Below are 72,089 nucleotides of genomic sequence, written 5' to 3'. Positions count from 1 at the left end.
GGGGAGCTGGGGGTGTTGACGACCAACAGGAAGCTCTGGCGTGGGCTGGTCCATGAAGTCATGAAGAGTTGGAAGCGAATAAACGAATAAACAACAAAAGTTAGGCTGTGGAGGGTCCTCTTGACCAGGTTGACTAGTTTCAGTTTTGAGCTGGTGTTTGCTGGGATGTAGGTTTCTTTGTCCTCCCAGTAATTCTCTGTCTTTCTGTACGTGTTGTGTTCTGTCCATGATAACTGTGGTTTGGCCTTTGTCTGATGGGAGGAAGATGATGGTTTGGTCCTGTGGTTTTAAGTGCCGCTTCCAAGGCTGCAAAGAATTCTAACCGGTTAGCATCGTCTGTGTTATAGTTGAGGCCTTTCTGGAGGATCTTGTGCTCTGCGATGGATCGTGGTCAGCTGGAGATGTTGACTACCCATTCGAGTTCAGGTACCTCTTTGCTTCTGGGGTTCAGCTTGAGCCGTTTGGTTGGAAGTTTGGTCTTCCTTTTTTCAGCTTGTTGTAGAGATGTAGTCTTGATGGTGCTTGTCAGCATTTCTGTGTGTTCTGGGGTTCCCGTTGCTCCTTGAGGTTGCCTATGGTGTACCATGCGGCATCACTGTAGCACACAAACCAACCAAAAGCCTCCAAGACATCTTAAGTAAACCAAAAGACCCAACATACAGTGCAAGGACTGTCTCAGCCACTGTGTAGGACAGACAGGCCGAAGACTAGCAGGGCGCATCCTTGAACACCAACCAGCAGTCAGAAGACACGACGGAAACTCCTCAATCTCACCACACGTGGACACACTCGGCCACACTTTCAACTGGGAAACTGTGAGCATCCAAGACCAAGCCAAATCCAGAAATGATAGGAATTCCTTGGCATTCAGACAAGCCAGCCATCAACAGACTCATAGAGATAAACCCCATTTACACACCATTCAAAAGAGACAATGAAAAGGCTAAGAAGGAAACAAAAAGACCAGACCCACATCCTCTCCAGCAGCCAACACCCAGAGAAGCAGGGATTAACACCAGACAAACAATCAAGCAGAAAACAATGCCCGAATCAAGGAGAAAGCCACACCCCCACCAACACTGGCAGAGCAAGCGATTGTATATATTCCTGGACCGGGGGCTCTGCTCACTGCCACTCATGCCCTAGTCACCTCCCGTTTGGATTTCTGCCATGCGTTCTCCATGGGGCTGCCCTTCAAGAGAATCCGGAAGCTTCAGTTGATGCAAAATGCAGCAGCACAGGCAGTTATGTCTGCCCCTAGAGCAGTACACGTTACATCTCTGCTCCACAATCTGGATTGGCTGCTGATTTGCTTCCAGATCCGATTCAGGGGGCTGTTTTTCATCTTTAAAGCCCTCCATGGCATAGGGCCGGGTCATCTGAGGGACCACCTCTCCCCGATTACAGCTGCCCACCCCATCAGGTATGGCAGGGGAGGTATGTGTGGGTCCCATCTGCCCGGGGGTGACATTTGGCGGGTCGCAGGAGGCAGGCCTTCCCTGTTGCAACGCCCACTGCGTGGAGCCTTCTCCCCCCAGCAGTGAGATTGGTGCCTTCCCTCTCAGCATTCCACCAAGTCCCTCAAGATGTGTCTGCCCCTCGAGCAGTACACGTTACATCTCTGCTCCACAATCTGGATTGGCTGCTGATTTGCTTCCAGATCCGATTCAAGGGGCTGTTTTTCATCTTCAAAGCCCTCCATGGCATAGGGCCGGGTCATCTGAGGGACCACCTCTCCCCGATTACAGCTGCCCACCCCATCAGGTATGGCAGGGGAGGTATGTGTGGGTCCCATCTGCCCGGGGGTGACATTTGGTGGGTCGCAGGAGGCAGGCCTTCCCTGTTGCAACGCCCACTGCGTGGAGCCTTCTCCCCCCAGCAGTGAGATTGGTGCCTTCCCTCTCAGCATTCCAGTAAGTCCCTCAAGATGCGTCTGCCCCTAGAGCAGTACACGTTACATCTCTGCTCCACAATCTGGATTGGCTGCTGATTTGCTTCCGGATCCGATTCAAGGGGCTGTTTTTCATCTTTAAAGCCCTCCATGGCATAGGGCCGGGTCATCTGAGGGACCACCTCTCCCCGATTACAGCTGCCCACCCCATCAGGTATGGCAGGGGAGGTATGTGTGGGTCCCATCTGCCCGGGGGTGACATTTGGTGGGTCGCAGGAGGCAGGCCTTCCCTGTTGCAACGCCCACTGCGTGGAGCCTTCTCCCCCCAGCAGTGAGATTGGTGCCTTCCCTCTCAGCATTCCACCAAGTCCCTTAAGATGTGGCTGTGTGATCGGGCTTGGGGGTCACAGGGCACTGGGGAGATCTCACAATGGCTCCCTTAGTGTGCCTAATACTCTCCCCTTTTGTTCGGTGTGCCTTTGACCATCAGTAACAAACAGGCACAAACCCTTCACACACACTAGCATTAATGATGTTACCTAGTCAGGTAATAAAATGTCTGTAAGCAAACCACCAAGCTCAGAGAGCACCAAGGACTCAACCCCAAGCTACGTATATTCTGCCCGGAGCTACGTATATTCAGCCCGGAGCTACGTACATTCTGCCCGGAGCTACGTATGTTCAACCTGGAGCTACGTCCATTCTGCCCGGACCTACGTCCATTCAACACAGAGCTACGTATACTCTGCCCGGAGCTACGTCCATTCTGCCCGGAGCTACGTCCATTCAACCCAGAGCTGCGTATACTCTGCCCAGAGCTACGTATATTCTGCCCGGAGCTACGTCCATTCTGCCTGGAGCTATGTACATTCTGCCCGGAGCTACGTCCATTCTGCCCTCAACTACATATATTCCGCCCGGAGCTACGTCCATTCTGCCCGGAGCTACGTCCATTCTGCCCTGAGCTACGTCCATTCTGCCCGGAGCTACGTCCATTCTGCCCGGAGCTACGTCCATTCTGCCCTCAGCTACGTCCATTCTGCCCGGAGCTACGTCCATTCTGCCCGGAGCTACGTCCATTCTGCCCTCAGCTACATATATTCTGCCCGGAGCTACGTCCATTCTGCCCGGAGCTACGTCCATTCTGCCTTCAGCTACATATATTCTGCCCGGAGCTACGTCCATTCTGCCCGGAGCTACGTCCATTCTGCCCTCAGCTACATATATTCTGCCCGGAGCTACATCCATTCTGCCCGGAGCTACGTCCATTCTGCCCTCAGCTACGTCCATTCTGCCCTCAGCTACATATATTCTGCCCGGAGCTACGTCCATCCTGCCCGGAGCTACGTCCATTCTGCCCTCAGCTACATATATTCTGCCCGGAGCTACGTCCATTCTGCCCGGAGCTACGTCCATTCTGCCCTCAGCTACGTCCATTCTGCCCTCAGCTACATATATTCTGCCCGGAGCTACGTCCATTCTGCCCGGAGCTACGTCCATTCTGCCCGGAGCTACGTCCATTCTGCCCTCAACTACATATATTCCGCCCGGAGCTACGTCCATTCTGCCCGGAGCTACGTCCATTCTGCCCGGAGCTACGTCCATTCTGCCCTCAGCTACATATATTCTGCCCGGAGCTACGTCCATTCTGCCCTCAGCTACATATATTCTGCCCGGAGCTACGTCCATTCTGCCCTCAGCTACATATATTCTGCCCTCAGCTACGTATATTCTGCCCTCAGCTACATATATTCAACCCCAAGCTACATATATTCAGCCTGAGCTACGTATATTCTGCCCTCAGCTACGTATATTCAACCCGGAGCTACGTATATTCAACCCCGAGCTACATATATTCAACCCTGAGCCAAGTATATTCTCTTCTATTGTATCTCATCCTGAAAATACAGAAATAAAAAAATAGTATATTCCACAATATTCCCTATGTGGCATATTGGTGTTCTTTCATTTATTCCAACAACCGTAATCATTACATATTGTTTGAATTTGTATTCCTGGTCTAGAGCCAGTGCTGGATACAATTTTCCCAGTACTGCCTTGGTGCAGACGTCTCTCGTTTCTGCTGCTTCTCGTGTTACTAGCATCAAGCTCAGCATTTAAATAATCTGGACACATATCAGCAAGTATTTTCTGTTGTGCTTTTCCAGAACTTCTTGCATCATTTTGGAATGAGTGATAAACTGCTTTCCTAATGGAATATGCTGTTGGGACATGTGCTTTATATCCAGTGAACACTTGCCATCAACAGTGGAGATTATCTAGAAGCAGCCTTAGGTTTGTAGGAATAGGGAGGGAGGGAGGCTTCAAAACCGAATCAAGGACAAGTGAAAAAACAAGCATGATTTATCCCAAAATGCCAAGTATGAATAGACAAAGGGCTAGGTAGATCCAAGACTGGATGTGAGACACATTTTGTGAGTCAGAAGTAATCACCTGTAATAGCCGAGAGAGCACCACTCACTAGGAACAAAGAGCCAGGAATTATGCCAATGAGAACTGGCTAACTGAGTACAGGAAGATAGCAGTCAAAGTTAGTCAATGTTAGCCTATCAAGAAATCTCAAGTCAAGTGAGATGTTAGAAAAGCTGCCACCAAGCATCTGGTTGAAGGCTGTGGATTTAGCATTAGTTTAAAAATTAGATCAGGAAACACAGACAAAATTAGTTTCTAAGTTGCACATCTCTGTTTCTATGCCTTATCAAGAGGAAACACTTCTGTCCATAAAGAATGCATACCAGTATGACACAGTTCAATGTGAATTTATCCTGTATAGGCATAATCCAGATGAGATATAATTCTGTAACTAAGAGATTGGGCTATGGATCAGAAAATCTATAAATGGCCTCCCCATGAACTCAACAGATGTCTTAGACAAGCCATGATCTCTTCGCTCAGCACATTTATGAAAGGAATATACAGATTTATACAACATGGCTGTGGTAAGGATTTCAGAATAATGTTTATGAGAAGCACTGTGAATGTGGAAAAGATACGGTGGGTTTCCTTGCAACAAAGTATTGAAATGAATTTGGCAGTTCCTGTACCGCAAATCTGCTCCCAACAAGAAATGGAAAAGCAACAACATAATGCAAAGGAAGGGTCATATCTGAAAGCTTCAATTTAATAGAATTTGATCCATGGTAAGCCTATATCAGGTCTACCTGTAAGTTGCATATATTGGCAAGTTCCTAGGTGCTTGCAAATACTACTACCGGCATGTCTCCCAAGGTTTGCTTTTGATCTTTGGTCTTTTCATTTTAATTGATAAATAAAATAGAAATACAATAAAAGCTTGCCTTGGCATTTTTGATACAATGCCAAGCTGATGTTGGGTCAACTAGTGACGACTCAGCTGTTGCTTGTTTCAGTTCTGCAGCTACCTGAATCCCTGCCCAGCGAATAGAGGGCTGACCCTTGGTAGGACAAGGAGCTTGAGATAGGACTGCCCATAAGTTTACTCTACAATCAAGGATTTCAGGGCTTGAGGTCCAAAATCTAGGCAATTTGTAATATCTTTTTAGCTAGTTTCATTTATTGTTCCACTGCTTCCCTTTTGGTAGCTACTTAGACAATTTAGCTGGACTGAAGAAAGTGGTCCTTTTCCATTTTTCACCCTGTGTGAATTCTTATTGTAACAGCTATAGTGCAGGTAGTTCTTGAGTTACAACCAATTGTTTAGTGACCATTCAAAGTTACAACAGCACTGAAGGAGTGGGACTTATGACTGGTCCTCAGAGTTCCACCATCGCAGCATCCCTGCAGTCATGTGATCGCAATCCAGGTGCTTGGTACCCGGCTCACAATTAGGTCACAGCGAGCCGTGGCCACATGATTGTGATTTCCAATGTTCCCTGCTGGCTTTCCACAAGCAAAGTTAATGGGGAAGCCTGCAGGAAGTTGGAAGTTGCAGTCAAGTGAGGTCCTTGCTTAACAACCCACACAGTCCTCGTTTAACAACAGTAACCAGGACTGCCGTAATTGCCACTGCTAAGCGGTGCGGTCACGTAATGTTGCACTTTACAAATGTGTTGCTTAGCAATGGCAATTCCAGTCCCAATTGCCATCATAAGCCAAGGACTACCTATAATTTTGTAAGTCTAAATGCGATTCCCCCTCCCTCCCCCTATTTTTATGTGAACTAGGGAGGGGCTTGTCTGAGACAGTTTCTCAGGTTACAGTTCTGCCCAGGACTCAGGTTTCCTTTATCTGACCGTTGCCTTGGCCGTGGCTCTTCCTTCTGTCCCTCGAGGCCATTCCCTCTTCCCTCGACAGGTTAGTACACCATAAACCCAACTATTGTGTTTTATTAAACATGGTCAGTGGCTTAGCATGTGGTGTGAACTAGTCACTAGGGGTTGTGTCAAAAAATGATAAGAACCACTTCTAACTCTGGGTTTAGTACTACGAACCAGCTGACATCTGGAGTTGCTTCTCACAGTTTTCGAATCAGAGGCCTGCAGTTTCTTTTGTTTAATACATAAATCAGTAGGAAGTCCTTTGTCTTTTTATTTCTGGAGGGGAGGGCAGCAGGAAATCTCACTTCTAGATAAAGCACCAAGATGTAATTGCCACATTATATTTTCTAAAAATGCTAATGTAGGCCGTGGAAGCATTCATGTAAATAAAGATGACAGAGGATGGCACTCTGCTTTGCAGCCCACCACGTTTTTATTACATTTTTGCTGCTTCTTTTTTCTTACATCAAAATCAGGGGTGGCAGACATCTTGGTGGATGTCTATAGACCTCTGGTTGCCAATCCCCATCATAAATGGAGACAAATTGTAGGATGAATGTGGAATGCTAAGAAGACCCCTGCTGTCCATTGACCCTGCTCCCTGCTTCCTCTTTGTCCTTCATTTCAACCCACACCAATTCAGACTCCTCCATCTTTCTGTTGACATCAGAAGAGAAGTGACAAAAATTGTACTGTTCTGGCAAAGCTTTGCGAAAAATGCTGGGAATAGCAATAGTTGAGTTTGTTTTTTCAGTGAAGCCTCTGATGATGATGGCTAAGTTTATGGATACAGTTGTGACCTCACGCTAGCTCACGAACAAGGGGCTGCCTAAATGCTACAAAAGCAACGTGTTGGTCTACCTTTCCTTACCGTTCGCCCTTGAGAGCCAAGTGACAGCTTTCCCTACACGCGACATTTAGAAAACCTCTGGAAATTGCTGTGGATTGATTTTGCGCCTGTTGCGGTATGCAAAGGAAATAGAAAAAGGGTGTTTAGATCTAAAGACTCCTTGGTGGTATTAATATATTATCTAATGCTAACTGCTGAAGTGAAAATCATTAACTTGTACTTAAAGAATCAAACCCTTATCGATGTAATGATGCTCACCTTAATACAGAAGTAGCTAATTAAATCCCTTCAGAATTTAGGCTAGAGGAATTTGGATAGAGAACAGAGGGAGGGGAGATGGTGAATTGAGAAGGAGCTGAGTGATCCACTTAGTCCCTCTAACCTTTGATAAGAGATGTTCCAAACAAGGGGCTGCCTAAATGCCAGAAAAGCAACTTGTTGGTCTACCTTTCCACCCTGACCTTTGGGAGCAAAGTGAGAGCTTTCCTCATATGCCACATCCAAAAAACTTCAGTTTGATTCAACTTCTCTGTGGGGAGCTCCAGGCTGGCAGGCAGGTAAAGTGGCTGCTGCCAGGTAGGGGAGGAAGCAAAGGGGTGCGTGTGGGTGCAGGGGGGGTGGTCAGGGGTTGCACGAGGGTGAGTGAGAGGCACTGTACAGGTCGCAGGGGTGCATGAGGGTGCGAGGGGGTGTGCAACAGGTGCCACATGGATTAAGAAGGGCGCATGAGGGCACAACGGGGTGCTGAAGAGGTGCTGCATGGGTCAGGGAGGGTCAGGGAGGGGGCGTGAGGGCACAAGAACACCACAGGGGTTGGGGAAGTTGTGCAAGGGTGCGAGGGCGTGCACTAGGGTGTGAGAGAGGCATGGCGAGGGTTGGGGAGGGTGCACAGGGATGCATTAGTGGCCAGTGCAGCATGAGTGCAGAGTGGCTGGGGGAGGTATGTGGGGGTGGGAGACTTACCCCAGTGACTTGCAACCTTCCTTGCCGGCTTCCCCATTGACTTTCTCGGGAAGCCGGCAGGGAAGGTTGCAAACGGCAATCACATGACAATGGGGCACTTGGCAACCGGTTGTCAGTGCCAGCGGATTGCCAAGCACTCAAATCGCAATCGTGTGACTACAAGGGTGCTCGGATGGCCAGAACCACGAGGACCAGTTGTAGCCACCATTTGTTCAGTGCCATCAACACTTTTGGAACATTATGTGCTGTTCTGGATACTGTCTCTCAAAACTTACATGCTGATTTTCCTAATAAAATGTTAATGCGATTCCTCATTCTCACCTATTAATTTATCTTCTAGCGTCCTATGTGGACAATACTGTTGGTTAAAATGGATATGGAATATTGGAACCAGCAGCCAAACATGATAAAGTTTCAAGGAGATCAGGTATGAGAAAACATTTTGTTCATGGGCCCCATTAAATGCCCTGTCTCCCAAGGTGATTCCCACATACCATTACACAAACTGATGTGTAGTTCTGTTGTGGAAGCATCCTAGGGCAATGTCAGCCCTCCCAGGCAAACCAGACAGGAAACACGATGAGATGAGCGAATTCTACTTTATTGTAAGGCTCCATTATCGGAATCTGGCAAGTCTGAAAGTACAAATCTCCCGCCCTCCCCATTTACCGCCTGAGTAATTAGGGCGGGGCCTTCCTAAGTTTCTTCCTCTGGCCACTACTCTGTTGCAGGCTTCTTTCTCTTTTATCTGATCGTTCCCTAGGCAGCATCTCTTCTCCCCATCTTCCAAGGCCACCCTCACGTGCCATCCCAGGAACTGTGCCCCACTTTTGGAGGACATGTTCTATTAGCCCTGTTTCCTGCAAGAAGCCTCAAATGGTGGTCTGTGCAAAGAGCAGATGGATACTACCTCAACCATGCACACGCTGAAGTATTATGTTCTTCTTTCCAAATAAGTATTTTGGGAGGCTGGAAAGAAGCTTGCCAGTCTCATGGCAGTCTGTGTGCATGACTACAAATCAAAAAGTTGAAAATCAATGGGGCAGCACTGTACTTTCTAATGTTATTCCGTTTTCCATGAAACCCAGAAACAGAGAGCAAGTGTAGCTACTCCATGTATTTATTTGACCTTGGTTGTATATAGGAGATCTGTGCCTATTTCTTGTTTCTATCACTGAAGCTTGGAAAATCTATTCTAACAAATTAAGATGAAATTGCTGTTTTAGCTAGCTGGTATTTTCTGTGACTAAGTAATGTATACACACTTGTGTGTCTTTATTATGTTACTGTATTATAAACCCACTTACTGTTTTAATTGCTGTTAAGCGACGTGCTTCTGGATCACACCACAGCCAGTTTTCCAGGGATCAAGAACACGTGATGATGTGTTTGGAAGCGGAGCTTAGAAAAAACAAGCTACAGGCTGCTTTGTAAGTCTTGGCATAGTTGAAAATACTTTCCTATGGTGCCCTTTTCATTTCAGAAAGATGTGCTTTCCAGAGCTGCCCAGAGTTCTTGCTTTTTTGTGTCACATTGCATACATCCATCAAGGACCAAAGTTTACCTTATGGTAGTCATTTATAGATATATAAATATCTATATATAGATATAACTAGATTAAATCCAACCCACACTGAGTTATTTAATGTCCCAGGTTTTAAGGGACGTTAAGGGAAGACTTTAATGTCTCAAATAATTCACGCTGAAATCAGTTAAATTAAAAAGAAATTTCCTTCATGTTGATACTGTGCTTTGTTCACGGTTATTTGTATATGAGTAATGGATACTCCATGTTACATAATCTGTTACAATTGATTGAGACAGTACATTATAAAATAATATACAATTATGGTAAATAATTGTATAATAAAATGTAAAACATAAATATTCTAAATGTAATAATATCATACATGCTACACAAACATTTTTAGATATCCTTTCCAGAATGATTTCTGAAAAGTATTCTGTAATGATCCATTTAGTTTTGATGCTAGGGAGAGTGGAAGGCAAAAGGAAGAGGGGCCGACCAAGGGCAAGGTGGATGGATGATATTCTAGAGGTGATGGACTCATCTCTGAGGAAGCTGGGGGTGTTGACGACCGACAGGAAGCTCTGGCATGGGCTGGTCCATGAAGTCACGAAGAGTCGGAAGCGACTAAACGAATAAACAACAACAACAATTCTGTAATGATTTGCTGTTTATTATCTTGATTGAGCATGTGCCATCAAGTCAGTTTGAAACATTTCCTGTCCTGGAGGGGGGGGGGGTGGCTTGGATTTGTCTTGGAAGGAAAGGTCCTCAAAAAGTACAAATTCAGGGCTGCCTAGAATCATCTGTGATGTCTTGAATTGCGCCTGGAAAACAATCAGCAACCAGGGCAGATTTTTTAACGTGGACATAGTCCACGAAGGCAATCATGCACAATAAGTAAAAAAGAAGAGAGAAGAACTTGTATTATGATTGGTTTCCTTTTGCTAGCTTAGACTCTATTATTGGGTTTATAAGAGTATTCTTACTGTATCATTTTAAAAGGGGTTTTAAAAAGTTTTATGTGTGGGATTCATCTTAAGTTTCCTTTGCATTGTAGAAAATCGGGAGATAAATGAGGAGCTAAGCAAATAAATAAAACTGAAACTTGACATCCGGACCATAACAAGCAGTTCTCACCACCTAATAGAAAAATTAACTGTTTGTCTTCTTTCACATTACTACACACTAGTCAGCATCCCCAAGTTGATTATTGCAGTAGGTTAAACATCAGTTCCCATAATCCAGAGCCTTAACATTCAACACTTTGTGGGGCCACATTTAATAGATTCTCCATGCCCTTGCTATGGCCAAAAGTCTGATATTGCAACATTGGAAGGATAAATCTATGGCCCTATTGACTCAGTGAAGACCTGATTACACCTACCTCCTATGAGAGGATTGCCTACAGACATAGACTTTGTATGGATAAATATGATGAAATATGAGACTCATTTTTACAAAATACAGTGGTTTTAGGGAAAAGCATATTGGATATATAATTGTATTAGAAATCAATATATATATAGAGAGAGATACTTGCGTTAGATATATATATATAGAGAGAGAGAATTGTAATTGTTATTGTTGTAATAACGTTGTAGTTTATATTTTTATTTTCTTTCTGTTATATTTTTCTTATTTTTAAGCACTTGCTATTTTTTTATAACAACACATGTATCTTTGTTTATTTTTTGTTTTGTTACTTATTTCTGTCATTATTTTCTAAAGCGATAAAAATAAATAAATAAAAATTTCTGGAGGCCACATTTGAACAGACAGTTACTACTAAATGTTATTGTACTATAAATATTTCCAAAATTCTGTAAAAAATGTTCCAAAAAGAGCAAAAAGAATCTTAGTTTCTATACTGATATTCTTACTATTGTTGTTCCTAGACATGAACATGTAATCATTATGAAATATAAATACCATCTTATAAATATTTAGATAAATTGCAAAGGATGTTCAAGGACAATGTAACTATTATTATTAGCTGAATGTTATTTATAATATTCTTCAATAAGTGACCAAATACTGAAAGTAATTTTCCCCCCGTGACAAAAAAGGGAAAGAGCTTAATGTATTATGGCTCATTACAGTTGCAATCCTACATATACAAATCTAGAAGTAAGTCTCATGGAAGTGAATGGGACTTTTCAATAGTTATGTATAGGATAGTTCTTTTGAACTCCCCCTCACCAAACAAACAAACAAACAAACATGTATATGTGTTTGGAGTGAGCGTTTCCTGACCTCAAAGCATTTCTCATTATAGTTAACTAAGAATACAGTAGACTATCAGTTAACTGGAACTCAAGCAACCGGCAGAAAAATCGAACCAGCACTCTCAAGCAACCAGGGGGAAAAAACGGCACCCTCAAGCGCCCGGCAAAAAAATCTGTATCTCTCTGCTGCCATCTAGTGGGTATTAGGGTTTAATAGTGACTCTCAAGCAACCAGAAACTACATTTAACCAGCATCTACCAATCTCCATGGGTGCCAGTTAACTGAGAGTCTACTGTATTTTGTTATTGTTCCAGATTCATATCTCACCTTCTGATTTTTATAGAGTGATTGATCTTTTGAGGAAGGACCAGCACGCTTCGCAGACGTATGAAGACGATTTAGGATCGTGTATGTATGGAGAGGATGAAGGAAGCTTCGGAACATTCTTCTCGTTGTTGGGATTCTTCACAAGCATCTGATCAAGATGAGGACGAGTGGCTGTATGTAAACGTAGATGTACCCCTCTACCACCTCCAAGAGGAAGAACCTGAAATATCACATCTCACTGTGGAGGAGCTGCCAGAAGAATCTTGGGAAGGTCTACAGGAGGGAAGCCTAAAATTGAAAGCATTGCCTGAAGTCCCCGTGGAAAACCTCATAATAGAAGATAATGAAAAACATCAAACAGATGGACAAGGAAGACCACCTCATCTTTCCAAAGGAATGCTTTGTCGAGGAAAACAGGTATATGAAGAGCCAGCATAAAAGAGTTTAGAGACAGATATGGATCTATGGATATAGATGATATAGATATAGATAACAATCACAAATAAATACAAATAAATACAAAGCAATCCAAAAGCCATGGTGTTAACATAACCATGCAACGGGGCCCTTCTCACACTTGGGGCCCCAGGCCTGGGCACAAAGCCAGGTTTTCAAGGCCTTCTGGAAAGCCAACAGGCTCAGGGGCATCCTAATATCCGGAGGGAGGATGTTCCAGAGGGCAGGCGCCACAGCAGAAAAGGCACACTTCCTGGTCCCTGCCAGCCAACATTCTTTGGCTGAGAGGACCTGGAGCATGCCCATCTTGCTGGACCGGATTGGACGGGCAGAACTAACTGAGAAAAGACGGTCCCTGAGGTAACCCGGTCCCAAGCCACGAAGGGCTTTAAAGGTTTAGTCATACGTATGTGTGAAATGGGTTTCAGAAAAAAAATCTATTTAATCCAGAACCAGAATTTAATTACATTAAGCTAAAAGAATGAAAAACATAGGCCGAAACAAGAAATTACAAAAGAAGGAAGGAGAGTTTGAAGGAGAAAGGAAGAAGATGAGGACGACAAAAGGCATCTGTTGAAGTGAGCTGTGGCTCATGAAAGCTTATGCCTTTTAACAACTTATGTCAATCAGAAAAGCTGCTCCCAGACTCCTCCTGACTTTTTACCCACAGTTCAATAGCAACTCTGAATAAAAGTGGTTCAAGCCCTCACATCGCTTGGAAAAGAAGCCTTTGTGAAACCTTGCAATGTCATTCCCAAGGCTGGTCTAGACTAGGAACAGGCGGCCCCTGTTTCTTCTGGAAGGATAGTCCTCACATCTCCCCTTGGCTGGCTGGGGCTAGGAGGAGCTCAGCTAAAGACACATGGAAAGCTGCATGTGCCCCATCCTTGGTGTAGAGAATACTCAACATGATGACCAAGAGGCTCCCTTCTAGTTTCCTCACTAGAGACCGCATAAATAAATGCGGCATCTTTCTCTTCTGAACTCTAAGCTCAAGAGCCCAATCAGGACTGGAGCCTCTGCACTTAAGGAGAGCGGTTACTCTTTTGTCTGTGCTGGAGGGTGGATGGAAATGCCACCTTCAGATGGCCTTTGGCTACAAAAGGAAGCTCTTCCCTGAAGTAAATACATCCTGTGGAGGACATCGTTAATCCCCTGTGTGCAGGGGATTCACCAACGTAGCCCCATCGCAGATCATTTAGAGCAGCCTTTCTCAAACGGGGTTCTACAAGAGGTTGCTAGGGGTTTCATGAGAAATCCTAAAAATATATATATAATTTTCAAAGTTTGCGCCCCTTGCAATGCTAGCTGTAGATATAATAATTTTTAGGCAGGGTTCCCTGAGATTTGAAAATTATTTCAAGGGTTCTTCCAGGTAAAAAGGTTCAGAAAGACTGTTAGAGAGACAGAAAGGGGGAGAGAAATTCAACTACTAGTGGTTGACCATAAAATAAAAACAGTTTGAATGTAAAGCAGAGACTCAAGAATACAAAAGCCATATCTGAGGAGTTAGAAGTGAAAAATGATGCTAGGATTGTCACAGGGCCTATTGCACATAGGTGAAATCTAGGATTTCGTGTTTTAAGCCTTGCATTTCAGAGAATAGCGTGTTAATAATCTGCATGTTATTTTTACTTGGGAAGATTTAGAAGAGTTGCAAAGAAGTATCTGACAGAAAGCCAGGAGGAGTCTGGAGGCACCTTTTCTGACTAACAAACTGACTAAAATTTGCCTTTTAATAAAATTTGTTAGGTAGAAAGGGGCGTCCAGATTCCTTCTAAAAGAAGTATCAGAATTTATCTGAAAGAGATGGAGCTATTTGGGAGGCAACCGTAGGACTTAGAGGCTGTTTGGTAATCAAAACCTGAATCATCAAATTAAGTTACTTGCTATTATTATCATGTAATCTATGCAATGACCGTACGATCAATACAGTTATTAATATCATACATGCACATGTAATACATATACATATAATACATGTAATATCATACATGTCCCTGAAAATCTATAGTCACTTGCTGTTTTGTGATTTGCTCCTCGTTGCTTTCAGATGTTCAAGAATAATCCGTGCAGCCTCAGCTCATGTTACAGGTAGGTCTTATTCTAATAAAGGTAGGTGTATGAGTAGATATAGTTAATCTGCCTGAGTATACTCAGGCTTGACTTAAAGTCACCTGAGAAAAAGTTTTCTAATGTCTCCTCACAAAGTTTATAATACTGAAATGAGGCGAGTGTCCTTGAAAACGAAACTAGATTAAGGCCTGGGCCTAAGTCCAATCTACACTGTGATTGGTTGCTGGTGACATCACTGAAGTAGGCAGGGCTGCAATTTCAGAGAGACGCAGGACTGTTTTCCAAGTGCGAGTGGATATTTTTGTATTTGCCTTTGTGAAGTTCTGTATGGGTTTCAAAGTTATTTTCTGCCAAATAATGACCAGAAATTGTGCCTCCAATTCTCAGTTAACGGCTAGGGCGAATTTCTGGGTAGGGCTACAAAAAGGGCGTTAGGAGCTATACGCTGCCCACTTCTGCCTTAAACCCTAGCTTTTAACACGGCAGGCCGTTGTTCTGTTGTCTATAACTGCTGCCCCCTCAGCTTCATACTTCAAGTTCTTCCTCTTTTCTCGCCCCGATGTAACTGGCGTCTCTCTGAACTTTTGTTCTTTCTGTATTAGCTGATTCCCAGAATACTATTCCCCTTTTCCAGTGAGTTCAATTTTGAAATTAAACTCACTGGAAATTAATTTTAATTTGCCAAATGATTTCTGCACACTGCAGAGTTCTAACAGACTTGCCAATTTAAATCACAGCTAATCCATGCTTCCCCCAAGACTCTTGGGTAATCTCTGGAGGACTTTTGGGAGAGGGGCACATGGGTGATCCCAAAGGGGAGAAATCAAGAATAACAAAAGGAGGAAGGCCACCGAAATAATGAATTGTTTTGACTGTACTTTTCTGTTCCCTGGGTCTTTCAGAGGACTTTTGTGTAGAGAGAGGTTGGGCCTGTGTGAATAATTTATCCTATAGGAGGGCTGTCCTGCCCCCAGAGTCAGACTGACAGCATTAATTGTCCCTTAACCCTAATTAAAACCAACTAAACAAATTATACCAACTAGACCTTAAAAAAATGGGCACAGAACAACCATGGAGAGTTATTGCTACCTGCAGTAGCAATAACTCTCCTCAGTCAGTTTCACAGTGGTAGTTTTGAAGGGTGGCAAGGAAACCCACCCCGAATACACATGTATGGTGTAGATATTACACACACACACACACACACACACACAGAGCCCTCTTGGAAGACATTCATCATCTTAACAACTTTCCAAAACAACCAGAACACAAACAGGCCAACCTTAAAAACCTATAAAACGCAAAACAACATTAAGTTCCTCCACCCGATTCCTGAACTATTTGTGAGGGATCTCACAAGATCCTATAAGAACAAGAAAATTAGGAGAAAAGGAACTCTTCAGATGGTGGTGAAGATCTCTATAACCCTCCTTCTCTTTAGACCTAAATCTGCCTCTCCTCTCCCTTTCCCTTTCCCTTCCCTTCCTTTGTTTTGTAAGAGGAGAGCAAAATGGAAATTGGGATGACCTGTTGCAGCCTTGGAGCACCTGGCATTCTTAAACTGTATTTGAACTGACAAAATGGCCAAACTAGCTAGGAATTCTAGATCTTTTAGCCCCAAACAACTGGAGACTAACTCATGTACGTGACTCTGGGCAGCTCACACAGTTAAAATAACAAAACAAACAAACAACACAGAGACACAAACAGTAAATAAGCAAAACAACAACTAAAACAATTAGAACAATCTGCAGGAGAGCCTGTATCTCACAAACAGGGCAACTGCTTCGTAGGCAGCATACCTCCCCCAGATCCCCAGGGACAACGGCCAAGCCGTGTCTTCGGGGCCTTCCGAAAGGCCAGCAGGGTTGGGGCCAAATTGAGGTCAGCCACCCAGTTGCCTTTGTAGGAACAGGATCCAGTGTTCCCACTCTAAGTGTCTGGAAATGGCCCTGTCCCTTGAAAGGTCTGGATTGGAAATGGAAGTGTTCCCCCTCAATGCTTTCCTGCAAGTGTGCTGCTCCATGCTTGATGCTGAACTGGTGCTCTCTGCCCTTTCTCGGGGTGGTCTGATTGTGGCCCTTGAGACCCGCATTGGTCTCAGAATGGTCCTCATTGCAGCCCGATGCTGAACTTCCCACCACAGTGGCCTAAACACAGAGCAGGCACGAGCCCTTTCCCTCTGGCACCCTGCGTGATGGGAGGAATTTGAGAGGCCCTTGGTCAGGCTGGGTCCAAGGCGCCAACGCCCAGTGTTCCGAACCAACGTGGCTTGGTTGAGTGCAGACGATGGAGCTTTGAAAGCATCCAGCGGAGAAGGCTGGCCTAAGGAAAGGCTAGTGGGCATAGTAAGCCAGCAACGTTTTCCTAACGAGCTGTTCTCTTTCTTGGGTTCTTTTCAGAAGACACCGAGGGCAATTCTGGAAGATTCTCCTGATCCTAATCCTTCTCGCATTAGTGTTTATATGTGCAGTGCACTGTAACCAGCACTGCAGAGTCAAGAGGCGCATTAGACCTTTCTAACTTTACGGAACCAGGGTAGAAAAGCTCCAGTCAGCATTATTAGCGATCTCCTTCTGTGGAGTCCTGGTGCTTTCTTGCTTTGCAGACATTTCATCACCCGACTAGAGAACATCATCGGTGCGAGGGACGGGAGGGGAGGCTGCTCCCTGTTTATATACAGTCGCTTGCCCTGCCAGTGTTGGTGGGGGTGGGATATTTCCTCCTTGGCAGTGCCTTGATTCAGGCATTGTTTTCTGCCTGATCGTCTGTCTGGTGTTTATCCCTGCTTCTCTGGGTGTTGTCTGCTGGAGAGGACCCATTCTGGTCTTTTTGTTTCCTTCTTAGCGTCTTTTTTTTTTGGTCTCTTTTGAACGGTGTGTAAATGGGGATAATCTCTGTGTGTCTGTTGATGTGTTGATGGCTGATGGCTGATTTGTCTGAATGCCAACCTTTCAGGAATTCCCCAGCATTTCTGGATTTGGCTGGTCTCGGATGCTCACAGTTTCCCAGTCGAAAGTGTGGTTGAGTCTGTCCACGTGTGGTGAGATTGAGGAGTTTTCGTCATGTCCTCTGACTGCCGGTTGGTGTTTGTGGATGCGCTCGGCTGGTCTTCTGCCTGTCTGTGCTACACAGTGGCTGTCACAGTCCTTGCACTGCATGTTGTAGATGGCTCCTGTTTTTCTGTTCGTGGGCTACTGGTCTTTTGGTTTGCTTAAGACGTTCTGGAGGGCTTTAGTTGGCTTGTGTGTTACAGCGATGCCATGTGGTAGTAGTCGTCTGTTGGTTGTTCCTGAGATGTTTCTGATGTATGAAAGCGTTATCCTTTTTCATAGCTTGCGTTGGTCGTGCTGTAGTGGGTTGAGTGGTCAGGCACTTTTTGGTAAAGTTCTGTGGGTACCCGTTTTGTTGGGAGATGTTGTGCAGGCGGTCTGTTTCCTTTTTCTGGTGTTCCGGGTTGCTGCAGTGTGTTTGTGCTCCTCTGAATAGTGTTCTTACACAGCTCCTCTTGTGGGAGGAGAATATGGCTAGGTCAGGTGCATTGCGTAGAGCTGCTGCCATGGATTCTTTCGCTAATTCCAGATCTATGGATATAGAGAGAGTGCTGTGACATCAAATGAAACCATAATTAAAGCAATTGTATTCCCACTAGTAACATATGGCTGTGAGAGCTGGACGATAAGATAGGAAGATGGATGCTTTTGAACTGTGGTGTTGGAGGAAAATCCTGAGAGTGCCTTGGACTGCAAGAAGATCAAACCAGTCCATACTCCGGGAAATAAAGCCAGACTGCTCACTTGAGGGAAGGATATTAAAGGCAAAACTGAAATACTTTGGCCACATAATGAGAAGACGGGACACCCTGGAGAAGACGCTGATGCTGGGGAGAGTGGAGGGCAAAAGGAGGAGGGGCCGACCAAGGGCAAGATGGATGGATGATATTCTAGAGGTGACGGACTCGTCCCTGGGGGAGCTGGGGGTGTTGACGACCAACAGGAAGCTCTGGCGTGGGCTGGTCCATGAAGTCATGAAGAGTTGGAAGCGAATAAACGAATAAACAACAAAAGTTAGGCTGTGGAGGGTCCTCTTGACCAGGTTGACTAGTTTCAGTTTTGAGCTGGTGTTTGCTGGGATGTAGGTTTCTTTGTCCTCCCAGTAATTCTCTGTCTTTCTGTACGTGTTGTGTTCTGTCCATGATAACCGTGGTTTGGCCTTTGTCTGATGGGAGGAAGATGATGGTTTGGTCCTGTGGTTTTAAGTGCCGCTTCCAAGGCTGCAAAGAATTCTAACCGGTTAGCATCGTCTGTGTTATAGTTGAGGCCTTTCTGGAGGATCTTGTGCTCTGTGATGGATCGTGGTCAGCTGGAGATGTTGACTACCCATTCGAGTTCAGGTACCTCTTTGCTTCTGGGGTTCAGCTTGAGCCGTTTGGTTGGAAGTTTGGTCTTCCTTTTTTCAGCTTGTTGTAGAGATGTAGTCTTGATGGTGCTTGTCAGCATTTCTGTGTGTTCTGGGGTTCCCGTTGCTCCTTGAGGTTGCCTATGGTGTACCATGCGGCATCACTGTAGCACACAAACCAACCAAAAGCCTCCAAGACATCTTAAGTAAACCAAAAGACCCAACATACAGTGCAAGGACTGTCTCAGCCACTGTGTAGGACAGACAGGCCGAAGACTAGCAGGGCGCATCCTTGAACACCAACCAGCAGTCAGAAGACACGACGGAAACTCCTCAATCTCACCACACGTGGACACACTCGGCCACACTTTCAACTGGGAAACTGTGAGCATCCAAGACCAAGCCAAATCCAGAAATGATAGGAATTCCTTGGCATTCAGACAAGCCAGCCATCAACAGACTCATAGAGATAAACCCCATTTACACACCATTCAAAAGAGACAATGAAAAGGCTAAGAAGGAAACAAAAAGACCAGACCCACATCCTCTCCAGCAGCCAACACCCAGAGAAGCAGGGATTAACACCAGACAAACAATCAAGCAGAAAACAATGCCCGAATCAAGGAGAAAGCCACACCCCCACCAACACTGGCAGAGCAAGCGATTGTATATATTCCTGGATCGGGGGCTCTGCTCACTGCCACTCATGCCCTAGTCACCTCCCGTTCGGATTTCTGCCATGCGTTCTCCATGGGGCTGCCCTTCAAGAGAATCCGGAAGCTTCAGTTGATGCAAAATGCAGCATAACAGGCAGTTATGTCTGCCCCTAGAGCAGTACACGTTACATCTCTGCTCCACAATCTGGATTGGCTGCTGATTTGCTTCCGGATCCGATTCAAGGGGCTGTTTTTCATCTTTAAAGCCCTCCATGGCATAGGGCCGGGTCATCTGAGGGACCACCTCTCCCCGATTACAGCTGCCCACCCCATCAGCTATGGCAGGGGAGGTATGTGTGGGTCCCATCTGCCCGGGGCTGACATTTGGTGGGTCGCAGGAGGCAGGCCTTCCCTGTCGCAACGCCCACTGCGTGGAGCCTTCTCCCCCCAGCAGTGAGATTGGTGCCTTCCCTCTCAGCATTCCACCAAGTCCCTCAAGATGTGGCTGTGTGATTGGGCTTGGGGGTCACAGGGCACTGGGGAGATCTCACAATGGCTCCCTTAGTGTGCCTAATACTCTCCCCTTTTGTTCGGTGTGCCTTTGACCATCAGTAACAAACAGGCACAAACCCTTCACACACACTAGCATTAATGATGTTACCTAGTCAGGTAATAAAATGTCTGCAAGCAAACCACCAAGCGCAGAGAGCACCAAGGACTCAACCCCGAGCTACGTATATTCTGCCCGGAGCTACGTATATTCAGCCCAGAGCTACGTACATTCCTCCCGGAGCTACGTATATTCAACTTGGAGCTACGTATATTCTGCCCGGAGCTACGTCCATTCAACCCAGAGCTACGTATACTCTGCCCGGAGCTACCTCCATTATGCCCGGAGCTACGTCCATTCTGCCCTCAGCTACGTATATTCTGCCCTCAGCTACATATATTCTGCCCGGAGCTACGTCCATTCTGCCCGGAGCTACGTATATTCTGCCCTCAGCTACATATATTCAACCCGGAGCTACGTCCATTCTGCCCGGAGCTACGTCCATTCTGCCCTCAGCTACATATATTCTGCCCGGAGCTACGTATATTCAACCCGGAGCTACGTCCATTCTGCCCTCAGCTACATATATTCTGTTGCAGATGCTGGGAAAGCCTTTAGCCCAGGAGAGGTCAAAAAAGTCACACACCAAGCATTTCTATAAAAATAATTTATTTACAGAAAGCAAAAACAAAAGCAAAACATTTAAAGTACTTAGCTCCGTTTGGAGCAAGCCTTGCTGAGCTACATTTCCAGCAGAGAGAAAAAAGGAAGTGAGAAGACAAGTCCGGGCAGGTCCTCCCCCCAGGCTATTTTGCATGAAGCACGTGAGAGGAGACAATCACTTGCAACCTTTTCACCCGGCCAAATGATTAGGTATAATAGTAGCTTAATCTGTTAGTAGGAAAACCTCAACACTCCCCTTTTTACACTATAGATTAAGTTGCAAACCAATCTTCTCTGACAACTCTGTGTGTCTTGGTACAGGAAGAGGTTTGGTTAAAATATCAGCAATCATGTCTTTTGATTCACAATATTTTAACATTATTTCTCCTTTGCTTATCATATCTTTGATATATTGATATCTAATATCGATATGTTTTGTTCTACTTCTGCAGGCTTCAGATTTTGCCATAGCAATGCAAGCTTGATTATCTTCATAAACAGTTATAGGCTGGTTCACTTCCATGCCTATGTCTTTTAACAAATGTTTAAACCATGTAACCTCATTACAGGTTTGTGTTAGAGAATAAAACTCTGCTTCTGCAGTGGAAAGAGCAACAAGTGTTTGTTTTCTAGAATGCCAGCCTAAGCTAGATCCAGCAAATTGAATTAAAATCCCAGAAGTGGATTTTCTGTCACTGACATCTGCTCCCCAATCAGAATCGGCAAAAGCCTGCAATTTCTCAGTTCCAGAGGCATTTAGCATCAGGCAATAATTCTTTGTTCCTTGCAAATACCTCATTAACCTCTTCAATGCTGCTTTTCCAGTAGATGTAGGCTTCTCTACCTGTCTACTTAAAATGGCCACAGAATTTGAGATATCTGGGCGAGAATGATTTGCAATGTACAGTAAACTTCCAATTGCAGATCTATAGTTCTCTGCCTCAGTTAATTGAGTTTCTCCTGTATCTTTCTGAAAATCTATTATCATCGGAGTAGAGACTGGTTTACAGTCTTGCATATTAAAATCTTCTAGGAGCTTTTGAATTTTACTACGTTGGTTTAACAGAAAGCTACCATCCTTGTCTCTGTGTACTTCCAAACCTAGGTAATTGGTCACAACTCCAAGGCTTTTTAATATGAAATGGCTTTTCATGCAGGCTTCAAAATCAAGCCTTTGTTTTTCTGTTGATGTGAATAGCAGCAAATCATCAACATAAATGCACAGATACATACAGCCTTGTTTGTCCTTCTTCATATATACACAGGGATCTGCTTTTCCTTTTTCAAAACCAAAATTCTGCAGTTTTTCATCTACTTTTTGGTTCCAGGATCTAGCAGCTTGTTTTAACCCATAGATTGACTTCTGCAGTTCACAGACTAGATTCTCCCCTTTTTCATAGCCAGGGGGTTGCTGCATGTATAATCTGTGGTCTAAATCACCATAGAGAAATGCAGTTTGAATGTCATAGTGGTTAACTGACATTCCCTTGAGTGCAGCAACTTTTAACAGTAATCTAATTGATTCACCTTTAGTAACTGGTGCAAAAGTCTTGTCAAAGTCTAAATCTTTCCTTTGAGTGAACCCTTTTGCAACCAACCTTGCTTTATATTTTTGGATTTTGCCATCAGCATCCCTTTTCAGTTTGAAAACCCACCTACAACCCAGACAGCGTTCATTGGGAGGTAGATTTACCAGTTTCCATGTTTTATTTTCTTTCAAGGATGCTAATTCCTGTTGCATGGCAGAATGCCAATTTTGTGCAATCTCAGGTGGTAAAGCATTCACTTGTTCTAAAGATTCAGGTTCTGTGAATATGTGAAAAGCCTTTACTGTTTCAGCCTGAAAACGTGATGGAGGAACGCCTTTATTACTCCTCTGAGATCTGCGAGGTAATACAGGGCTTAAATTTTGACTCCTATCACTTTCCTGAGAAGCATCTATCTCATCAGACAGATCTTCAGTTTGCTTTTCTGGTTTAATGTCCTCATCAGGCAAAAGATCACCATCAGCAAGTCCTTGCTGTTCTCTTGTGGTGGTCAGTTCAACTGGAGAGCTAGAATTTAATCTCCCCCAGTTTTGTTCAGCAAAAGAAGCGCTTTTGCTAATTATTAATTTCTCCCCCATTATGAACCTGTAGCTCCTCTGGCTTTGTTCATAGCCAACAAAGATGGCTTTCTTTGTTGTGGGGCCTCCTTTCCTTCTCTGCTGTTTTGGAATGTGAACCCATGCAGTGCTACCAAACACTCTAAGATGGCTTACCTTTGGTTTCACACCATAAAACAAATGGAATGGAGTGTCCTGAATCATAGTTATACAACCTGTTCTGTACATAACAAGCAGTCGATAAAGCTTCTCCCCAGAACTTAAAACATAATCGTGAATCTTTTAACATGCATTCCATCGCATTTTGCAAGGTTCTGCCCTTTCTTTCAGCAACACCATTTTGCTGAGGGGTGTACGGGTTAGAAAGAATTTGTTCTATCCCCTTTTCCACTAGGAACCTTCTGAATTTGTGAGAAAGGTATTCTCCTCCTCTATTACATTGGAGTGCAGATACAGGCCTAGGGAATTTTCCATTTGCCCATGTCACAAAACTTTTAAATTTCTCAAATGCCTCATCTTTATGTTTTAAGATGTAGATAAATGTGTATCTTGAGAAATCATCAATGATGGTCATTGCATACCTTGCTTGTCCAAGACTTGGAGCAAAAGGACCAATAATATCAGAGTGTACAATTTCCAAAGGTCTAGTTGTAACTCTGTCACTGTGCTTACTCACAGGAGCTTTTAGTGTTTTGCATTCTTTGCAAACTACACAATCTAAGTATTTATCACAGGGTTTTATCTTTAGGTCAGCACACAGCTGTGGCATTTGTGCTATATACTTGATATTAGCATGACCAAATCTCCTGTGCATCAGGTGTACACATTGGTCATGATATGGTGTGTTGCCAACTGCAGCCTTGCAGCTTGGCTTCCTTGCATTTTGCACAATGTACAAGGAGTCTTTTAACATACCAGTAGCACACAATTTCCCATTTTTACGTATCTCACAACCATTTTTCTTAAATGTTATGATATACCTTGTTGCAGCCAATTGTGCCACAGATAAAAGGTTTGATTGTAAATTTGGCACATACAACACACCTTTTACAGTTTCTCCTAAGCAGGATAAATACAAGTCACCTTGTCCCATAATTTTGGTCACAGACCCATCAGCCAAAGATACACTTTGTCTTTCAGTTTTAGACAGTGACACAAAAGAGCTTTTACAATTACATAAATGACAACTGGCCCCAGAATCTAACACCCATACATCAGAATTACCCTTCTCAGCAACCTGTGCAATTTGGGTTGTCTGAAGAGCCTTCTTCTGTGTTGCCCTTGTGTTCTTCTGCTCTGTCTTTCTACTCTTGGGTCTCATGGCACAGTCTCTTTGCAAATGTCCAGCTGAACCACAAGTGAAGCATCGCTGGCTGGCTAGTGCTGTGGCCTCAGGTTCCTTTCCCTTCTTTTCCCTCATTTTCTGGTATTGCAGCTTTCCAGAAGAGATGGGGGGGGATCTTTCCTCTCTCTTCTCCCATTCAGCGAGTAAGCGCTGTGTAACATACGATGGGGTGAGGTCTGCTTCAGGCATAGCCTCCAGGGTACAAATCAGCATGTCCCACGTTGCATTCAGTGAGGACAGGAGGATATATGATTTTGTGAGAGGTGTAAATTCCATTCCTCTCTCCTGCAACTCAACAAACAGCTGCTGAATATAATGCAGGTGCTCAGGAAGGCTTTCTCCTTCTGCAAGATAGGCTCTGTACAGCTTTTTCGTCAGAGTAACTTTACTCCCTGCTGTTGCCTTTACATATAAGTCTCTCAAAGCGTCCCAAAGTTGCTTTGCAGACTGCATGCCTCGCACGTGGACTAGCTGATTGTCCTCAACTCCCAAGATAATGGTGGCTCTAGCCCGCTCATCCTGTCTCAGCCATTCAGCACTGGGATTTTGGGGGGTTTGCTCACCAATTTGCAGCCAAAGATTCTCTCTGCGAAGATACATCTCCATCTTCAGGGCCCAATTCAAATAGTTGGTCTCTGATAGGCGCTCCAGAGACATCGCTGAGGGCTGGGAGGCAGCCATGGCTTCTTCCTTCTTTTGCAAGGCACCTCAGCTAGCTTCTAAGTCCTGCAGACCGGCAGTTGCTGGAAAATCTCCAGGTGGCTCCAAAGAAAATCTTCACAGGTCTTTGCTACCTGCCTTTAAATTGTGCATGAGGTGTGGAGTTGATCTCTCTTTTCTCTCTGGGTTTTACTGCGTTGTTTACTGGGCCCATAACCTGTTGCAGATGCTGGGAAAGCCTTTAGCCCAGGAGAGGTCAAAAAAGTCACACACCAAGCATTTCTATAAAAATAATTTATTTACAGAAAGCAAAAACAAAAGCAAAACATTTAAAGTACTTAGCTCCGTTTGGAGCAAGCCTTGCTGAGCTACATTTCCAGCAGAGAGAAAAAAGGAAGTGAGAAGACAAGTCCGGGCAGGTCCTCCCCCCAGGCTATTTTGCATGAAGCACGTGAGAGGAGACAATCACTTGCAACCTTTTCACCCGGCCAAATGATTAGGTATAATAGTAGCTTAATCTGTTAGTAGGAAAACCTCAACATATTCTGCCCGGAGCTACGTCCATTCTGCCCTCAGCTACATATATTCTGCCCTCAGCTACATATATTCAACCCGGACCTACGTCCATTCTGCCCTCAGCTACGTATATTCAACCCCAAGCTACATATATTCAGCCTGAGCTACGTATATTCAACCCGGAGCTACGTATATTCAACCCCGAGCTACATATATTCAACCCTGAGCCAAGTATATTCTCTTCTATTGTATCTCATCCTGAAAATACAGAAATAAAAAAATAGTATATTCCACAATATTCCTTATGTGGCATATTGGTGTTCTTTCATTTATTCCAACAACCGTAATCATTACATATTGTTTGAATTTGTATTCCTGGTCTAGAGCCAGTGCTGGATACAATTTTCCCAGTACTGCCTTGGTGCAGACGTCTCTCGTTTCTGCTGCTTCTCGTGTTACTAGCATCAAGCTCAGCATTTAGATAATCTGGACACATATCAGCAAGTATTTTCTGTTGTGCTTTTCCAGAACTTCTTGCATCATTTTGGAATGAGTGATAAACTGCTTTCCTAATGGAATATGCTGTTGGGACATGTGCTTTATATCCAGCGAACACTTGCCATCAACAGTGGAGATTATCTAGAAGCAGCCTTAGGTTTGTAGGAATAGGGAGGGAGGGAGGCTTCAAAACCGAATCAAGGACAAGTGAAAAAAACAAGCATGATTTATCCCAAAATGCCAAGTATGAATAGACAAAGGGCTAGGTAGATCCAAGACTGGATGTGAGACACATTTTGTGAGTCAGAAGTAATCACCTGTAATAGCCGAGAGAGCACCACTCACTAGGAACAAAGAGCCAGGAATTACGCCAATGAGAACTGGCTAACTGAGTACAGGAAGATAACAGTCAAAGTTAGTCAATGTTAGCCTATCAAGAAATCTCAAGTCAAGTGAGATGTTAGAAAAGCTGCCACCAAGCATCTGGTTGAAGGCTGTGGATTTAGCATTAGTTTAAAAATTAGATCAGGAAACACAGACAAAATTAGTTTCTAAGTTGCACATCTCTGTTTCTATGCCTTATCAAGAGGAAACACTTCTGTCCATAAAGAATGCATACCAGTATGACACAGTTCAATGTGAACTTATCCTGTATAGGCATAATCCAAATGAGATATAATTCTGTAACTAAGAGATTGGGCTATGGATCAGAAAATCTATAAATGGCCTCCCCATGAACTCAACAGATGTCTTAGACAAGCCATGATCTCTTCGCTCAGCACATTTATGAAAGGAATATACAGATTTATACAACATGGCTGTGGTAAGGATTTCAGAATAATGTTTATGAGAAGCACTGTGAATGTGGAAAAGATACGGTGGGTATCCTTGCAACAAAGTATTGAAATGAATTTGGCAGTTCCTGTACCGCAAATCTGCTCCCAACAAGAAATGGAAAAGCAACAACATAATGCAAAGGAAGGGTCATATCTGAAAGCTTCAATTTAATAGAATTTGATCCATGGTAAGCCTATATCAGGTCTACCTGTAAGTTGCATATATTGGCAAGTTCCTAGGTGCTTGCTAATACTATTACCGGCATGTCTCCCAAGGTTTGCTTTTGATCTTTGGTCTTTTCATTTTAATTGATAAATAAAATAGAAATACAATAAAAGCTTGCCTTGGCATTTTTGATACAATGCCAAGCTGATGTTGGGTCAACTAGTGACGACTCAGCTGTTGCTTGTTTCAGTTCTGCAGCTACCTGAATCCCTGCCCAGCGAATAGAGGGCTGACCCTTGGTAGGACAAGGAGCTTGAGATAGGACTGCCCATAAGTTTACTCTACAATCAAGGATTTCAGGGCCTGAGGTCCAAAATCTAGGCAATTTGTAATATCTTTTTAGCTAGTTTCATTTATTGTTCCACTGCTTCCCTTTTGGTAGCTACTTAGACAATTTAGCTGGACTGAAGAAAGTGGTCCTTTTCCATTTTTCACCCTGTGTGAATTCTTATTGTAACAGCTATAGTGCAGGTAGTTCTTGAGTTACAACCAATTGTTTAGTGACCATTCAAAGTTACAACAGCACTGAATGAGTGGGACTTATGACTGGTCCTCAGAGTTCCACCATCGCAGCATCCCTGCAGTCATGTGATCGCAATCCAGGTGCTTGGTACCCGGCTCACAATTAGGTCACAGCGAGCCGTGGCCACATGACTGTGATTTCCAATGTTCCCTGCTGGCTTTCCACAAGCAAAGTTAATGGGGAAGCCTGCAGGAAGTTGGAAGTTGCAGTCAAGTGAGGTCCTTGCTTAACAACCCACACAGTCCTCGTTTAACAACAGTAACCAGGACTGCCGTAATTGCCATTGCTAAGCGGTGCGGTCACGTAATGTTGCACTTTACAAATGTGTTGCTTAGCAATGGCAATTCCAGTCCCAATTGCCATCATAAGCCAAGGACTACCTATAATTTTGTAAGTCTAAATGCGATTCCCCCTCCCTCCCCCTATTTTTATGTGAACTAGGGAGGGGCTTGTCTCAGGCAGTTTCTCAGGCTACAGTTCTGCCCAGGACTCAGGTTTCCTTTATCTGACCGTTGCCTTGGCAGTGGCTCTTCCTTCTGTCCCTCGAGGCCATTCCCTCTTCCCTCGACAGATTAGTACACCATAAACCCAACTATTGTGTTTTATTAAACATGGTCAGTGGCTTAGCATGTGGTGTGAACTAGTCACTAGGGGTTGTGTCAAAAAATGATAAGAACCACTTCTAACTCTGGGTTTAGTACTACGAACCAGCTGACATCTGGAGTTGCTTCTCACAGTTTTCGAATCAGAGGCCTGCAGTTTCTTTTGTTTAATACATAAATCAGTAGGAAGTCCTTTGTCTTTTTATTTCTGGAGGGGAGGGCAGCAGGAAATCTCACTTCTAGATAAAGCACCAAGATGTAATTGCCACATTATATTTTCTAAAAATGCTAATGTAGGCCGTGGAAGCATTCATGTAAATAAAGATGACAGAGGATGGCACTCTGCTTTGAAGCCCACCAAGTTTTTATTAAATTTTTGCTGCTTCTTTTTTCTTACATCAAAATCAGGGGTGGCAGACATCTTGGTGGATGTCTATAGACCTCTGGTTGCCAATCCCCATCATAAATGGAGACAAATTGTAGGATGAATGTGGAATGCTAAGAAGACCCCTGCTGTCCATTGACCCTGCTCCCTGCTTCCTCTTTGTCCTTCATTTCAACCCACACCAATTCAGACTCCTCCATCTTTCTGTTGACATCAGAAGAGAAGTGACAAAAATTGTACTGTTCTGGCAACGCTTTGGGAAAAATGCTGGGAATAGCAATAGTTGAGTTTGTTTTTTCAGTGAAGCCTCTGATGATGATGGCTAAGTTTATGGATACAGTTCTGACCTCACGCTAGCTCACAAACAAGGGGCTGCCTAAATGCTACAAAAGCAACGTGTTGGTCTACCTTTCCTTACCGTTCGCCCTTGAGAGCCAAGTGACAGCTTTCCCTACACGCGACATTTAGAAAACCTCTGGAAATTGCTGTGGATTGATTTTGCGCCTGTTGCGGTATGCAAAGGAAATAGAAAAAGGGTGTTTAGATCTAAAGACTCCTTGGTGGTATTAATATATTATCTAATGCTAACTGCTGAAGTGAAAATCATTAACTTGTACTTAAAGAATCAAACCCTTATCGATGTAATGATGCTCACCTTAATACAGAAGTAGCTAATTAAATCCCTTCAGAATTTAGGCTAGAGGAATTTGGATAGAGAACAGAGGGAGGGGAGATGGTGAATTGAGAAGGAGCTGAGTGATCCACTTAGTCCCTCTAACCTTTGATAAGAGATGTTCCAAACAAGGGGCTGCCTAAATGCCAGAAAAGCAACTTGTTGGTCTACCTTTCCACCCTGACCTTTGGGAGCAAAGTGAGAGCTTTCCTCATATGCCACATCCAAAAAACTTCAGTTTGATTCAACTTCTCTGTGGGGAGCTCCAGGCTGGCAGGCAGGTAAAGTGGCTGCTGCCAGGTAGGGGAGGAAGCAAAGGGGTGCGTGTGGGTGCAGGGGGGGTGGTCAGGGGTTGCACGAGGGTGAGTGAGAGGCACTGTACAGGTCGCAGGGGTGCATGAGGGTGCGAGGGGGTGTGCAACAGGTGCCACATGGATTAAGAAGGGCGCATGAGGGCACAACGGGGTGCTGAAGAGGTGCTGCATGGGTCAGGGAGGGTCAGGGAGGGGGCATGAGGGCACAAGAACACCACAGGGGTTGGGGAAGTTGTGCAAGGGTGCGAGGGAGTGCACTAGGGTGTGAGAGAGGCATGGCGAGGGTTGGGGAGGGTGCACAGGGATGCATTAGTGGCCAGTGCAGCATGAGTGCAGAGTGGCTGGGGGAGGTATGTGGGGGTGGGAGACTTACCCCAGTGACTTGCAACCTTCCTTGCCGGCTTCCCCATTGACTTTCTGGGGAAGCCGGCAGGGAAGGTTGCAAATGGCAATCACATGACAATGGGGCACTTGGCAACCGGTTGTCAGTGCCAGCGGATTGCCAAGCACTCAAATCGCAATCGTGTGACTACAAGGGTGCTCGGATGGCCAGAACCCCGAGGACCAGTTGTAGCCACCATTTGTTCAGTGCCATCAACACTTTTGGAACATTATGTGCTGTTCTGGATACTGTCTCTCAAAACTTACATGCTGATTTTCCTAATAAAATGTTAATGCGATTCCTCATTCTCACCTATTAATTTATCTTCTAGCGTCCTATGTGAACAATACTGTTGGTTAAAATGGATCAAGAATATTGGAACCAGCAGCCAAACATGATAGAGTTTCAAGGAGATCAGGTATGAGAAAACATTTTGTTCATGGGCCACCTTAAATGCCCTGTCTCCCAAGGTGATTCCCACATACCATTACACAAACTGATGTGTAGTTCTGTTGTGGAAGCATCCTAGGGCAATGTCAGCCCTCCCAGGCAAACCAGACAGGAAACACGATGAGATGAGCGAATTCTACTTTATTGTAAGGCTCCATTAACAGAATCTGGCAAGTCTGAAAGTACAAATCTCCCGCCCTCCCCATTTACCGCCTGAGTAATTAGGGCAGGGCCTTCCTAAGTTTCTTCCTCTGGCCACTACTCTGTTGCAGGCTTCTTTCTCTTTTATCTGATCGTTCCCTAGGCAGCATCTCTTCTCCCCATCTTCCAAGGCCACCCTCACGTGCCATCCCAGGAACTGTGCCCCACTTTTGGAGGACATGTTCTATTAGCCCTGTTTCCTGCAAGAAGCCTCAAATGGTGGTCTGTGCAAAGAGCAGATGGATACTACCTCAACCATGCACACGCTGAAGTATTATGTTCTTCTTTCCAAATAAGTATTTTGGGAGGCTGGAAAGAAGCTTGCCAGTCTCATGGCAGTCTGTGTGCATGACTACAAATCAAAAAGTTGAAAATCAATGGGGCAGCACTGTACTTTCTAATGTTATTCCGTTTTCCATCAAACCCAGAAACAGAGAGCAAGTGTAGCTACTCCATGTATTTATTTGACCTTGGTTGTATATAGGAGATCTGTGCCTATTTCTTGTTTCTATCACTGAAGCTTGGAAAATCTATTCTAACAAATTAAGATGAAATTGCTGTTTTAGCTAGCTGGTATTTTCTGTGACTAAGTAATGTATACACACTTGTGTGTCTTTATTATGTTACTGTATTATAAACCCACTTACTGTTTTAATTGCTGTTAAGCAACGTGCTTCTGGATCACACCACAGCCAGTTTTCCAGGGATCAAGAACACGTGATGATGTGTTTGGAAGCGGAGCTTAGAAAAAACAAGCTACAGGCTGCTTTGTAAGTCTTGGCATAGTTGAAAATACTTTCCTATGGTGCCCTTTTCATTTCAGAAAGATGTGCTTTCCAGAGCTGCCCAGAGTTCTTGCTTTTTTGTGTCACATTGCATACATCCATCAAGGACCAAAGTTTACCTTATGGTAGTCATTTATAGATATATAAATATCTATATATAGATATAACTAGATTAAATCCAACCCACACTGAGTTATTTAATGTCCCAGGTTTTAAGGGACGTTAAGGGAAGACTTTAATGTCTCAAATAATTCACGCTGAAATCAGTTAAATTAAAAAGAAATTTCCTTCCTGTTGATACTGTGCTTTGTTCACGGTTATTTGTATATGAGTAATGGAGAGGATACTCCATGTTACATAATCTGTTACAATTGATTGAGACAGTACATTATAAAATAATATACAATTATGGTAAATAATTGTATAATAAAATGTAAGACATAAATATTCTAAATGTAATAACATCATACATGCTGCACAAACATTTTTAGATATCCTCTCCAGAATGATTTCTGAAAAGTATTCTGTAATGATTTGCTGTTTATTATCTTGATTGAGCATGTGCCATCAAGTCAGTTTGAAGCATTTCCCGTCCTGGAGGGGGGGGGGTGGCTTGGATTTGTCTTGGAAGGAAAGGTCCTCAAAAAGAACAAATTCAGGGCTGCCTAGAATCATCTGTGATGTCTTGAATTGCGCCTGGAAAACAATCAGCAACCAGGGCAGATTTTTTAACGTGGACATAGTCCACGAAGGCAATCATGCACAATAAGTAAAAAAGAAGAGAGAAGAACTTGTATTATGATTGGTTTCCTTTTGCTAGCTTAGACTCTATTATTGGGTTTATAAGAGTATTCTTACTGTATCATTTTAAAAGGGGTTTTAAAAAGCTTTATGTGTGGGATTCATCTTAAGTTTCCTTTGCATTGTAGAAAATCGGGAAATAAATGAGGAGCTAAGCAAATAAATAAAACTGAAACTTGACATCCGGACCATAATAAGCAGTTCTCACCACCTAATAGAAAAATTAACTGTTTGTCTTCTTTCACATTACTACACACTAGTCAGCATCCCCAAGTTGATTATTGCAGTAGGTTAAACATCAGTTCCCATAATCCAGAGCCTTAACATTCAACACTTTGGGGGGCCACATTTAATAGATTCTCCATGCCCTTGCTATGGCCAAAAGTCTGATATTGCAACATTGGAAGGATAAATCTATGGCCCTATTGACTCAGTGGACTGAAGACCTGATTACACCTACCTCCTATGAGAGGATTGCCTACAGACATAGACTTCGTATGGATAAATATGATGAAATATGAGACTCATTTTTACAAAATACAGTGGTTTTAGGGAAAAGCATATTGGATATATAATTGTATTAGAAATAAATATATAGAGAGAGAGATACTTGCATTAGATATATATATATAGAGAGAGAGAGAATTGTAATTGTTATTGTTGTAATAACATTATATTTTGTATTTTTATTTTCTTTGTTATAGTTTTCTTATTTTTTAAGCACTTGCTATTTTTTATAACAACACATGTATCTTTGTTTATTTTTTGTTTTGTTACTTATTTCTGTCATTATTTTCAAAAGCGATAAAAATAAATAAATAAAAATTTCTGGAGGCCACATTTGAACAGACAGTTACTACTAAATGTTATTGTACTATAAATATTTCCAAAATTCTGTAAAAAATGTTCCAAAAAGAGCAAAAAGAATCTTAGTTTCTATACTGATATTCTTACTATTGTTGTTCCTAGAGATGAACATGTAATCATTATGAAATATAAATACCATCTTATAAATATTTAGATAAATTGCAAAGGATGTTCAAGGACAATGTAACTATTATTATTAGCTGAATGTTATTTATAATATTCTTCAATAAGTGACCAAATACTGAAAGTAATTTTCCCCCCGTGACAAAAAAGGGAAAGAGCTTAATGTATTATGGCTCATTACAGTTGCAATCCTACATATACAAATCTAGAAGTAAGTCTCATGGAAGTGAATGGGACTTTTCAATAGTTATGTATAGGATAGTTCTTTTGAACTCCCCCTCACCAAACAAACAAACAAACAAACATTTATATGTGTTTGGAGTGAGCGTTTCCTGACCTCAAAGCATTTCTCATTATAGTTAAGTAAGAATACAGTAGACTATCAGTTAACTGGAACTCAAGCAACCGGCAGAAAAATCGAACCAGCACTCTCAAGCAACCAGGGGGAAAAAACGGCACCCTCAAGCGCCCGGCAAAAAAATCTGTATCTCTCTGCTGCCATCTAGTGGGTATTAGGGTTTAATAGTGACTCTCAAGCAACCAGAAACTACATTTAACCAGCATCTACCAATCTCCATGGGTGCCAGTTAACTGAGAGTCTACTGTATTTTGTTATTGTTCCAGATTCATATCTCACCTTCTGATTTTTATAGAGTGATTGATCTTTTGAGGAAGGACCAGCACGCTTCGCAGACGTATGAAGACGATTTAGGATCGTGTATGTATGGAGAGGATGAAGGAAGCTTCGGAACATTCTTCTCGTTGTTGGGATTCTTCACAAGCATCTGATCAAGATGAGGACGAGTGGCTGTATGTAAACGTAGATGTACCCCTCTACCACCTCCAAGAGGAAGAACCTGAAATATCACATCTCACTGTGGAGGAGCTGCCAGAAGAATCTTGGGAAGGTCTACAGGAGGGAAGCCTAAAATTGAAAGCATTGCCTGAAGTCCCCGTGGAAAACCTCATAATAGAAGATAATGAAAAACATCAAACAGATGGACAAGGAAGACCACCTCATCTTTCCAAAGGAATGCTTTGTCGAGGAAAACAGGTATATGAAGAGCCAGCATAAAAGAGTTTAGAGACAGATATGGATCTATGGATATAGATGATATAGATATAGATAACAATCACAAATAAATACAAATAAATACAAAGCAATCCAAAAGCCATGGTGTTAACATAACCATGCAACGGGGCCCTTCTCACACTTGGGGCCCCAGGCCTGGGCACAAAGCCAGGTTTTCAAGGCCTTCTGGAAAGCCAACAGGCTCAGGGGCATCCTAATATCCGGAGGGAGGATGTTCCAGAGGGCAGGCGCCACAGCAGAAAAGGCACACTTCCTGGTCCCTGCCAGCCAACATTCTTTGGCTGAGAGGACCTGGAGCATGCCCATCTTGCTGGACCGGATTGGACGGGCAGAACTAACTGAGAAAAGACGGTCCCTGAGGTAACCCGGTCCCAAGCCACGAAGGGCTTTAAAGGTTTAGTCATACGTATGTGTGAAATGGGTTTCAGAAAAAAAATCTATTTAATCCAGAACCAGAATTTAATTACATTAAGCTAAAAGAATGAAAAACATAGGCCGAAACAAGAAATTACAAAAGAAGGAAGGAGAGTTTGAAGGAGAAAGGAAGAAGATGAGGACGACAAAAGGCATCTGTTGAAGTGAGCTGTGGCTCATGAAAGCTTATGCCTTTTAACAACTTATGTCAATCAGAAAAGCTGCTCCCAGACTCCTCCTGACTTTTTACCCACAGTTCAATAGCAACTCTGAATAAAAGTGGTTCAAGCCCTCACATCGCTTGGAAAAGAAGCCTTTGTGAAACCTTGCAATGTCATTCCCAAGGCTGGTCTAGACTAGGAACAGGCGGCCCCTGTTTGTTCTGGAAGGATAGTCCTCACATCTCCCCTTGGCTGGCTGGGGCTAGGAGGAGTTCAGCTAAAGACACATGGAAAGCTGCATGTGCCCCATCCTTGGTGTAGAGAATACTCAACATGATGACCAAGAGGCTCCCTTCTAGTTTCCTCACTAGAGACCGCATAAATAAATGCGGCATCTTTCTCTTCTGAACTCTAAGCTCAAGAGCCCAATCAGGACTGGAGCCTCTGCACTTAAGGAGAGCGGTTACTCTTTTGTCTGTGCTGGAGGGTGGATGGAAATGCCACCTTCAGATGGCCTTTGGCTACAAAAGGAAGCTCTTCCCTGAAGTAAATACATCCTGTGGAGGACATCGTTAATCCCCCGTGTGCAGGGGATTCACCAACGTAGCCCCATCGCAGATCATTTAGAGCAGCCTTTCTCAAACGGGGTTCTACAAGAGGTTGCTAGGGGTTTCATGAGAAATCCTAAAAATATATATATAATTTTCAAAGTTTGCGCCCCTTGCAATGCTAGCTGTAGATATAATAATTTTTAGGCAGGGTTCCCTGAGATTTGAAAATTATTTCAAGGGTTCTTCCAGGTAAAAAGGTTGAGAAAGACTGTTAGGGAGACAGAAAGGGGGAGAGAAATTCAACTACTAGTGGTTGACCATAAAATAAAAACAGTTTGAATGTAAAGCAGAGACTCAAGAATACAAAAGCCATATCTGAGGAGTTAGAAGTGAAAAATGATGCTAGGATTGTCACAGGGCCTATTGCACATAGGTGAAATCTAGGATTTCGTGTTTTAAGCCTTGCATTTCAGAGAATAGCATGTTAATAATCTGCATGTTATTTTTACTTGGGAAGATTTAGAAGAGTTGCAAAGAAGTATCTGACAGAAAGCCAGGAGGAGTCTGGAGGCACCTTTTCTGACTAACAAACTGACTAAAATTTGCCTTTTAATAAAATTTGTTAGGTAGAAAGGGGCGTCCAGATTCCTTCTAAAAGAAGTATCAGAATTTATCTGAAAGAGATGGAGCTATTTGGGAGGCAACCGTAGGACTTAGAGGCTGTTTGGTAATCAAAACCTGAATCATCAAATTAAGTTACTTGCTATTATTATCATGTAATCTATGCAATGACCGTACGATCAATACAGTTATTAATATCATACATGCACATGTAATACATATACATATAATACATGTAATATCATACATGTCCCTGAAAATCTATAGTCACTTGCTGTTTTGTGATTTGCTCCTCGTTGCTTTCAGATGTTCAAGAATAATCCGTGCAGCCTCAGCTCATGTTACAGGTAGGTCTTATTCTAATAAAGGTAGGTGTATGAGTAGATATAGTTAATCTGCCTGAGTATACTCAGGCTTGACTTAAAGTCACCTGAGAAAAAGTTTTCTAATGTCTCCTCACAAAGTTTATAATACTGAAATGAGGCGAGTGTCCTTGAAAACGAAACTAGATTAAGGCCTGGGCCTAAGTCCAATCTACACTGTGATTGGTTGCTGGTGACATCACTGAAGTAGGCAGGGCTGCAATTTCAGAGAGACGCAGGACTGTTTTCCGAGTGCGAGTGGATATTTTTGTATTTGCCTTTGTGAAGTTCTGTATGGGTTTCAAAGTTATTTTCTGCCAAATAATGACCAGAAATTGTGCCTCCAATTCTCAGTTAACGGCTAGGGCGAATTTCTGGGTAGGGCTACAAAAAGGGCGTTAGGAGCTATACGCTGCCCACTTCTGCCTTAAACCCTAGCATTTAACACGGCAGGCCGTTGTTCTGTTGTCTATAACTGCTGCCCCCTCAGCTTCATACTTCAAGTTCTTCCTCTTTTCTCGCCCCGATGTAACTGGTGTCTCTCTGAACTTTTGTTCTTTCTGTATTAGCTGATTCCCAGAATACTATTCCCCTTTTCCAGTGAGTTTAATTTTGAAATTAAACTCACTGGAAATTAATTTTAATTTGCCAAATGATTTCTGCACACTGCAGAGTTCTAACAGACTTGCCAATTTAAATCACAGCTAATCCATGCTTCCCCCAAGACTCTTGGGTAATCTCTGGAGGATTTTTGGGAGAGGGGCACATGGGTGATCCCAAAGGGGAGAAATCAAGAATAATAAAAGGAGGAAGGCCACCAAAATAATGAATTGTTTTGACTGTACTTTTCTGTTCCCTGGGTCTTTCGGAGGACTTTTGTGTAGAGAGAGGTTAGGCCTGTGTGAATAATTTATCCTATAGGAGGGCTGTCCTGCCCCCAGAGTCAGACTGACAGCATTAATTGTCCCTTAACCCTAATTAAAACCAAATAAATAAATTATACCAACTAGACCTTAAAAAATGAGCACAGAACAACCATGGAGAGTTATTGCTACCTGCAGTAGCAATAACTCTCCTCAGTCAGTTTCATAGTGGTAGTTTTGAAGGGTGGCAAGGAAACCCACCCAGAATACACATTTATGGTGTAGATATTACACACACACACACACACACACACACAGAGCCCTCTTGGAAGACATTCATCATCTTAACAACTTTCCAAAACAACCAGAACACAAACAGGCCAACCTTAAAAACCTATAAAACGCAAAACAACATTAAGTTCCTCCACCCGATTCCTGAACTATTTGTGAGGGATCTCACAAGATCCTATAAGAACAAGAAAATTAGGAGAAAAGGAACTCTTCAGATGGTGGTGAAGATCTCTATAACCCTCCTTCTCTTTAGACCTAAATCTGCCTCTCCTCTCCCTTTCCCTTTCCCTTTCCCTTCCCTTCCTTTGTTTTGTAAGAGGAGAGCAAAATGGAAATTGGGATGACCTGTTGCAGCCTTGGACCACCTGGCATTCTTAAACTGTATTTGAACTGACAGAATGGCCAAACTAGCTAGGAATTCTAGATCTTTTAGCCCCAAACAACTGGAGTATTTATGTATTTATTTATTTGCTCAATTTATAAAGCCACCCAACTCATGTACGTGACTCTGGGCAGCTCACACAGTTAAAATAACAAAACAAACAAACAACACAGAGACACAAACAGTAAATAAGCAAAACAACAACTAAAACAATTAGAACAATCTGCAGGAGAGCCTGTATCTCACAAACAGGGCAACTGCTCCGTAGGCAGCATACTTCCCCCAGATCCCCAGGGACAACGGCCAAGCCGTGTCTTTGGGGCCTTCCGAAAGGCCAGCAGGGTTGGGGCCAAATTGAGGTCAGCCACCCAGTTGCCTTTGTAGGAACAGGATCCAGTGTTCCCACTCTAAGTGTCTGGAAATGGCCCTGTCCCTTGAACGGTCTGGATTGGAAATGGAAGTGTTCCCCCTCAATGCTTTCCTGCAAGTGTGCTGCTCCATGCTTGATGCTGAACTGGTGCTCTCTGCCCTTTCTCGAGGTGGTCTGATTGTGGCCCTTGAGACCCGCATTGGTCTCAGAATGGTCCTCATTGCAGCCCGATGCTTAACTTCCCACCACAGTGGCCTAAACACAGAGCAGGCACGAGCCCTTTCCCTCTGGCACCCTGCATGATGGGAGGAATTTGAGAGGCCCTTGGTCAGGCTGGGTCCAAGGCACCAACGCCCAGTGTTCCGAACCAACGTGGCTTGGTTGAGTGCAGACGATGGAGCTTTGAAAGCATCCAGCGGAGAAGGCTGGCCTAAGGAAAGGCTAGTGGGCATAGTAAGCCAGCAACGTTTTCCTAACGAGCTGTTCTCTTTCTTGGGTTCTTTTCAGAAGACACCGAGGGCAATTCTGGAAGATTCTCCTGATCCTAATCCTTCTCGCATTAGTGTTTATATGTGCAGTGCACTGTAACCAGCACTGCAGAGTCAAGAGGCGCATTAGACCTTTCTAACTTTACGGAACCAGGGTAGAAAAGCTCCAGTCAGCATTATTAGCGATCTCCTTCTGTGGAGTCCTGGTGCTTTCTTGCTTTGCAGACATTTCATCACCCGACTAGAGAACATCATCGGTGCGAGGGACGGGAGGGGAGGCTGCTCCCTGTTTATATACAGTCGCTTGCCCTGCCAGTGTTGGTGGGGGTGGGATATTTCCTCCTTGGCAGTGCCTTGATTCAGGCATTGTTTTCTGCCTGATCGTCTGTCTGGTGTTTATCCCTGCTTCTCTGGGTGTTGTCTGCTGGAGAGGACCCATTCTGGTCTTTTTGTTTCCTTCTTAGCGTCTTTTTTTTTTGGTCTCTTTTGAACGGTGTGTAAATGGGGATAATCTCTGTGTGTCTGTTGATGTGTTGATGGCTGATGGCTGATTTGTCTGAATGCCAACCTTTCAGGAATTCCCCAGCATTTCTGGATTTGGCTGGTCTCGGATGCTCACAGTTTCCCAGTCGAAAGTGTGGTTGAGTCTGTCCACGTGTGGTGAGATTGAGGAGTTTTCGTCATGTCCTCTGACTGCCGGTTGGTGTTTGTGGATGCGCTCGGCTGGTCTTCTGCCTGTCTGTGCTACACAGTGGCTGTCACAGTCCTTGCACTGCATGTTGTAGATGGCTCCTGTTTTTCTGTTCGTGGGCTACTGGTCTTTTGGTTTGCTTAAGACGTTCTGGAGGGCTTTAGTTGGCTTGTGTGTTACAGCGATGCCATGTGGTAGTAGTCGTCTGTTGGTTGTTCCTGAGATGTTTCTGATGTATGAAAGCGTTATCCTTTTTCATAGCTTGCGTTGGTCATGCTGTAGTGGGTTGAGTGGTCAGGCACTTTTTGGTAAAGTTCTGTGGGTACCCGTTTTGTTGGGAGATGTTGTGCAGGCGGTCTGTTTCCTTTTTCTGGTGTTCCGGGTTGCTGCAGTGTGTTTGTGCTCCTCTGAATAGTGTTCTTACACAGCTCCTCTTGTGGGAGGAGAATATGGCTAGGTCAGGTGCATTGCGTAGAGCTGCTGCCATGGATTCTTTCGCTAATTCCAGATCTATGGATATAGAGAGAGTGCTGTGACATCAAATGAAACCATAATTAAAGCAATTGTATTCCCACTAGTAACATATGGCTGTGAGAGCTGGACGATAAGATAGGAAGATGGATGCTTTTGAACTGTGGTGTTGGAGGAAAATCCTGAGAGTGCCTTGGACTGCAAGAAGATCAAACCAGTCCATACTCCGGGAAATAAAGCCAGACTGCTCACTTGAGGGAAGGATATTAAAGGCAAAACTGAAATACTTTGGCCACATAATGAGAAGACGGGACACCCTGGAGAAGACGCTGATGCTGGGGAGAGTGGAGGGCAAAAGGAGGAGGGGCCGACCAAGGGCAAGATGGATGGATGATATTCTAGAGGTGACGGACTCGTCCCTGGGGGAGCTGGGGGTGTTGACGACCAACAGGAAGCTCTGGCGTGGGCTGGTCCATGAAGTCATGAAGAGTTGGAAGCGAATAAACGAATAAACAACAAAAGTTAGGCTGTGGAGGGTCCTCTTGACCAGGTTGACTAGTTTCAGTTTTGAGCTGGTGTTTGCTGGGATGTAGGTTTCTTTGTCCTCCCAGTAATTCTCTGTCTTTCTGTACGTGTTGTGTTCTGTCCATGATAACCGTGGTTTGGCCTTTGTCTGATGGGAGGAAGATGATGGTTTGGTCCTGTGGTTTTAAGTGCCGCTTCCAAGGCTGCAAAGAATTCTAACCGGTTAGCATCGTCTGTGTTATAGTTGAGGCCTTTCTGGAGGATCTTGTGCTCTGTGATGGATCGTGGTCAGCTGGAGATGTTGACTACCCATTCGAGTTCAGGTACCTCTTTGCTTCTGGGGTTCAGCTTGAGCCGTTTGGTTGGAAGTTTGGTCTTCCTTTTTTCAGCTTGTTGTAGAGATGTAGTCTTGATGGTGCTTGTCAGCATTTCTGTGTGTTCTGGGGTTCCCGTTGCTCCTTGAGGTTGCCTATGGTGTACCATGCGGCATCACTGTAGCACACAAACCAACCAAAAGCCTCCAAGACATCTTAAGTAAACCAAAAGACCCAACATACAGTGCAAGGACTGTCTCAGCCACTGTGTAGGACAGACAGGCCGAAGACTAGCAGGGCGCATCCTTGAACACCAACCAGCAGTCAGAAGACACGACGGAAACTCCTCAATCTCACCACACGTGGACACACTCGGCCACACTTTCAACTGGGAAACTGTGAGCATCCAAGACCAAGCCAAATCCAGAAATGATAGGAATTCCTTGGCATTCAGACAAGCCAGCCATCAACAGACTCATAGAGATAAACCCCATTTACACACCATTCAAAAGAGACAATGAAAAGGCTAAGAAGGAAACAAAAAGACCAGACCCACATCCTCTCCAGCAGCCAACACCCAGAGAAGCAGGGATTAACACCAGACAAACAATCAAGCAGAAAACAATGCCCGAATCAAGGAGAAAGCCACACCCCCACCAACACTGGCAGAGCAAGCGATTGTATATATTCCTGGATCGGGGGCTCTGCTCACTGCCACTCATGCCCTAGTCACCTCCCGTTCGGATTTCTGCCATGCGTTCTCCATGGGGCTGCCCTTCAAGAGAATCCGGAAGCTTCAGTTGATGCAAAATGCAGCAGCACAGGCAGTTATGTCTGCCCCTAGAGCAGTACACGTTACATCTCTGCTCCACAATCTGGATTGGCTGCTGATTTGCTTCCGGATCCGATTCAAGGGGCTGTTTTTCATCTTTAAAGCCCTCCATGGCATAGGGCCGGGTCATCTGAGGGACCACCTCTCCCCGATTACAGCTGCCCACCCCATCAGCTATGGCAGGGGAGGTATGTGTGGGTCCCATCTGCCCGGGGCTGACATTTGGTGGGTCGCAGGAGGCAGGCCTTCCCTGTCGCAACGCCCACTGCGTGGAGCCTTCTCCCCCCAGCAGTGAGATTGGTGCCTTCCCTCTCAGCATTCCACCAAGTCCCTCAAGATGTGGCTGTGTGATTGGGCTTGGGGGTCACAGGGCACTGGGGAGATCTCACAATGGCTCCCTTAGTGTGCCTAATACTCTCCCCTTTTGTTCGGTGTGCCTTTGACCATCAGTAACAAACAGGCACAAACCCTTCACACACACTAGCATTAATGATGTTACCTAGTCAGGTAATAAAATGTCTGCAAGCAAACCACCAAGCGCAGAGAGCACCAAGGACTCAACCCCGAGCTACGTATATTCTGCCCGGAGCTACGTATATTCAGCCCAGAGCTACGTACATTCCGCCCGGAGCTACGTATATTCAACTTGGAGCTACGTATATTCTGCCCGGAGCTACGTCCATTCAACCCAGAGCTACGTATACTCTGCCCGGAGCTACCTCCATTATGCCCGGAGCTACGTCCATTCTGCCCTCAGCTACGTATATTCTGCCCTCAGCTACATATATTCTGCCCGGAGCTACGTCCATTCTGCCCGGAGCTACGTATATTCTGCCCTCAGCTACATATATTCAACCCGGAGCTACGTCCATTCTGCCCGGAGCTACGTCCATTCTGCCCTCAGCTACATATATTCTGCCCGGAGCTACGTATATTCAACCCGGAGCTACGTCCATTCTGCCCTCAGCTACATATATTCTGTTGCAGATGCTGGGAAAGCCTTTAGCCCAGGAGAGGTCAAAAAAGTCACACACCAAGCATTTCTATAAAAATAATTTATTTACAGAAAGCAAAAACAAAAGCAAAACATTTAAAGTACTTAGCTCCGTTTGGAGCAAGCCTTGCTGAGCTACATTTCCAGCAGAGAGAAAAAAGGAAGTGAGAAGACAAGTCCGGGCAGGTCCTCCCCCCAGGCTATTTTGCATGAAGCACGTGAGAGGAGACAATCACTTGCAACCTTTTCACCCGGCCAAATGATTAGGTATAATAGTAGCTTAATCTGTTAGTAGGAAAACCTCAACACTCCCCTTTTTACACTATAGATTAAGTTGCAAACCAATCTTCTCTGACAACTCTGTGTGTCTTGGTACAGGAAGAGGTTTGGTTAAAATATCAGCAATCATGTCTTTTGATTCACAATATTTTAACATTATTTCTCCTTTGCTTATCATATCTTTGATATATTGATATCTAATATCGATATGTTTTGTTCTACTTCTGCAGGCTTCAGATTTTGCCATAGCAATGCAAGCTTGATTATCTTCATAAACAGTTATAGGCTGGTTCACTTCCATGCCTATGTCTTTTAACAAATGTTTAAACCATGTAACCTCATTACAGGTTTGTGTTAGAGAATAAAACTCTGCTTCTGCAGTGGAAAGAGCAACAAGTGTTTGTTTTCTAGAATGCCAGCCTAAGCTAGATCCAGCAAATTGAATTAAAATCCCAGAAGTGGATTTTCTGTCACTGACATCTGCTCCCCAATCAGAATCGGCAAAAGCCTGCAATTTCTCAGTTCCAGAGGCATTTAGCATCAGGCAATAATTCTTTGTTCCTTGCAAATACCTCATTAACCTCTTCAATGCTGCTTTTCCAGTAGATGTAGGCTTCTCTACCTGTCTACTTAAAATGGCCACAGAATTTGAGATATCTGGGCGAGAATGATTTGCAATGTACAGTAAACTTCCAATTGCAGATCTATAGTTCTCTGCCTCAGTTAATTGAGTTTCTCCTGTATCTTTCTGAAAATCTATTATCATCGGAGTAGAGACTGGTTTACAGTCTTGCATATTAAAATCTTCTAGGAGCTTTTGAATTTTACTACGTTGGTTTAACAGAAAGCTACCATCCTTGTCTCTGTGTACTTCCAAACCTAGGTAATTGGTCACAACTCCAAGGCTTTTTAATATGAAATGGCTTTTCATGCAGGCTTCAAAATCAAGCCTTTGTTTTTCTGTTGATGTGAATAGCAGCAAATCATCAACATAAATGCACAGATACATACAGCCTTGTTTGTCCTTCTTCATATATACACAGGGATCTGCTTTTCCTTTTTCAAAACCAAAATTCTGCAGTTTTTCATCTACTTTTTGGTTCCAGGATCTAGCAGCTTGTTTTAACCCATAGATTGACTTCTGCAGTTCACAGACTAGATTCTCCCCTTTTTCATAGCCAGGGGGTTGCTGCATGTATAATCTGTGGTCTAAATCACCATAGAGAAATGCAGTTTGAATGTCATAGTGGTTAACTGACATTCCCTTGAGTGCAGCAACTTTTAACAGTAATCTAATTGATTCACCTTTAGTAACTGGTGCAAAAGTCTTGTCAAAGTCTAAATCTTTCCTTTGAGTGAACCCTTTTGCAACCAACCTTGCTTTATATTTTTGGATTTTGCCATCAGCATCCCTTTTCAGTTTGAAAACCCACCTACAACCCAGACAGCGTTCATTGGGAGGTAGATTTACCAGTTTCCATGTTTTATTTTCTTTCAAGGATGCTAATTCCTGTTGCATGGCAGAATGCCAATTTTGTGCAATCTCAGGTGGTAAAGCATTCACTTGTTCTAAAGATTCAGGTTCTGTGAATATGTGAAAAGCCTTTACTGTTTCAGCCTGAAAACGTGATGGAGGAACGCCTTTATTACTCCTCTGAGATCTGCGAGGTAATACAGGGCTTAAATTTTGACTCCTATCACTTTCCTGAGAAGCATCTATCTCATCAGACAGATCTTCAGTTTGCTTTTCTGGTTTAATGTCCTCATCAGGCAAAAGATCACCATCAGCAAGTCCTTGCTGTTCTCTTGTGGTGGTCAGTTCAACTGGAGAGCTAGAATTTAATCTCCCCCAGTTTTGTTCAGCAAAAGAAGCGCTTTTGCTAATTATTAATTTCTCCCCCATTATGAACCTGTAGCTCCTCTGGCTTTGTTCATAGCCAACAAAGATGGCTTTCTTTGTTGTGGGGCCTCCTTTCCTTCTCTGCTGTTTTGGAATGTGAACCCATGCAGTGCTACCAAACACTCTAAGATGGCTTACCTTTGGTTTCACACCATAAAACAAATGGAATGGAGTGTCCTGAATCATAGAGTTATACAACCTGTTCTGTACATAACAAGCAGTCGATAAAGCTTCTCCCCAGAACTTAAAACATAATCGTGAATCTTTTAACATGCATTCCATCGCATTTTGCAAGGTTCTGCCCTTTCTTTCAGCAACACCATTTTGCTGAGGGGTGTACGGGTTAGAAAGAATTTGTTCTATCCCCTTTTCCACTAGGAACCTTCTGAATTTGTGAGAAAGGTATTCTCCTCCTCTATTACATTGGAGTGCAGATACAGGCCTAGGGAATTTTCCATTTGCCCATGTCACAAAACTTTTAAATTTCTCAAATGCCTCATCTTTATGTTTTAAGATGTAGATAAATGTGTATCTTGAGAAATCATCAATGATGGTCATTGCATACCTTGCTTGTCCAAGACTTGGAGCAAAAGGACCAATAATATCAGAGTGTACAATTTCCAAAGGTCTAGTTGTAACTCTGTCACTGTGCTTACTCACAGGAGCTTTTAGTGTTTTGCATTCTTTGCAAACTACACAATCTAAGTATTTATCACAGGGTTTTATCTTTAGGTCAGCACACAGCTGTGGCATTTGTGCTATATACTTGATATTAGCATGACCAAATCTCCTGTGCATCAGGTGTACACATTGGTCATGATATGGTGTGTTGCCAACTGCAGCCTTGCAGCTTGGCTTCCTTGCATTTTGCACAATGTACAAGGAGTCTTTTAACATACCAGTAGCACACAATTTCCCATTTTTACGTATCTCACAACCATTTTTCTTAAATGTTATGATATACCTTGTTGCAGCCAATTGTGCCACAGATAAAAGGTTTGATTGTAAATTTGGCACATACAACACACCTTTTACAGTTTCTCCTAAGCAGGATAAATACAAGTCACCTTGTCCCATAATTTTGGTCACAGACCCATCAGCCAAAGATACACTTTGTCTTTCAGTTTTAGACAGTGACACAAAAGAGCTTTTACAATTACATAAATGACAACTGGCCCCAGAATCTAACACCCATACATCAGAATTACCCTTCTCAGCAACCTGTGCAATTTGGGTTGTCTGAAGAGCCTTCTTCTGTGTTGCCCTTGTGTTCTTCTGCTCTGTCTTTCTACTCTTGGGTCTCATGGCACAGTCTCTTTGCAAATGTCCAGCTGAACCACAAGTGAAGCATCGCTGGCTGGCTAGTGCTGTGGCCTCAGGTTCCTTTCCCTTCTTTTCCCTCATTTTCTGGTATTGCAGCTTTCCAGAAGAGATGGGGGGGGATCTTTCCTCTCTCTTCTCCCATTCAGCGAGTAAGCGCTGTGTAACATACGATGGGGTGAGGTCTGCTTCAGGCATAGCCTCCAGGGTACAAATCAGCATGTCCCACGTTGCATTCAGTGAGGACAGGAGGATATATGATTTTGTGAGAGGTGTAAATTCCATTCCTCTCTCCTGCAACTCAACAAACAGCTGCTGAATATAATGCAGGTGCTCAGGAAGGCTTTCTCCTTCTGCAAGATAGGCTCTGTACAGCTTTTTCGTCAGAGTAACTTTACTCCCTGCTGTTGCCTTTACATATAAGTCTCTCAAAGCGTCCCAAAGTTGCTTTGCAGACTGCATGCCTCGCACGTGGACTAGCTGATTGTCCTCAACTCCCAAGATAATGGTGGCTCTAGCCCGCTCATCCTGTCTCAGCCATTCAGCACTGGGATTTTGGGGGGTTTGCTCACCAATTTGCAGCCAAAGATTCTCTCTGCGAAGATACATCTCCATCTTCAGGGCCCAATTCAAATAGTTGGTCTCTGATAGGCGCTCCAGAGACATCGCTGAGGGCTGGGAGGCAGCCATGGCTTCTTCCTTCTTTTGCAAGGCACCTCAGCTAGCTTCTAAGTCCTGCAGACCGGCAGTTGCTGGAAAATCTCCAGGTGGCTCCAAAGAAAATCTTCACAGGTCTTTGCTACCTGCCTTTAAATTGTGCATGAGGTGTGGAGTTGATCTCTCTTTTCTCTCTGGGTTTTACTGCGTTGTTTACTGGGCCCATAACCTGTTGCAGATGCTGGGAAAGCCTTTAGCCCAGGAGAGGTCAAAAAAGTCACACACCAAGCATTTCTATAAAAATAATTTATTTACAGAAAGCAAAAACAAAAGCAAAACATTTAAAGTACTTAGCTCCGTTTGGAGCAAGCCTTGCTGAGCTACATTTCCAGCAGAGAGAAAAAAGGAAGTGAGAAGACAAGTCCGGGCAGGTCCTCCCCCCAGGCTATTTTGCATGAAGCACGTGAGAGGAGACAATCACTTGCAACCTTTTCACCCGGCCAAATGATTAGGTATAATAGTAGCTTAATCTGTTAGTAGGAAAACCTCAACATATTCTGCCCGGAGCTACGTCCATTCTGCCCTCAGCTACATATATTCTGCCCTCAGCTACATATATTCAACCCGGACCTACGTACATTCTGCCCTCAGCTACGTATATTCAACCCCAAGCTACATATATTCAGCCTGAGCTACGTATATTCAACCCGGAGCTACGTATATTCAACCCCGAGCTACATATATTCAACCCTGAGCCAAGTATATTCTCTTCTATTGTATCTCATCCTGAAAATACATGGGAGGCAGGCCTTCCCTGTTGCAACGCCCACTGCGTGGAGCCTTCTCCCCCCAGCAGTGAGATTGGTGCCTTCCCTCTCAGCATTCCACCAAGTCCCTCAAGATGTGTCTGCCCCTCGAGCAGTACACGTTACATCTCTGCTCCACAATCTGGATTGGCTGCTGATTTGCTTCCAGATCCGATTCAAGGGGCTGTTTTTCATCTTTAAAGCCCTCCATGGCATAGGGCCGGGTCATCTGAGGGACCACCTCTCCCCGATTACAGCTGCCCACCCCATCAGGTATGGCAGGGGAGGTATGTGTGGGTCCCATCTGCCCGGGGGTGACATTTGGTGGGTCGCAGGAGGCAGGCCTTCCCTGTTGCAACGCCCACTGCGTGGAGCCTTCTCCCCCCAGCAGTGAGATTGGTGCCTTCCCTCTCAGCATTCCAGTAAGTCCCTCAAGATGCGTCTGCCCCTAGAGCAGTACACGTTACATCTCTGCTCCACAATCTGGATTGGCTGCTGATTTGCTTCCGGATCCGATTCAAGGGGCTGTTTTTCATCTTTAAAGCCCTCCATGGCATAGGGCCGGGTCATCTGAGGGACCACCTCTCCCCGATTACAGCTGCCCACCCCATCAGGTATGGCAGGGGAGGTATGTGTGGGTCCCATCTGCCCGGGGGTGACATTTGGTGGGTCGCAGGAGGCAGGCCTTCCCTGTTGCAACGCCCACTGCGTGGAGCCTTCTCCCCCCAGCAGTGAGATTGGTGCCTTCCCTCTCAGCATTCCACCAAGTCCCTTAAGATGTGGCTGTGTGATCGGGCTTGGGGGTCACAGGGCACTGGGGAGATCTCACAATGGCTCCCTTAGTGTGCCTAATACTCTCCCCTTTTGTTCGGTGTGCCTTTGACCATCAGTAACAAACAGGCACAAACCCTTCACACACACTAGCATTAATGATGTTACCTAGTCAGGTAATAAAATGTCTGTAAGCAAACCACCAAGCTCAGAGAGCACCAAGGACTCAACCCCAAGCTACGTATATTCTGCCCGGAGCTACGTATATTCAGCCCGGAGCTACGTACATTCTGCCCGGAGCTACGTATGTTCAACCGGGAGCTACGTCCATTCTGCCCGGACCTACGTCCATTCAACCCAGAGCTACGTATACTCTGCCCGGAGCTACGTCCATTCTGCCCGGAGCTACGTCCATTCAACCCAGAGCTGCGTATACTCTGCCCAGAGCTACGTATATTCTGCCCGGAGCTACGTCCATTCTGCCCGGAGCTATGTACATTCTGCCCGGAGCTACGTCCATTCTGCCCTCAACTACATATATTCCGCCCGGAGCTACGTCCATTCTGCCCGGAGCTACGTCCATTCTGCCCTGAGCTACCTCCATTCTGCCCGGAGCTACGTCCATTCTGCCCGGAGCTACGTCCATTCTGCCCTCAGCTACGTCCATTCTGCCCGGAGCTACGTCCATTCTGCCCGGAGCTACGTCCATTCTGCCCTCAGCTACATATATTCTGCCCGGAGCTACGTCCATTCTGCCCGGAGCTACGTCCATTCTGCCTTCAGCTACATATATTCTGCCCGGAGCTATGTCCATTCTGCCCGGAGCTACGTCCATTCTGCCCTCAGCTACATATATTCTGCCCGGAGCTACATCCATTCTGCCCGGAGCTACGTCCATTCTGCCCTCAGCTACGTCCATTCTGCCCTCAGCTACATATATTCTGCCCGGAGCTATGTCCATTCTGCCCGGAGCTACGTCCATTCTGCCCGGAGCTACGTCCATTCTGCCCTCAACTACATATATTCCGCCCGGAGCTACGTCCATTCTGCCCGGAGCTACGTCCATTCTGCCCTGAGCTACGTCCATTCTGCCCGGAGCTACGTCCATTCTGCCCGGAGCTACGTCCATTCTGCCCTCAGCTACATATATTCTGCCCGGAGCTACATCCATTCTGCCCGGAGCTACGTCCATTCTGCCCTCAGCTACGTCCATTCTGCCCTCAGCTACATATATTCTGCCCGGAGCTACGTCCATTCTGCCCGGAGCTACGTCCATTCTGCCCTCAGCTACATATATTCTGCCCGGAGCTACGTCCATTCTGCCCGGAGCTACGTCCATTCTGCCCTCAGCTACATATATTCTGCCCTCAGCTACGTATATTCTGCCCTCAGCTACATATATTCAACCCCAAGCTACATATATTCAGCCTGAGCTACGTATATTCTGCCCTCAGCTACGTATATTCAACCCGCAGCTACGTATATTCAACCCGGAGCTACGTATATTCAACCCCGAGCTACATATATTCAACCCTGAGCCAAGTATATTCTCTTCTATTGTATCTCATCCTGAAAATACAGAAATAAAAAAATAGTATATTCCACAATATTCCCTATGTGGCATATTGGTGTTCTTTCATTTATTCCAACAACCATAATCATTACATATTGTTTGAATTTGTATTCCTGGTCTAGAGCCAGTGCTGGATACAATTTTCCCAGTACTGCCTTGGTGCAGACGTCTCTCGTTTCTGCTGCTTCTCGTGTTACTAGCATCAAGCTCAGCATTTAAATAATCTGGACACATATCAGCAAGTATTTTCTGTTGTGCTTTTCCAGAACTTCTTGCATCATTTTGGAATGAGTGATAAACTGCTTTCCTAATGGAATATGCTGTTGGGACATGTGCTTTATATCCAGTGAACACTTGCCATCAACAGTGGAGATTATCTAGAAGCAGCCTTAGGTTTGTAGGAATAGGGAGGGAGGGAGGCTTCAAAACCGAATCAAGGACAAGTGAAAAAACAAGCATGATTTATCCCAAAATGCCAAGTATGAATAGACAAAGGGCTAGGTAGATCCAAGACTGGATGTGAGACACATTTTGTGAGTCAGAAGTAATCACCTGTAATAGCCGAGAGAGCACCACTCACTAGGAACAAAGAGCCAGGAATTACGCCAATGAGAACTGGCTAACTGAGTACAGGAAGATAACAGTCAAAGTTAGTCAATGTTAGCCTATCAAGAAATCTCAAGTCAAGTGAGATGTTAGAAAAGCTGCCACCAAGCATCTGGTTGAAGGCTGTGGATTTAGCATTAGTTTAAAAATTAGATCAGGAAACACAGACAAAATTAGTTTCTAAGTTGCACATCTCTGTTTCTATGCCTTATCAAGAGGAAACACTTCTGTCCATAAAGAATGCATACCAGTATGACACAGTTCAATGTGAATTTATCCTGTATAGGCATAATCCAGATGAGATATAATTCTGTAACTAAGAGATTGGGCTATGGATCAGAAAATCTATAAATGGCCTCCCCATGAACTCAACAGATGTCTTAGACAAGCCATGATCTCTTCGCTCAGCACATTTATGAAAGGAATATACAGATTTATACAACATGGCTGTGGTAAGGATTTCAGAATAATGTTTATGAGAAGCACTGTGAATGTGGAAAAGATACGGTGGGTTTCCTTGCAACAAAGTATTGAAATGAATTTGGCAGTTCCTGTACCGCAAATCTGCTCCCAACAAGAAATGGAAAAGCAACAACATAATGCAAAGGAAGGGTCATATCTGAAAGCTTCAATTTAATAGAATTTGATCCATGGTAAGCCTATATCAGGTCTACCTGTAAGTTGCATATATTGGCAAGTTCCTAGGTGCTTGCTAATACTATTACCGGCATGTCTCCCAAGGTTTGCTTTTGATCTTTGGTCTTTTCATTTTAATTGATAAATAAAATAGAAATACAATAAAAGCTTGCCTTGGCATTTTTGATACAATGCCAAGCTGATGTTGGGTCAACTAGTGACGACTCAGCTGTTGCTTGTTTCAGTTCTGCAGCTACCTGAATCCCTGCCCAGCGAATAGAGGGCTGACCCTTGGTAGGACAAGGAGCTTGAGATAGGACTGCCCATAAGTTTACTCTACAATCAAGGATTTCAGGGCCTGAGGTCCAAAATCTAGGCAATTTGTAATATCTTTTTAGCTAGTTTCATTTATTGTTCCACTGCTTCCCTTTTGGTAGCTACTTAGACAATTTAGCTGGACTGAAGAAAGTGGTCCTTTTCCATTTTTCACCCTGTGTGAATTCTTATTGTAACAGCTATAGTGCAGGTAGTTCTTGAGTTACAACCAATTGTTTAGTGACCATTCAAAGTTACAACAGCACTGAACGAGTGGGACTTATGACTGGTCCTCAGAGTTCCACCATCGCAGCATCCCTGCAGTCATGTGATCGCAATCCAGGTGCTTGGTACCCGGCTCACAATTACGTCACAGCGAGCCGTGGCCACACGATTGTGATTTCCAATGTTCCCTGCTGGCTTTCCACAAGCAAAGTTAATGGGGAAGCCTGCAGGAAGTTGGAAGTTGCAGTCAAGTGAGGTCCTTGCTTAACAACCCACACAGTCCTCGTTTAACAACAGTAACCAGGACTGCCGTAATTGCCATTGCTAAGCGGTGCGGTCACGTAATGTTGCACTTTACAAATGTGTTGCTTAGCAATGGCAATTCCAGTCCCAATTGCCATCATAAGCCAAGGACTACCTATAATTTTGTAAGTCTACATGCGATTCCCCCTCCCTCCCCCTATTTTTATGTGAACTAGGGAGGGGCTTGTCTGAGGCAGTTTCTCAGGTTACAGTTCTGCCCAGGACTCAGGTTTCTTTTATCTGACCGTTGCCTTGGCAGTGGCTCTTCCTTCTGTCCCTCGAGGCCATTCCCTCTTCCCTCGACAGATTAGTACACCATAAACCCAACTATTGTGTTTTATTAAACATGGTCAGTGGCTTAGCATGTGGTGTGAACTAGTCACTAGGGGTTGTGTCAAAAAATGATAAGAACCACTTCTAACTCTGGGTTTAGTACTACGAACCAGCTGACATCTGGAGTTGCTTCTCACAGTTTTCAAATCAGAGGCCTGCAGTTTCTTTTGTTTAATACATAAATCAGTAGGAAGTCCTTTGTCTTTTTATTTCTGGAGGGGAGGGCAGCAGGAAATCTCACTTCTAGATAAAGCACCAAGATGTAATTGCCACATTATATTTTCTAAAAATGCTAATGTAGGCCGTGGAAGCATTCATGTAAATAAAGATGACAGAGGCTGGCACTCTGCTTTGCAGCTCACCACGTTTTTATTACATTTTTGCTGCTGCTTTTTTCTTACATCAAAATCAGGGGTGGCAGACATCTTGGTGGATGTCTATAGACCTCTGGTTGCCAATCCCCATCATAAATGGAGACAAATTGTAGGATGAATGTGGAATGCTAAGAAGACCCCTGCTGTTCATTGACCCTGCTCCCTGCTTCCTCTTTGTCCTTCATTTCAACCCACACCAATTCAGACTCCTCCATCTTTCTGTTGACATCAGAAGAGAAGTGACAAAAATTGTACTGTTCTGGCAAAGCTTTGGGAAAAATGCTGGGAATAGCAATAGTTGAGTTTGTTTTTTCAGTGAAGCCTCTGATGATGATGGCTTGGTTTATGGATACAGGTGTGACCTCACGCTAGCTCACAAACAAGGGGCTGCCTAAATGCTACAAAAGCAACTTGTTGGTCTACCTTTCCTTACCTTTTGCCTTTGAGAGCCAAGTGACAGCTTTCCCTACACGCGACATTTAGAAAACCTCTGGAAATTGCTGTGGATTGATTTTGCGCCTGTTGCGGTATGCAAAGAAAATAGAAAAAGGGTGTTTAGATCTAAAGACTCCTTGGTGGTATTAATATATTATCTAATGCTAACTGCTGAAGTGAAAATCATTAACTTGTACTTAAAGAATCAAACCCTTATCGATGTAATGATGCTCACCTTAATACAGAAGTAGCTAATTAAATCCCTTCAGAATTTAGGCTAGAGGAATTTGGATAGAGAACAGAGGGAGGGGAGATGGTGAATTGAGAAGGAGCTGAGTGATCCACTTAGTCCCTCTAACCTTTGATAAGAGATGTTCCAGAGATCATCTCTAGTGCCTGCCACAAACTACTGCAGTCTTCATTGTTCTAGGATAGGAAGCCAGCGAAGCATTCATTCCATTCCATTCCATTGGTTGTCTTCTCTCCCAGTTATTTAGCAGCTGGAGGGAATTTGGTGTGCTCAGTTCTCATGGGACTGTGTGAGACACTTCCCTGTGCCTTTCCCCTCCCATCTTTTCCTACCTTTATTTAACAGACTTTGCCAGAGACATCTGGCCCCTCTCTTAGGATCTCTCTTGTAGCTGTATAATGCAGCTTGTAACCCTTCAGATTCAGAGCTGTAGAGTTGCTCTGGAGTAAATGAGGGTGCCCACCGAGCATCTATCCACAACTCTTTATCCATATACATCTTTTCCCACGATCATGCTGCAAGGCCAAAAAACTCCTGTGGAACTGAAATTTGGCAAATTTTATAAAACATTAAATGACATAAAAATAACCATAAAACAGGTGATGACATAACACAAATGTCATAAAACATTTCCTGTGCTGATGTTTGTGCTATACAGTTCAACATGGGCTGTTTCCAAGGCAAATATGTCTCTGAATGGACCCCCAACGTTCCCAGGGAAGGCAGTACATTAGAAGCTCTGCCATTGTTAGAGGCTTTGAGGAATCTGGTGAGGAAATATCTCTGAAACAATGGCCAGACGGGTCACGGGGTGTCTAGTATACATTTAAAATTAAGCTTAACAGCAGCAGACATCCAAGTCCATCATTACTTTAGCTGTTCAGAATGTCTTCTCCTACACCATCTGTCCTTTGTCTTTTTATTTCTGGAGGGGAGGGCAGCAGGAAATCTAACTTCTAGATAAAGCACCAAGATGTAATTGCCACATTATATGTTCTAAAAATACTAATGTAGGCCGTGGAAGCATTCATGTAAATAAAGATGACAGAGGATGGCACTCTGCTTTGCAGCTCACCACGTTTTTATTACATTTTTGCTGCTGCTTTTTTCTTACATCAAAATCAGGGGTGGCAGACATCTTGGTGGATGTCTATAGACCTCTGGTTGCCAATCCCCATCATAAATGGAGACAAATTGTAGGATGAATGTGGAATGCTAAGAAGACCCCTGCTGTCCATTGACCCTGCTCCCTGCTTCCTCTTTGTCCTTCATTTCAACCCACACCAATTCAGACTCCTCCATCTTTCTGTTGACATCAGAAGAGAAGTGACAAAAATTGTACTGTTCTGGCAAAGCTTTGGGAAAAATGCTGGGAATAGCAATAGTTGAGTTTGTTTTTTCAGTGAAGCCTCTGATGATGATGGCTAAGTTTATGGATACAGTTGTGACCTCACGCTAGCTCGCAAACAAGGGGCTGCCTAAATGCTACAAAAGCAACGTGTTGGTCTACCTTTCCACCCTGACCTTTGGGAGCAAAGTGAGAGCTTTCCTCATATGCCACACCCAAAAAACTTCAGTTTGATTCAACCTCTCTGTGGGGAGCTCCAGGCTGGCAGGCAGGTAAAGTGGCTGCTGCCAGGTAGGGGAGGAAGCAAAGGGGTGCCTCTGCGTGCAGGGGGGGGGGGTCAGGGGTTGCATGAGGGTGAGTGAGAGGCACTGTACAGGTCGCAGGGGTGCATGAGGGTGTGAGGGGGTGTGCAACAGGTGCCACATGGATTAAGAAGGGCGCATGAGGGCACAACGGGGTGCTGAAGAGGTGCTGCATGGGTCAGGGAGGGTCAGGGAGGGTGCGTGAAGGCACAAGAACACCACAGGGGTTGGGGAAGTTGTGCAAGGGTGCGAGGGCGTGCACTAGGGTGTGAGAGAGGCATGGCGAGGGTTGGGGAGGGTGCACAGGGATGCATTAGTGGCCAGTGCAGCATGAGTGCAGAGTGGCTGGGGGAGGTATGTGGGGGTGGGAGACTTACCCCAGCGACTTGCAACCTTCCTTGCCGGCTTCCCCATTGACTTTCTGGGGAAGCCGGCAGGGAAGGTTGCAAATGGCAATCACGTGACAATGGGGCACTTGGCAACCGGTTGTCAGTGCCAGCGGATTGCCAAGCACTCAAATCGCGATCGTGTGACTACAAGGGTGCTCGGATGGCCAGAACCCCGAGGACCAGTTGTAGCCACCATTTGTTCAGTGCCATCAACACTTTTGGAACATTATGTGCTGTTCTGGATACCGTCTCTCAAAACTTACATGCTGATTTTCCTAATAAAATGTTAATGCGATTCCTCATTCTCACCTATTAATTTATCTTCTAGCGTCCTATGTGAACAATACTGTTGGTTAAAATGGATCAAGAATATTGGAACCAGCAACCAAACATGATAAAGTTTCAAGGAGATCAGGTATGAGAAAACATTTTGTTCATGGGCCACCTTAAATGCCCTGTCTCCCAAGGTGATTCCCACATACCATTACACAAACTGATGTGTAGTTCTGTTGTGGAAGCATCCTAGGGCAAGGTCAGCCCTCCCAGGCAAACCAGACAGGAAACACGATGAGATGAGCGAATTCTACTTTATTGTAAGGCTCCATTAACAGAATCTGGCAAGTCTGAAAGTACAAATCTCCCGCCCTCCCCATTTACCGCCTGAGTAATTAGGGCAGGGCCTTCCTAAGTTTCTTCCTCTGGCCACTACTCTGTTGCAGGCTTCTTTCTCTTTTATCTGATCGTTCCCTAGGCAGCATCTCTTCTCCCCATCTTCCAAGGCCACCCTCACATGCCATCCCAGGAACTGTGCCCCACTTTTGGAGGACGTTTTCCATGAAACCCAGAAACAGAGAGCAAGTGTAGCTACTCCATGTATTTATTTGACCTTGGTTGTATATAGGAGATCTGTGCCTATTTCTTGTTTCTATGATTGAAGCTTGGAAAATCTATTCTAACAAATTAAGATGAAATTGCTGTTTTAGCTAGCTGGTATTTTCTGTGACTAAGTAATGTATACACACTTGTGTGTCTTTATTATGTTACTGTATTATAAACCCACTTACTGTTTTAATTGCTGTTAAGCGACGTGCTTCTGGATCACACCACAGCCAGTTTTCCAGGGATCAAGAACACGTGATGATGTGTTTGGAAGCGGAGCTTAGAAAAAACAAGCTACAGGCTGCTTTGTAAGTCTTGGCATAGTTGAAAATACTTTCCTATGGTGCCCTTTTCATTTCAGAAAGATGTGCTTTCCAGAGCTGCCCAGAGTTCTTGCTTTTTTGTGTCACATTGCATACATCCATCAAGGACCAAAGTTTACCTTATGGTAGTCATTTATAGATATATAAATATCTATATATAGATATAACTAGATTAAATCCAACCCACACTGAGTTATTTAATGTCCCAGGTTTTAAGGGACGTTAAGGGAAGACTTTAATGTCTCAAATAATTCACGCTGAAATCAGTTAAATTAAAAAGAAATTTCCTTCATGTTGATACTGTGCTTTGTTCACGGTTATTTGTATATGAGTAATGGAGAGGATACTCCATGTTACATAATCTGTTACAATTGATTGAGACAGTACATTATAAAATAATATACAATTATGGTAAATAATTGTATAATAAAATGTAAGACATAAATATTCTAAATGTAATAACATCATACATGCTGCACAAACATTTTTAGATATCCTCTCCAGAATGATTTCTGAAAAGTATTCTGTAATGATTTGCTGTTTATTATCTTGATTGAGCATGTGCCATCAAGTCAGTTTGAAGCATTTCCCGTCCTGGAGGGGGGGGGGTGGCTTGGATTTGTCTTGGAAGGAAAGGTCCTCAAAAAGAACAAATTCAGGGCTGCCTAGAATCATCTGTGATGTCTTGAATTGCGCCTGGAAAACAATCAGCAACCAGGGCAGATTTTTTAACGTGGACATAGTCCACGAAGGCAATCATGCACAATAAGTAAAAAAGAAGAGAGAAGAACTTGTATTATGATTGGTTTCCTTTTGCTAGCTTAGACTCTATTATTGGGTTTATAAGAGTATTCTTACTGTATCATTTTAAAAGGGGTTTTAAAAAGCTTTATGTGTGGGATTCATCTTAAGTTTCCTTTGCATTGTAGAAAATCGGGAAATAAATGAGGAGCTAAGCAAATAAATAAAACTGAAACTTGACATCCGGACCATAATAAGCAGTTCTCACCACCTAATAGAAAAATTAACTGTTTGTCTTCTTTCACATTACTACACACTAGTCAGCATCCCCAAGTTGATTATTGCAGTAGGTTAAACATCAGTTCCCATAATCCAGAGCCTTAACATTCAACACTTTGGGGGGCCACATTTAATAGATTCTCCATGCCCTTGCTATGGCCAAAAGTCTGATATTGCAACATTGGAAGGATAAATCTATGGCCCTATTGACTCAGTGGACTGAAGACCTGATTACACCTACCTCCTATGAGAGGATTGCCTACAGACATAGACTTCGTATGGATAAATATGATGAAATATGAGACTCATTTTTACAAAATACAGTGGTTTTAGGGAAAAGCATATTGGATATATAATTGTATTAGAAATAAATATATATAGAGAGAGATACTTGCATTAGATATATATATATAGAGAGAGAGAGAATTGTAATTGTTATTGTTGTAATAACATTATATTTTGTATTTTTATTTTCTTTGTTATAGTTTTCTTATTTTTTAAGCACTTGCTATTTTTTATAACAACACATGTATCTTTGTTTATTTTTTGTTTTGTTACTTATTTCTGTCATTATTTTCAAAAGCGATAAAAATAAATAAATAAAAATTTCTGGAGGCCACATTTGAACAGACAGTTACTACTAAATGTTATTGTACTATAAATATTTCCAAAATTCTGTAAAAAATGTTCCAAAAAGAGCAAAAAGAATCTTAGTTTCTATACTGATATTCTTACTATTGTTGTTCCTAGAGATGAACATGTAATCATTATGAAATATAAATACCATCTTATAAATATTTAGATAAATTGCAAAGGATGTTCAAGGACAATGTAACTATTATTATTAGCTGAATGTTATTTATAATATTCTTCAATAAGTGACCAAATACTGAAAGTAATTTTCCCCCCGTGACAAAAAAGGGAAAGAGCTTAATGTATTATGGCTCATTACAGTTGCAATCCTACATATACAAATCTAGAAGTAAGTCTCATGGAAGTGAATGGGACTTTTCAATAGTTATGTATAGGATAGTTCTTTTGAACTCCCCCTCACCAAACAAACAAACAAACAAACATTTATATGTGTTTGGAGTGAGCGTTTCCTGACCTCAAAGCATTTCTCATTATAGTTAAGTAAGAATACAGTAGACTATCAGTTAACTGGAACTCAAGCAACCGGCAGAAAAATCGAACCAGCACTCTCAAGCAACCAGGGGGAAAAAACGGCACCCTCAAGCGCCCGGCAAAAAAATCTGTATCTCTCTGCTGCCATCTAGTGGGTATTAGGGTTTAATAGTGACTCTCAAGCAACCAGAAACTACATTTAACCAGCATCTACCAATCTCCATGGGTGCCAGTTAACTGAGAGTCTACTGTATTTTGTTATTGTTCCAGATTCATATCTCACCTTCTGATTTTTATAGAGTGATTGATCTTTTGAGGAAGGACCAGCACGCTTCGCAGACGTATGAAGACGATTTAGGATCGTGTATGTATGGAGAGGATGAAGGAAGCTTCGGAACATTCTTCTCGTTGTTGGGATTCTTCACAAGCATCTGATCAAGATGAGGACGAGTGGCTGTATGTAAACGTAGATGTACCCCTCTACCACCTCCAAGAGGAAGAACCTGAAATATCACATCTCACTGTGGAGGAGCTGCCAGAAGAATCTTGGGAAGGTCTACAGGAGGGAAGCCTAAAATTGAAAGCATTGCCTGAAGTCCCCGTGGAAAACCTCATAATAGAAGATAATGAAAAACATCAAACAGATGGACAAGGAAGACCACCTCATCTTTCCAAAGGAATGCTTTGTCGAGGAAAACAGGTATATGAAGAGCCAGCATAAAAGAGTTTAGAGACAGATATGGATCTATGGATATAGATGATATAGATATAGATAACAATCACAAATAAATACAAATAAATACAAAGCAATCCAAAAGCCATGGTGTTAACATAACCATGCAACGGGGCCCTTCTCACACTTGGGGCCCCAGGCCTGGGCACAAAGCCAGGTTTTCAAGGCCTTCTGGAAAGCCAACAGGCTCAGGGGCATCCTAATATCCGGAGGGAGGATGTTCCAGAGGGCAGGCGCCACAGCAGAAAAGGCACACTTCCTGGTCCCTGCCAGCCAACATTCTTTGGCTGAGAGGACCTGGAGCATGCCCATCTTGCTGGACCGGATTGGACGGGCAGAACTAACTGAGAAAAGACGGTCCCTGAGGTAACCCGGTCCCAAGCCACGAAGGGCTTTAAAGGTTTAGTCATACGTATGTGTGAAATGGGTTTCAGAAAAAAAATCTATTTAATCCAGAACCAGAATTTAATTACATTAAGCTAAAAGAATGAAAAACATAGGCCGAAACAAGAAATTACAAAAGAAGGAAGGAGAGTTTGAAGGAGAAAGGAAGAAGATGAGGACGACAAAAGGCATCTGTTGAAGTGAGCTGTGGCTCATGAAAGCTTATGCCTTTTAACAACTTATGTCAATCAGAAAAGCTGCTCCCAGACTCCTCCTGACTTTTTACCCACAGTTCAATAGCAACTCTGAATAAAAGTGGTTCAAGCCCTCACATCGCTTGGAAAAGAAGCCTTTGTGAAACCTTGCAATGTCATTCCCAAGGCTGGTCTAGACTAGGAACAGGCGGCCCCTGTTTGTTCTGGAAGGATAGTCCTCACATCTCCCCTTGGCTGGCTGGGGCTAGGAGGAGCTCAGCTAAAGACACATGGAAAGCTGCATGTGCCCCATCCTTGGTGTAGAGAATACTCAACATGATGACCAAGAGGCTCCCTTCTAGTTTCCTCACTAGAGACCGCATAAATAAATGCGGCATCTTTCTCTTCTGAACTCTAAGCTCAAGAGCCCAATCAGGACTGGAGCCTCTGCACTTAAGGAGAGCGGTTACTCTTTTGTCTGTGCTGGAGGGTGGATGGAAATGCCACCTTCAGATGGCCTTTGGCTACAAAAGGAAGCTCTTCCCTGAAGTAAATACATCCTGTGGAGGACATCGTTAATCCCCTGTGTGCAGGGGATTCACCAACGTAGCCCCATCGCAGATCATTTAGAGCAGCCTTTCTCAAACGGGGTTCTACAAGAGGTTGCTAGGGGTTTCATGAGAAATCCTAAAAATATATATATAATTTTCAAAGTTTGCGCCCCTTGCAATGCTAGCTGTAGATATAATAATTTTTAGGCAGGGTTCCCTGAGATTTGAAAATTATTTCAAGGGTTCTTCCAGGTAAAAAGGTTGAGAAAGACTGTTAGGGAGACAGAAAGGGGGAGAGAAATTCAACTACTAGTGGTTGACCATAAAATAAAAACAGTTTGAATGTAAAGCAGAGACTCAAGAATACAAAAGCCATATCTGAGGAGTTAGAAGTGAAAAATGATGCTAGGATTGTCACAGGGCCTATTGCACATAGGTGAAATCTAGGATTTCGTGTTTTAAGCCTTGCATTTCAGAGAATAGCGTGTTAATAATCTGCATGTTATTTTTACTTGGGAAGATTTAGAAGAGTTGCAAAGAAGTATCTGACAGAAAGCCAGGAGGAGTCTGGAGGCACCTTTTCTGACTAACAAACTGACTAAAATTTGCCTTTTAATAAAATTTGTTAGGTAGAAAGGGGCGTCCAGATTCCTTCTAAAAGAAGTATCAGAATTTATCTGAAAGAGATGGAGCTATTTGGGAGGCAACCGTAGGACTTAGAGGCTGTTTGGTAATCAAAACCTGAATCATCAAATTAAGTTACTTGCTATTATTATCATGTAATCTATGCAATGACCGTACGATCAATACAGTTATTAATATCATACATGCACATGTAATACATATACATATAATACATGTAATATCATACATGTCCCTGAAAATCTATAGTCACTTGCTGTTTTGTGATTTGCTCCTCGTTGCTTTCAGATGTTCAAGAATAATCTGTGCAGCCTCAGCTCATGTTACAGGTAGGTCTTATTCTAATAAAGGTAGGTGTATGAGTAGATATAGTTAATCTGCCTGAGTATACTCAGGCTTGACTTAAAGTCACCTGAGAAAAAGTTTTCTAATGTCTCCTCACAAAGTTTATAATACTGAAATGAGGCGAGTGTCCTTGAAAACGAAACTAGATTAAGGCCTGGGCCTAAGTCCAATCTACACTGTGATTGGTTGCTGGTGACATCACTGAAGTAGGCAGGGCTGCAATTTCAGAGAGACGCAGGACTGTTTTCCGAGTGCGAGTGGATATTTTTGTATTTGCCTTTGTGAAGTTCTGTATGGGTTTCAAAGTTATTTTCTGCCAAATAATGACCAGAAATTGTGCCTCCAATTCTCAGTTAACGGCTAGGGCGAATTTCTGGGTAGGGCTACAAAAAGGGCGTTAGGAGCTATACGCTGCCCACTTCTGCCTTAAACCCTAGCATTTAACACGGCAGGCCGTTGTTCTGTTGTCTATAACTGCTGCCCCCTCAGCTTCATACTTCAAGTTCTTCCTCTTTTCTCGCCCCGATGTAACTGGCGTCTCTCTGAACTTTTGTTCTTTCTGTATTAGCTGATTCCCAGAATACTATTCCCCTTTTCCAGTGAGTTTAATTTTGAAATTAAACTCACTGGAAATTAATTTTAATTTGCCAAATGATTTCTGCACACTGCAGAGTTCTAACAGACTTGCCAATTTAAATCACAGCTAATCCATGCTTCCCCCAAGACTCTTGGGTAATCTCTGGAGGATTTTTGGGAGAGGGGCACATGGGTGATCCCAAAGGGGAGAAATCAAGAATAATAAAAGGAGGAAGGCCACCAAAATAATGAATTGTTTTGACTGTACTTTTCTGTTCCCTGGGTCTTTCGGAGGACTTTTGTGTAGAGAGAGGTTGGGCCTGTGTGAATAATTTATCCTATAGGAGGGCTGTCCTGCCCCCAGAGTCAGACTGACAGCATTAATTGTCCCTTAACCCTAATTAAAACCAAATAAATAAATTATACCAACTAGACCTTAAAAAATGAGCACAGAACAACCATGGAGAGTTATTGCTACCTGCAGTAGCAATAACTCTCCTCAGTCAGTTTCATAGTGGTAGTTTTGAAGGGTGGCAAGGAAACCCACCCAGAATACACATTTATGGTGTAGATATTACACACACACACACACACACACACACACACACACAGCCCTCTTGGAAGACATTCATCATCTTAACAACTTTCCAAAACAACCAGAACACAAACAGGCCAACCTTAAAAACCTATAAAATACAAAACAACATTAAGTTCCTCCACCCGATTCCTGAACTATTTGTGAGGGATCTCACAAGATCCTATAAGAACAAGAAAATTAGGAGAAAAGGAACTCTTCAGGTGGTGGTGAAGATCTCTATAACCCCCCTTCTCTTTAGACCTAAATCTGCCTCTCCTCTCCCTTTCCCTTCCCTTCCTTTGTTTTGTAAGAGGAGAGCAAAATGGAAATTGGGATGACCTGTTGCAGCCTTGGACCACCTGGCATTCTTAAACTGTATTTGAACTGACAGAATGGCCAAACTAGCTAGGAATTCTAGATCTTTTAGCCCCAAACAACTGGAGACTAACAGATGTATTTATTTATTTGCTCAATTTATAAAGCCACCCAACTCATGTACGTGACTCTGGGCAGCTCACACAGTTAAAATAACAAAACAAACAAACAACACAGAGACACAAACAGTAAATAAGCAAAACAACAACTAAAACAATTAGAACAATCTGCAGGAGAGCCTGTATCTCCCAAACAGGGCAACTGCTCCGTAGGCAGCATACTTCCCCCAGATCCCCAGGGACAACGGCCAAGCCGTGTCTTCGGGGCCTTCCGAAAGGCCAGCAGGGTTGGGGCCAAATTGAGGTCAGCCACCCAGTTGCCTTTGTAGGAACAGGATCCAGTGTTCCCACTCTAAGTGTCTGGAAATGGCCCTGTCCCTTGAACGGTCTGGATTGGAAATGGAAGTGTTCCCCCTCAATGCTTTCCTGCAAGTGTGCTGCTCCATGCTTGATGCTGAACTGGTGCTCTCTGCCCTTTCTCGAGGTGGTCTGATTGTGGCCCTTGAGACCCGCATTGGTCTCAGAATGGTCCTCATTGCAGCCCGATGCTTAACTTCCCACCACAGTGGCCTAAACACAGAGCAGGCACGAGCCCTTTCCCTCTGGCACCCTGCATGATGGGAGGAATTTGAGAGGCCCTTGGTCAGGCTGGGTCCAAGGCGCCAACGCCCAGTGTTCCGAACCAACGTGGCTTGGTTGAGTGCAGACGATGGAGCTTTGAAAGCATCCAGCGGAGAAGGCTGGCCTAAGGAAAGGCTAGTGGGCATAGTAAGCCAGCAACGTTTTCCTAACGAGCTGTTCTCTTTCTTGGGTTCTTTTCAGAAGACACCGAGGGCAATTCTGGAAGATTCTCCTGATCCTAATCCTTCTCGCATTAGTGTTTATATGTGCAGTGCACTGTAACCAGCACTGCAGAGTCAAGAGGCGCATTAGACCTTTCTAACTTTACGGAACCAGGGTAGAAAAGCTCCAGTCAGCATTATTAGCGATCTCCTTCTGTGGAGTCCTGGTGCTTTCTTGCTTTGCAGACATTTCATCACCCGACTAGAGAACATCATCGGTGCGAGGGACGGGAGGGGAGGCTGCTCCCTGTTTATATACAGTCGCTTGCCCTGCCAGTGTTGGTGGGGGTGGGATATTTCCTCCTTGGCAGTGCCTTGATTCAGGCATTGTTTTCTGCCTGATCGTCTGTCTGGTGTTTATCCCTGCTTCTCTGGGTGTTGTCTGCTGGAGAGGACCCATTCTGGTCTTTTTGTTTCCTTCTTAGCGTCTTTTTTTTTTGGTCTCTTTTGAACGGTGTGTAAATGGGGATAATCTCTGTGTGTCTGTTGATGTGTTGATGGCTGATGGCTGATTTGTCTGAATGCCAACCTTTCAGGAATTCCCCAGCATTTCTGGATTTGGCTGGTCTCGGATGCTCACAGTTTCCCAGTCGAAAGTGTGGTTGAGTCTGTCCACGTGTGGTGAGATTGAGGAGTTTTCGTCATGTCCTCTGACTGCCGGTTGGTGTTTGTGGATGCGCTCGGCTGGTCTTCTGCCTGTCTGTGCTACACAGTGGCTGTCACAGTCCTTGCACTGCATGTTGTAGATGGCTCCTGTTTTTCTGTTCGTGGGCTACTGGTCTTTTGGTTTGCTTAAGACGTTCTGGAGGGCTTTAGTTGGCTTGTGTGTTACAGCGATGCCATGTGGTAGTAGTCGTCTGTTGGTTGTTCCTGAGATGTTTCTGATGTATGAAAGCGTTATCCTTTTTCATAGCTTGCGTTGGTCGTGCTGTAGTGGGTTGAGTGGTCAGGCACTTTTTGGTAAAGTTCTGTGGGTACCCGTTTTGTTGGGAGATGTTGTGCAGGCGGTCTGTTTCCTTTTTCTGGTGTTCCGGGTTGCTGCAGTGTGTTTGTGCTCCTCTGAATAGTGTTCTTACACAGCTCCTCTTGTGGGAGGAGAATATGGCTAGGTCAGGTGCATTGCGTAGAGCTGCTGCCATGGATTCTTTCGCTAATTCCAGATCTATGGATATAGAGAGAGTGCTGTGACATCAAATGAAACCATAATTAAAGCAATTGTATTCCCACTAGTAACATATGGCTGTGAGAGCTGGACGATAAGATAGGAAGATGGATGCTTTTGAACTGTGGTGTTGGAGGAAAATCCTGAGAGTGCCTTGGACTGCAAGAAGATCAAACCAGTCCATACTCCGGGAAATAAAGCCAGACTGCTCACTTGAGGGAAGGATATTAAAGGCAAAACTGAAATACTTTGGCCACATAATGAGAAGACGGGACACCCTGGAGAAGACGCTGATGCTGGGGAGAGTGGAGGGCAAAAGGAGGAGGGGCCGACCAAGGGCAAGATGGATGGATGATATTCTAGAGGTGACGGACCCGTCCCTGGGGGAGCTGGGGGTGTTGACGACCAACAGGAAGCTCTGGCGTGGGCTGGTCCATGAAGTCATGAAGAGTTGGAAGCGAATAAACGAATAAACAACAAAAGTTAGGCTGTGGAGGGTCCTCTTGACCAGGTTGACTAGTTTCAGTTTTGAGCTGGTGTTTGCTGGGATGTAGGTTTCTTTGTCCTCCCAGTAATTCTCTGTCTTTCTGTACGTGTTGTGTTCTGTCCATGATAACTGTGGTTTGGCCTTTGTCTGATGGGAGGAAGATGATGGTTTGGTCCTGTGGTTTTAAGTGCCGCTTCCAAGGCTGCAAAGAATTCTAACCGGTTAGCATCGTCTGTGTTATAGTTGAGGCCTTTCTGGAGGATCTTGTGCTCTGCGATGGATCGTGGTCAGCTGGAGATGTTGACTACCCATTCGAGTTCAGGTACCTCTTTGCTTCTGGGGTTCAGCTTGAGCCGTTTGGTTGGAAGTTTGGTCTTCCTTTTTTCAGCTTGTTGTAGAGATGTAGTCTTGATGGTGCTTGTCAGCATTTCTGTGTGTTCTGGGGTTCCCGTTGCTCCTTGAGGTTGCCTATGGTGTACCATGCGGCATCACTGTAGCACACAAACCAACCAAAAGCCTCCAAGACATCTTAAGTAAACCAAAAGACCCAACATACAGTGCAAGGACTGTCTCAGCCACTGTGTAGGACAGACAGGCCGAAGACTAGCAGGGCGCATCCTTGAACACCAACCAGCAGTCAGAACACACGACGGAAACTCCTCAATCTCACCACACGTGGACACACTCGGCCACACTTTCAACTGGGAAACTGTGAGCATCCAAGACCAAGCCAAATCCAGAAATGATAGGAATTCCTTGGCATTCAGACAAGCCAGCCATCAACAGACTCATAGAGATAAACCCCATTTACACACCATTCAAAAGAGACAATGAAAAGGCTAAGAAGGAAACAAAAAGACCAGACTGTCGCGTCACGCGACCAGTCCTTCGCCCTTCGGTCTATGGGATTCCCTGGGGGGGAATGAGCCAACGATTCCCTCGCAAGGGTGAGGTCGAAAAAACAACGGTAGGCACAGGATTCTTTTGTGGCGAGCGACGCTACATCTCAGGAGGTTGCTGGTACTGCCTCCTGGTGCCACGCCCCCACCTCCTTTTATTCAGCAGTTCTATCAGGGCGGGGGAGTGAGTACAAAGAGAATAGGGAAATACAAGTCATGCCCTGAGGCTACGTGAGAGACATGCAATCTAGCTGTGCAGTAATGGAGTCAGATACGTCACAATTCCACCTTTTTTATTTAATTTTGTTCCTCCCCCAGAGGGTCTGAGTCGGGGAGCCAGGGACTCTTCAGTCCAAGGAGACCCATCCCAGCGTCCTCTCTCGGGGGGTAGTGTGACCGGGGGTCCTTTTCCACTTCCGATTCACTATCGGAGGACCATTCCAAGAGTGGTGTTTTCTCCATACCTACAGCAGTGACCAGGTGTTGAACAGCAAGCTTTGTCTCGGATACCTCTGAGTCCAATGTATGAAGTCTCTGCTTTAAGAAGCGGAGAACGCGACCCAGCACACAGGGGCCTATGGTGCATACGAGAATCAATAACAGGAGGGGCCCCAACAGAGCGGACAACAGTGTGGTTAGCCATGGAGAAATGCTAAACATATTTTGATACCATGACATGGATTGTTGGCGCTCCAATTCCCTTGTTTTTAAACGGGAATTGAGCTCTTTCATAGAGTCCAATACTACTCCTGAGTTGTCGGCATAAAAACAGCAGTCTTCCTTTAGAGCAACACACAGACCCCCTTGTTTGAGGAACAGAAGGTCGAGACCCCTACGATTTTGCAAAACCACTTCGGATAGAGAGGTAAGGGAATCTTGTAGCGCCACAATAGATTGTTCGATGGCGCGAAGGTCAGTGTCAATGATAACGCTAAGGTGACGCAGGTTCTGATCATTGACAACAAGGGCTGACACACCAGTGGCGGCTCCGGCCGCACCTAAGCCCAGTAGGACTGATAAAGTTACAGCAGTCACTACTTCGCGCTTAGCCTTGAGGGGATAATGAGGGGGCTCTAAAATGGAGAGAAGTTCGTCAGGGGAATAGATAGAAATCTTGGGGAGTAGGAGCACCTGAATACAAAAGGCGTTAGTTTGTAACAAGGTATCACCATATACACATGCGGTGAGGCCAGAAGAACATGCCCAAACAGAGTTGTTCCCAGGGATAAAGTATTGCCCTGTCAATCGGGCAGAGATATTACCAGAGGTAGTGTAGAGTACACCGTAGCCACCATGGCCGGTGTGACCGTTGATGTTCAAGCGATTTTTTGGAAGATAGAGGGCACAGTGATCATGAGAAGAATTAAGGCAATATTGAATATAGTTAGCAGGAACACGGCCAAGGCAGCAGCCCTGCCCTATTATAGAGGTGATAGTCAACGTGGTGTTTTGCCAGCGGCAGGAGGCGGCTGAGGTAGAGTTTCGGATAGGGTCAGGAGAACCGACTGCTTCATAGAATGGTGGGGAGGAAGACAAGCAAAGCCAACATCGAGATGTGTTAGAAGCGGTGTGAACAAGGGAAAAGGAGGAGTTAAGAAGAGAGACAAGGGGGTTTTTTTGTTTGGTGAGGGGTTTAAGAAAGGTGGAGTGAATGTCGTCGGCATTGGGCCCAACAGGTGGGGACTGAGGGAGAGTGACCTGTCGTAGAATGTAGAATATGTTGCCGTAATGATACCCGGGCCATCCGGCATATATACGACCTCCCCATTTTACACCTGAGTCCCAGGCATTCCCCTGAGCTTTTCCTGCAGCAGTGAATTGTACAATAACCGGATTACATCTATTCCAACCCCCCTGTCCTGCCGCATTCTTTTTGGTTGCGGTGCATCTAATGTCCTTTCTCAACCGAGTGAGGGTGATGTAATCAGTCTTATATGGAGGGGTCCAGTAGATGTAGCCAGTGGAAACGCAGGACCAAGATTTGCAAAAGTAATCTGCTATGCCTCCGCAGTCGTGCACGTGATCAGGGCTGGTGTCATGTCCTGGGCACACATACAGGGGATACCTTTTAACGGTGGAGTGGCTGGGCTCTGGGAAGCCGGCCAGCCTCCTGTAGGCTGTCACTCCTAAAAGCATTTCTGAAAAGTCAAAATACAGGTTAGGGAAACAAGATATAATTGGGCTATAACAAAAGGAGGTATTCAGGATCTGTCCCAAGGCATCGCGGATTGTCCAGGTGATATTGTAAGGGCGATGCGATCCCTGGGCGTCAAACGCCAGTAGGCGTCGTCCCTGCCAACGGGCGGGCTCAGGAAGGGAGAGTAAAAATAAGGTGAGCGTAAGGCGAGATGAGGTGGCGAACCCCTTAATTAATTTTGTTATTTCACAGTGATATTGTCCTAGATCGGTCAACTGTACGTTGGTGATAGCAAGGGTAGTTTGGCGAAAGTGATAAGTGATGGAGTAGGAATCGCCATCTTGGAGAAGGGTGTTGTTGCGAAACCAGCGCCAGAAGGTGCCTTTTCTTTTGATGGGAGAGCGTTGAAGACATTCCATGGCGTTGGATGCTGAGCTGCGGCCAATGGTGGCAGGGTAGCGTAAACGATGGGTTCGAATGAGAGAGGTTGTTTTAGGGTTCGTTGTGAGGGGAGCAGAGATGGAAGAGAGATGACAGAGAAGGAGGGTCAAGAAGGTGCTTGTCAGGAGGCTGCCCATGATATGGCCGGATGCAGCGAGCAGGAACCCAGAGCACTCGATCAGGAAGTTGCACAGCAGCGTAGCCTTTTCCCCAGGTGACGAGTTGCGCAGGGCCTTTCCACTCAGGGCTGGGCAGTTGCCTAAAATAAACAAGGGGACGGGAAGAGGGAACTACTGGCTTGGAAAAGTGTCGAGATGCAGCCGTAGCAGGGGGGGTACCGGTAAGATTAAGGAAATTCAAGGTAAACAAGGTGAGATTAAGGATATTTTGTAACATCGGGAGGCTTGGGGGGCCTAAGGCCTTTTTCCCCGTTTGCCGATCAAGGGCATTCTTTAGGGTCTGGTTAGCCCTTTCCACAATAGCCTGACCTTGGCTGTTGAATGGTATACCGAATCTGTGAGTAATGGACCACTTACGGCAAAACTCAGCAAAGGGAGTGCTGACGTAAGCGGGGCCATTGTCAGTTTTCAAAGTTTTGGGACATCCCGATGTGACGAAAGTGCGAATACAATGATTGATTACGTTTTTCGTGGCTTCTCCTCTTTGCAAAGTTGCCAGGATGAATCCCGAATAAGTATCCACAGATACATGGATATACTTCCAAGGTGCAAAAGAGGGATAATGAGTGACATCCATCTGCCATGTGTCACAAGCATGGACACCCCTGGGATTAACTCCCTCAGGGATGCACTTTGCCTGCAAACTGCAGGTTGGACATTGTTGAAGAATGGCGGTAGCTTCTTGATATGTAATGCCAAATTGGCGCACCAAGGCTTTTTTATTTTGATGGAAATAAGCATGGCTGTCCCCTGCTGAAAGCGGCGGAGGAAGAGGGGAAGAGGCCATAATTTTGCAAGCCTCATCTGCCATGTGGTTGCCTTCGGACAGGAAACCGGGTAGCTGTTGGTGGCTTCTAATATGCGCTACAAACAAAGGGGATGTTCTGTCCTTCAGGAGAGTTTGAAGCTGCAAAAAAAGCGTCATGAGAGAGGGGGGGGTAACAGGGGAAATATATGCATCAAACATGGCCACAGCCATTTGAGTGACATACATACTATCTAATATAACATTCAAAGGCTGTTCAGGGAAAAGAGACAAGGCTAGCAAAAAGGCGGCTAACTCAGCCTGTTGGGCAGATGCTTGTGGGCCTGTTAGGCGTTTATGCCATTTGCAATTATTTTGCCATGTACAAGCCCCTATGGTTTTGGAGCCGTCTGTAAAAACAGTGAGGGCTTCCTTGAGTGGCTGCTGAACGAACGGCGAGGTTAGTGTGAAGGGTACTGTTCGCAACAGTTGCAATCGAGGATCAGGGGGAAGATGGCATGACACCTGGCCACACCAGTCCTCCAAGGCATCCTGCAGTGCAGTGGAGTTTTGTAGGAGGGGTTCCCATTGAGTAACCTTAAGGGGAATGTACAGGGTGGAAACATCCAGTCCCATTAGGGCTCTAATCCTCTTCCGGCCTTTCTCAACAAGAGAGGCCATTTGTGCTGCTCTGGTGATGATGGATGTCTTAGGTGTGTGTGGCAAGTGTAGCCATTCTAAAATATGTAGATGTTTGTTATCAGACGTTTGGACAATGATGGCAGTTAATAATTGATGTGTTGAAAGAATGGCAAGAGAGGGTGGTTTGTCAGTGAGCGCACGGTCCACCCATTGGGTCGTAAGGACGGCATTGACCTGTTGTAGGGCGTGCAATTGTTGTTCTGTAAGGTATACCTTGTCAGCTGGGTTTGTCAAACCCACTAACGCTTGGAATAAAGGTGATAACATGGGTGTAGTTAAAGCAAGGTATGCGCGGGCCCAGTTAATGACCCCCAGACATTGTTGTAATTGGACCAAGGTGGTCGGCTGGGGAAGCGTGAGCATAGGTAGAAGTGGGGCAGCTGTGGAGGCTAAAACTTTGTGGCCTAGATATTGCATTGGATAACGAGACTGGACCTTTTCTGGTGCAACGTGCAACCCTGCCGTTGCTAGGGTGGCTAAAAGAATAGGAAAAGTTTTTTGAACTGTCCCTTTCGGGCCCTCAGCAGCGACTAAAATGTCATCCATATAATGATACACAAGAAAATGCGGAAATTGGGATCTATAGGGTTGCAATGCTTTATCGACAAAAAATTGGCACATTGTGGGTGAGTTCAACATGCCTTGTGGGAGGACCTTCCACTGGTACCGAGCAGTAGGCTTTGAATTGTTAAGTTCCGGTACCGTAAATGCGAAAATAATTCTGTCCTTTTGTGCCAAAGGTATGGAAAAAAAACAATCCTTGAGGTCTATTACAATAAGGTCGTGTCCTTCCGGAATCAAGTTGGGGTTGGGAAGTCCACACTGCAAAGGTCCCATGGGCTGAAGGATGGTGTTGATAGCCCTAAGATCCTGTAGGAGGCGCCATTTGCCAGACTTCTTTTTGATGACAAATACCGGAGTATTGTATGGGCTGGTGGAGGTTTCGATATGGCCTTCAATTAACTGCTGTTGGACCAAGATATGTAAGGCGTCCAGTTTCTCTTTGGTGAGTGGCCATTGATCAACCCATACCGGCACAGAGGTTTTGAGAGAGAGAGAGAGAGACCCTGAAGGGTCCTGTAAAGCCATTAGGGAAGTTGAATAAAAGCGTGGAACTGTGAAAGCAAGTCACGGCCCCATAGGTTACAGTGCAAAGGCAAGATATAAGGCTTTAGATAAGCTGTAATATGAGAATGAGCAGTCACAGCAGAAAGCCAATGAGAGCTGACCTTAGCGGCCTGTGCTCCGCCTACTCCTTGCACCGAGGAGGCTTCAGCGATAGGCCAGGAGGAGGGCCATTCAGCGGAACGAATGACAGAGACGTCGGCGCCGG

The sequence above is a fragment of the Candoia aspera genome, chromosome 4, assembly GCF_035149785.1.
Source record: "Candoia aspera isolate rCanAsp1 chromosome 4, rCanAsp1.hap2, whole genome shotgun sequence".
Classification (NCBI taxonomy): domain Eukaryota; kingdom Metazoa; phylum Chordata; class Lepidosauria; order Squamata; family Boidae; genus Candoia; species Candoia aspera.
Note: the sequence above shows the minus strand (reverse complement) of the source record.